We start from the raw sequence: 72089 nt of genomic DNA on the forward strand, positions 1-72089 counted from the left end.
AGACTATATTTCTTTCTGGAAAGGAAAAGAAATGGTGAGTGCCACTCGCAGATTGAAGAAAATTTTTTATAATAAAATTTCTCTTCATGATCTCTGTACCGGTTACATTCTATCGACACTGTGTACTACGTACACACGGCACTAGTGCTATCTGTATAATTCCACACCTGGGATTTTGAACAGAATTGGTGTCACCATGGTAACACTCATTTAAAGGTCACCCTAAAAGTGATGACCCCTTCTCCCTTTAATTGACAGGCCCAGTCAATTAGCTGTTCATCGCAGAATTAAACGGCAGGTTTTAAAACACTACCTGCAGCCACCACATAATGCTTCAGTTCATGGACCTGCTTAGCATAGTATATTTGTAGAACACTCTGGATGATTTCCATCCAGTATATGAGCGAAGTCGCTCGAAGTCCATATACTGAAAAAAGTTCAGTGATGAAGCAATTTTTCTCGGATCATGACCTGCGGGAGTACTGTCAGGATCCGCTCTACGTCCTGATAGACCCGCCCTGATTCTCTATTCTGGCCTGTCAGGCCTCTCCCTTTCTTATTGTATCATGGAGGCTGACAGAAACGCCGGAAGGAATGAGGAAATGGCGCACATCGGTGACGTCAATCAAGATGGCGGCCGGATGTTGACATCGCCGAGTACCGTAACAGTAACGAAGGAGGAGAGTTTAGTAACGGCTCCTCCCATACTTGCCACACTCCCCCTCGAAGCATAAACGCTATGTTGGGTGCAGATACCTATGTGGCGTGTCAAGCATACGTCCCGTTATTATACGATATCCTAAAGGGAAACCTCATGGGTACTCGCGCCAGAAGTTAGAATTCTGTGAAACCTTTAGTTTAATTCTCTGGGAATATCTACTGTAGTCAAATATACCCTTAGGAAGCTACTGAAGGAACCTTCCATCAGGACGTCATGGCTTGAGCCCAAAAAAGGGATTTTGACGAAGGAAAAATCTATTTCTGGGCGAGGAACCTGTGTCGCCCAGTGAAATGCTCCTTATAGCACCATTTCTAAGGCATAAATATTGCTAAATATACCAGAGAAAAAAAGGATGCATGGAATGCCAGGAATAAACCTAGTTCGCTCACTCTATTATTATTATTACTAGCCAAGCTACAACCCTAGTTGGAAAAGCAAGATGCTATAAGCCCAAGGGCTCCAATAGGGAAAAATAGCCCAGTGAGGAAAGGAAATGAGGAAATAAATAAATGATGAGAATAAATTAACAATAAATCATTCTAAAAACAGTAACAATGTCAAAACAGATATGTCCTATATGAACTATAAAAAGACTCATGTCAGCCTGGTCAACATAACATTTGCTCCAACTTTGAACTTTTGAAGTTCTACTGATTCAACTACCCGATTAGGAAGATCTTTCCACAACTTGGTAACAGCTGGAATAAAACTTCTAGAATACTGTGTAGTATTGAGCCTCATGATGGAGAAGGCCTGACTATTAGAATTAACTGCCTGCCTAGTATTACGATAGAATTGTCCAGGGGGATCTGAATGTAAAGGATGGTCAGAGTTATGAAAAATCTTATGCAACATGCATAATGAACTAATTGAACGACGGTGCCAAAGATTAATATCTAGATCAGGAATAAGAAATTTAATAGACTGTAAGTTTCTGTCCAATAAATTAAGATGAGAATCAGCAGCTGAACACCAGACAGGAGAACAATACTCAAAACAAAGTAGAATAAAAGAATTAAAACACTTCTTCAGAATAGATTAATCACCGAAAATCTTGTAAGACTTTCTCAATAAGCCAATTTTTTGTGCCATTGAAGAAGAGACAGACCTAATGTGTTTCTCAAAAGTAAATTTGCTGTCGAAATCACACCTAAAATTTCAGAAGAGTCATACAAATTTAAAGAAACATTATCAATACTGAGATCCGGATGCTGAGGAGCCACCGTCCTTGACCTACTTACAATCATATTTTGAGTTTTATTAGGATTCAACTTCATACCCCATTATGAGTGTCGGTATAGTAACTGGGGCGTGATAGAACCATGACCATAGGTCCCTCGCCAGTTAGACCTCTCCTTCTTCCACATCCCCCGGAACTACAAGGTGCCGATCTACACCCGACAGCTACCTCCTACTAAGACTATCCTTCCCTCACCCCTACCTCTCCCCACCCTCCCTCCCTTATTTCTCCTAGCACCCCAAGCTTAGTCCAGCCCAGGGTGAGGGAAAAAGAGAGGGGTGGGTTCACTGGGCAACACAGGTTCCTTGCCCAGAAATAGATTTTTCCTTCGTCAAAATCCCTTTTCTGGGGTCAACCTGTATCGCTCCGTGAAATCATAACAGAGAAATGGTCCCAAGCTTGGGAATACACATAAAAAAAGGGAACTGAAATAAAAACAGAACATGTAATTAAGAGAGTTTAATAACAAAACGTAAACTAGCAATATGCAAAGTACAGAATACAGAAAACATCCCAAAATAAACAGCCAGATATACTGGGGAAACTCTCAAGAACCAAAATTAATTATAACAAACAAAGACATAAAATGGATTTTGAGCGAAGCGAAAAATCTATTTTTGGGTGAGATGGCCATGACGTCCTGATGGAAGGTTCCTTCAGTAGCTTCCTGATGGTATATATGACTACAGTAGATATTCCCAGAGAATTAAACTAAAGGTTTCACAGAATTCTAACTTCTGGCGCGAGTACCCTAAAGGTTTCCCTTCAGGATATCGTATATCAACAGGGGATGTATGCCTGACGCGCCACATGGCTATCTGCACCCCACATAGCGTTTACGCTTCGAAGGGGAAGGTGGCAAGTTATAGGAGGAGCCGTTGCAAAGTTATCCTCCTGCGTTACTGTTACGGTACCTCGCGATGTGAACAAACGGCAACCATAGCTGTCCGCCATCTTGACTGACGTCACGTCCGCCCGCTTCATTCCTTATTTAGCGTTCTTCCAACCTCCACGATACAATATGAAAGGGCGGGGCCTGACAGGCCAAACTAGAAACAATAGGGCGGGTCCATCAGGACGTCATGGCCACCTCACCCAGAAATAGATTTCCGTTTTTTGGGCTCAAGCCATGTCGTCCTGATGGAAGTGTACCAGAGAATTAGTGTATCGTGGTTTTTCCCGATTTCAAAAGTGCCTTCTACTTCAAACAATATTCCTTTGGTCTGGTGACCTTAGAGACCGTGACAGCTCCGTTATATGTCACTACCAGTGGCATAAACAATGACATGGCTTCCTGCCCCCGTGGCAGGGAGGTCCTGTGTGGACAAGAGGAACTTCTCGAAGTACCCTGATGTAGATAAACTCACCTCGATGCGAGGATCGTGCCGGTCTCGTGGACAGATCAGAAAGTTAAATATTTGTGTAGGAACATTATTTCACTTGCTTGGTGAGCATATCTCAGACAGGAGTAATATTATACATGAATATAATAAAGAATAATGAGGGGCATTAAAACTCTGTAACAGTAGTTTATTTTCATATGGAAGGGCAAAATAAGACGCATATGATAATTAAATTTTCTATTTTATTCAAGAAAATCTGCAATAAAGTAAAATAAGGTAATTAATTTACAACATAATTATTGATTAATAGACATAGACTATGAACTGAAAAAGACGATGATGTGGAATCTGAAAGGGAAGAACTTGCCTTTATACACATGAGTTCCAGGGGAACTAAAGTCTTTGAGAGTCACAATACACTTCATGTCCAATAAACATGTGGCACACGTGTTAGAGTCTATGTCACTTCACCTTGTGGAAGAACAGTCTTTTGTGACACTAAGTGTCACCTGAAATCACTATGTATCGCACTAGGATCAACATAGGCCCCCGTTGAGTTAGAGTCCCGAAATAACTCACTGTTCTACACAGCACTAAGCAGCAGGTTTCAATACACTACCTGTGGCTACCACGAATCGCTTCACTTCGTGCACCTGCTTCGCATAGTGTTTGAAAAACACCCTCGAGGATTTCCAGCCTGTGAAAGATCGGAGGCTTTCGAAATCCATACCTTGGAAGAAATTTAGGGAAGAGGCGACTTTCCTAGGATCATGACCTGCGGGTGTACTGTCAGGATCCGCTCTGCGAATAAAGTAGGTGATCTTCGCCCTTAGTTGTTTAAGTGACAGGTCACTGCCCGATGTTTCTCCTTTAAAAAGCTGTCCTCCGCCAAAGTCTGAAGTTCTTCGAAGATAGACCTTAAGACTCTCCACTGGGCATAGTGAGACATCTTCCTTCAGAGGGCAGATTCTCCAAGGTCCCCATCTCTTGGTGGGGAGTTCGTTTTTAGCGAGAAACGTAGGGTCGGGGAAGAGGGTAAGTTCCCCTGTATCGGCGAACTGTATCTGGCCCTCTTCTCTTGATAATGCCACTATTTCACTGACTCGGGCTCCCGAGGCGAGAGCAAAAAGGAAAATCACTTTTTGAGTCAAGTCTTTCAGAGGGCAAGATTCATTGTCCAGGCTAGAGGCAAAATGGAGCACCTTATCCAAAGACCAGGAGATGGGTCTCGGTGGGGGTGCAGGATGGAGTCTAGCACATGCCTTCGGAATTTTATTAAAGATTTCGTTGGACAAATCTATCTGGAAGGCGTACAGTAGTGGTCTTGTCAAGGCCGATTTACAAGTGGAAATCGTGTTGGCTGCTAAGCCTTGTCCATGAAGGTGAATAAAGGACATACAAAAATCTATGGAGATTTCCGTAGGATTTTTTGCCTTGACAAAGGACACCCACTTCTTCCAGGATGATTCATATTGCCTTCTGGTAGACTTCGTTTTGTATTCCTCTAGGTCGAGATTCCAAACCTTTTCTTCACGGCTAGGAAAATCATGATATGAAGGTCTCGGACTTTCTTTGATGAATCGAAGACAGTCGACTTCTGCATCTGCTGGGAGAGAACTGGGCCTGGCAGAGGGATCAGCTTGGGCTGTAGCTCCAGGACTAGGGGGAACCAGTTGCTCCAGGGCCACTTGGGAGCCACTAGGGCTGCTGTTACCTTGAAGGTTCTCAGTTTGGAGAGGACTTTCAGCAGAAGATTGGGTGGAGGGAACAGGTAAATCTTGGACCATCTGTTCCAGTCCAGGGGCATGGCGTCCACTGCTTCCGCTTTGGGGTCCTCGTATTGGGCCACGTACAGAGGAAGCTGATTGTTGTCGCTCGTCGCAAAGAGGTCGATCTGCAGTTCTGGGACTTGACAGGAGATGAAGGAGAATGATCTTGCGTCTAGGGACCATTCCGACTCTATGGGGCTTGTCCTCGATAGAGCGTCCGCCGTCACGTTGCGGAATCCTTGTAGGTGAACTGCGGACAAGTGCCATTTCTTCCTGTCGCCAGGCGGAAAATGGGTAACAGCACTTGGTTGAGTTTGGGCGATCTTGAGCCCTGACGGTTGAGACATCTGACCACCACGGAGTTGTCCAGAGTTAGACGGATGTGGATCGAAGGACGAGGGGATAGTTTCTTCAGAGTGAGAAGAACCGCCATGGCCTCCAAGATGTTGATGTGAAACGTCTTGAACAGAGGAGACCACGTTCCTTGAACTTGTCGCTGGTGGGAGTGACCCCCCCATCCTTCTAGCGAGGCATCCATGTGGATGTTGATCGATGAAGGTGGTGGTTGAAGAGGAACAGATCTTTTCAGGTTCCTTGCTTCCGACCACGGCTTGAGGAGTGAGCGAAGCCTGTTTGGTAGGGGTCTCTTGAGATCTCTTCGAGCGATGGATGCGTTTCGTCTCCAGACTCCCGAAGCATCCTTTAGCTGTGCACAGAGGCGAACTGTAGGGAGCCGAGTACCCGCTCCTGCTGTCGTCTTGAAATCCATTTGGATTTGAGAAGTCTTTTGACAGATCCGGCTATTTCCTTCCTTTTCTTCAGAGGGATGGAAAGACGGTGTGACTGAAGATTCCAATGGATTCCCAACCATTGAAACTTCTGAGCTTGGTGTTGATTTTGAAACCCAGATGTTCCAGGAATTGGGTCACCTTTCTGCAGGCACGCAAGCATCCTTCTGACGATGTCACCCAGACCAGCCAATTTTCTAGGTAAGCCATCACCTGGACGCCTTGAAGGCGTAGCTGGTGGACGATCGTGTCTGCGAGCTTCGTGAAGATTCTTGGAGCCAGGCCCTGAAGGCGTACTGTCTTCTTTGAAGCCTGAATCCTAGGTAGGAGGAAGCTTGGTGATTCATTGGAATGTGCCAATAGGCATCCGCCAGGTCTATTGAGACCGTGTAAGCCTTGTGAGGCAGTAGGGCTCTTACATGTTGAAGAGTCAGCATCTTGAATTTGTTGTTCGCAATGAACTTGTTGAGAGGGGACAAGTCGAGAATGACTCTGAGTTTGTCTGAGTCTTTCTTGGGAACACAAAACAGTCTTCCCTGGAACCTGGTGGACTTTACCCTCTTGATCACCTTCTTGATCAAGAGTTCTAGGACATATTCTTCAAGGATGGGGGTTGAGGGTTGGAAGAATTGGTGGAAGATTGGAGGTGGTTTTATCCAATTCCACCCTAGTCCCTTCTTGATGATGGTGTTTGCCCAAGGATCGAAGGTCCAACGATCCTGAAAGTGGCGGAGTCTTCCTCCCACCGGAAGCACTTCATTGCTTCTGGTTTCCCGAGGGTTTACCACCTCGGCCGCCTGCTCCCCTTCCTCCCTGCCTCTTGAAGGACGATGAGAGGAGTCTCTGCCGGAGCCTCTACCTCTGGGACGAAAGGTAGTGGACTGTCTTTCGTAGGCAGGAGTGAAGACTGGTGATTGGGACACCACCGGCTGAGGGACCAGCTGAAAGGTCTGCTGCGGCTGGGCCACTATCTGGGGAGTAGCGGGAGCCGGAAACTGGCGTTTGACTTGACGCTGTTGGGGTCTAGGCTTGTTGGATTTCCTCTTAGGTTGCGGACCTTCATCCTGAGAGGACTTCCTCTTTTGGGGCATGCCCCATTTGTTGAGAAGGTTCCGGTTCTCAGTGGCAGCCTTGTCCACAATCTCTTTCACCAACTCTGTTGGGAAGAGGTGTTTGCCCCAGATGTTAGAGGAGATCAGTTTCCGGGGTTCGTGTTTCATGGCTGCATCGGCGAACAAGAACTCTCTACAGGCTCTCCGTGCCTTGATGAAGCTATATACTGTATGTCCTTCAGCAAGGTAGCAAGGTGGGTTTTGGCGAGAACCGTGTAGTAGTCCGGGACTCGAACGTCCCCGGCCATTGCTTCGAGTTGTACTTGAAGCGACAGAGAGGCGGCCAGTCTCTCCTTGGTGTCCTGCTCCCGACGCGAAAGGTGGACATTCAGCTTGGGGAGATTTTCGTTAAACTGACGTCCAGCGACGTCAGGTTCCAACTTTCCAACCGTGAAGGCAAGTTGGATGTCCTTCCAGCTTTTATTGTCAGGGGGTAAGGCGAGGGAGAGAGGCCTACACTCCTCTAATGTAGGGCAGGGCTTTCCTTCTTCCACCGCCTTCAGGACAACATTTAAGGCCTTTTCTGCAAAGGGAAAGATCATGGTGGGAGGAGCAAGAAAAGACGGATGTTTCTTGCTCAGTGCTGGCATTTAGAGTTGGTGAAGCCTTTACTCTTGAGGGAGTCAGCCAGCATAGCTTGAGCCTTGGAGTGTTCAAACACAATCACTTCCTTAGGCTCAATCTCCTCCTTGGAGACTGGTTCGGACTTGAGCTTGATGTAACAGTCCGGGTAGGCTTCGAAATTAGGGTAGAACTCCACCTCTTCAAGGGGGACGGCACCCAATTTGTCATTAATGTGTCCAGTCGTTATCGGCATGTGTTTGGTATGCCTCCAGGGGTTTGTCACTGAGCAAGCAGGAAGATCCTTGACAGAGATCTCCTTCGGCTGTTTCTTAACGCCTATGAGTTCCCTCTTAAGGTTCTCATGACCTTCACGGAACTTCTCATTCAGGAATGCCACCAGAGCCTGGATGGTATCCTGGATGCCCGGTACCGCGGGTATCGAAGCAGCAGCAGCATCAGAAGTAGAGGGAATTGGCTCCTCAACCACAGCAGAAGCCACAGAAGGTGCACGGGCGATCTTGCCCTCTGAATCAGGGAACTCCACCTGATCCTCTTCTTCTTCTTGACCCTCGGCCATGAGGGTCCTTTCAGTATTTTCGGACACATCCGACATTCTCTCCACCTCGTCAATATGACAGCTTAAGAGAGCGGCCGCAACGTTAGTTAAATAACAGGGATCTCATCCTTGGGGATCACGGCATCAGCAGATGCCTTAGGGAAGAGTAAGGCCCTCATCTTCTCGCTAGGGAGATAAGGCCCTGTGGCGTTTTTCTGAAAACCGCGCAACCATTTGCGCAGTTTCTCTCGGGCGTTGTCTCGAGCCTCCGCGGACGGAGGGTTCTCAAATGCCTCATCGAGAAGGCCTTTGCAGACGGAACAGGTCTGCGGATCCCAATACCGAAGGTTCCCCTTCTTGGTTGCGCATCCGGCGTGGGTCCGGCACGCGGGATGACCATAAAAGTCAGGGCGACGAACACCGCAGAAGGCGCTCTCACACTTCGCGTACTTCTCCTGTAAAAGAAAGAGACAATGAGTACATGGAAGTCAATACCACATGACTTACAGTAATCTTAGATTAGGATTAAGTTAGCAACTTATTATATATATAAGATTCCATTTGTGTATAAGCTTAGGATAGATAAGCTAGAAAGGAGGTAGGAAAGACACATATTTGTGGTTCCCGCCCAGCCAATTTCCGCGACCTCACACCATAATTAATTCCATAGAACCGATAAGGGTCCCAGAAGAGGAAGAACATCCGGTTCGGATGAGCCAAGCTTAGGCTTCCTCTGGGGAATCAATTACAGAGAGGGGGAAAGCTGAAATCATTCAGTTTATAATAGAAAAAGGGGATAAGCTAAGCCCCTTTGTAGATTTAGGTCCCGGCAAGAGACTGCAAAAGGATGCACAGAATATGCTGGAAATGTTTTACTGTACAACTATACACAATAGTCTTTGTTCTATGGTATAGATATACCAAAGTACCGGCTATTATACATAGCTGCACAATAATGGCTGCCGGCAGGCGAGAGGGGTGACTGTCCACTGTAAAGCCAAGACTAGTAGCGCCGGCAGTTTGACGGCGAGCCGGAGGCCCGTCTAGCGCCGGCAAAACTCCACCGAAGATGAACCCATCGCCGCTTACATTCTAAGTGGCAGAGAGAAGGGATGACACTTCAGGTAATGGCAGTTCGCTGGCAGGACGGCGGCCCCCAGCAGCCGGCAGGCAACCGGCAATGGTTGACTGTCACTGACATCATTCAATGAAACAGGTAGGTTTACCGAAGATGCCGGCGGCTAGCACCGGCAGGACAGAGGCGGCAGTGGACCGACACCAAGTTAGAAAGAGAGATAGGCAAGGAAGGAAGAGAAGGAAGGGTAATACCCGGTACCCAATCTAGTCTTCCTCCGGAAGGAGAGTTCAGATAAAAGGGGAGGATACACCTTTCATCCGGCAGCAGAGAGCCGGCAGACGGCTATGTTGCCTGTGGCAGCCCAAGGGAGGGCCGGAGAACACTCAAGAACGGAGGTCTTCCGCCGGCAGGCCGACCGCCGAAACTGTCCCATAGTTCAACTATGTGTGGGAAGTGTAGCAGTACGGACTACCTAGCAGAAGGACCCAACCGATCCCACAACCCACCGGCAAGCGGTGGAGTTGTAGGACGGCGGACAGGGGTGTGATGGCAAGCCAACACAGAGGGATAGAGGGGGAGGGGAAAGGGTCCTGAGAGGGAGTCATGGGGGAGAGACGTAGCACCCCCTTACACTCCCAAGAGAAGGGAATCTGTTTTTAGGCTAGCCTATCTAGGGGGAAGAGAACGCTCTCCAACCTAGGGTAGGTTAGCTCAGCTTAGGTACAGCACTAGCGTCCTGTCCTAAACTATAAAGAAACCGAATCCCGCTGACTGCCCAACCTAGGCTAGGAGAATCATTCTCCCAGACTAGGCAAGACAGGGGTAGGACGAATCGCTAGGCTACAGGGAGGAAGGGTCGTGACCCAACCAACTGCAGACTAGGGAGAAGGGCAGAGCCCTTCCACCTTCAGCCTCCAGCAAGGACCAGAAGGAGCAAAACATTCTCCTAAGGTGAGCTGGGGTGAACGACTAGTACTCTGGGGTTCTGTCCCAACTCAAGCCATGAACAATGGCGAGGAGAAGGAAAGAACAATCCTAGCCTAACCTACCCGAATGCTATTCGAGGTAAAGAGGGATAGGATGTAGCCTAGGCTACCACAGAGGGAGGAGATTACCTTAAATAAGGTAACTGGGGAGGTAAGGAAGCATGCAAGGGCCCCAACGTTAGGTTAGGGGCAAGTGTGTCGATGGTAAGACCACCAAAACCCCTTGTATGGTCCCTAGAAGGCGAAATAACACATGTGCAATCACTGAATCTTGTATGAATAAATGCCTAAATCTTCATTTCGTAAAATAACACTAGGAACACTTATTATATCATGCAGGAAGTAAACATGAACACTTAGGCGTCGAGCCTAGGGTTAGGCTAGTAGGCTAGCATAGGATATGGCTAACGCAGATCGCCGTAAATACTATCGGCATAATATAACTAATTCCTAGCAATGAAGACCAAATAACTAATGATAATTTAATTAGTTATAAGACCGGGAACGTTGTTCTGGCTAACTAAATAAAGCATGCGAGACGAACAGCAGCGTCGTAACATGACGCCTCCGGTCGAGGCACAGCTCCGCCACTAAACATAAGATTTAAGAATAAAAAATCGTTACTTTACGGCCAGAGCTTATTTAAACAATACAAGAACATGGTACTCAACTTTCCAGAAGAAGGCGAGGCTGAAGATTGCGACATGATGCAACAAAATAGCGAACACTGGGAAAAACAAGCTACGCAGGACGCTACAAAGATAGCAATGAAGCGGGCGGACATGACGTCAGTAACGCTGGCAGACAGCTATGGCTGCCATTTGTTTACGTCGCGAGGTACCGTAACAGTAACGCAGGAGGATAACTTTGCAACGGCTCCTCCTATAACTTGCCACCTTCCCCCTCGAAGCGTAAACGCTATGTGGGGTGCAGATAGCCATGTGGCGTGTCAAGCATACGTCCCCTGTTGATATACGATATCCTGAGGGGAAACCTTTAGGGTACTCGCGCCAGAAGTTAGAATTCTGTGAAACCTTTAGTTTAATTCTCTGGGAATATCTACTGTAGTCATATATACCCTCAGGAAGCTACTGAAGGAACCTTCCATCAGGAAGTCATGGCTGGAGTGGCTTGAGCCCAAAATTACATAATACACATCATAATCAGAGGGTAGGGTGCAAACCAAATGAGCAACAAAGGGACGGTAGGGAGATTAGGCAAGGCAGGTTACGGCCCGCTCCTTATAAAGAGACAAGGTATAAAAAGAAAAAAGGGGGGTAAAAAGATAGGACCTAATTATAATGGTTCTTCTATATCCGGAGGAACTGCATTCCCTGCTGCCACTGTTGCAAATTTAAGGGCATCCAAAGATTTCAATTAGTGGCGTTTAAAGACAGTGGTTGACTTCCAACCGGTATATCGTTTCAAGTCTTCAAAGTTCATGTGATGGAAATAATTAACTGAGGTCGCCACTGCCCAGACATCATAGGCATGTGGGACTGAATGAGGATTGACTTGCTTAATAACGTAAAGAATCTGCTGCCTAATCCCCTTCAGGGAAATAGTTCCTCCATGTTCTCGAACAAAGGGCCTGAAGACGTATTAGAAGTTCTATTCAAGTAAGCTTTCAGAGTGTTAACAGGGCACAGAGAGAGATCCTGAGAGTGTGGAACAATCTTCAACGGAGTCCATCTGGACGGGGGATCCTCATTCTTCGCTAAGAAACGTTTATCTGGGGAGAGCAAGACCTCGCCAGACGAAAGAAAGTCAATGTGACCCGGCTCTCTAGACAATGCCGAGGGTTCAGATATTCTGGCTCCTGAAGCTAAACTTACCAAAAATAACGTTTTCCTAAGAATCGTTATGTAGGAGCATGAGTCATTATCAGTGTCAGAAGCCAATTTAAGGACATCATTGAGAAACCAAGAAATCATGTGTGGACAAGTAGCAGGTTTTAGTCTAGCACAAGCCTTGGGAATAGATGAGAAATATGAATCCGTAAGATCGATATTGAACCCGAATTGAAATATTTTCTTCAAGGTGGACTTAATCGTGGTAATAGTACTAGCAGCTAGCCCCCCTTCAAACAAAGTTCTGAAAAAGGTAACTGCCAGATTGGCAGTCATTGTTTGAAAATTTGAGTCCCTCAGAAACTTCACTAACTTTTTAATAGCCGAATCATATTGCCAAAGGGTGGAATCCCTCTTATCCGATTCCAGGAACAATGTGTTAAGGGGATCGATAGCAGCATCCTTCTGAGCCGCAAATTTCATGAAGTCCATAAAGTTAGGGCACTCAGAAATCTTGATTAAGCTGACACATTGCGAGTTTGTACTGTTTGCGTCAACATTGGGTTGGGAATCCGGCGAGGACGGAGACCTAGTTCCGCCAAGAGGGGAAACCAATTGCTTTTTGGCCCGATGGGAGCCACGAGAGCAATCTGTCCTTGGAAAGTCCTGAGCCTGTCCAGAACTTTCATCAGCATGTTTACAGGAGGAAACAGGTAGATCCTCTGACAGGTGTTCCAGTCAAGAGACATGGCATCCGTGGCATAGGCCCGAGGGTTCAGGTTGGGGGCTACGTAACATTGGCGGTTGTGGTTTGAGTCTGTGGTGAAGAGGTCCACTTGAAGATTTAGAACCTGCTGGCAGATCCAACGGAATGATGCTTGGTCCAGGGACCACTCCGACTCCAGGGGAGTCGTCCGGGAAAGTGCATCAGCTACTACGTTCCTGACGCCCTCCAGGTGAACTGCCGACAAATGCCAATGGTTCCTTGTTGCCAAGGAAAGGATGATAATCATCACCTGATTGATGTGACCCGACTTGGAACCTCCCCTGTTGATGCAGTGAACTATCACCAGAACCAACCTGATATGTTGATTCTTTGACGGGGAGAGTCGCTTCAGAGTCAAGAATACCGCCATGGCCTCTAAGATATTGATGTGCATCTGACGAAAAGTTGTCGACCACAAAACCTGGACCTTCTTGAATGGAGAATAACCCCCCCAACCGCTTAGGGAGGCGTCCGTATGGACTACTAATGCCGGCGGAGGGAAATGAAGAGGTATCGACTTCGCCAAGTTCATGACCTTCGTCCATGGGAGAAGTCTTTCTCTTAGGATAGATGGAATCCTTGAAACCTTGTCTCAAAATTTGTCGTTTGCCGTAGATCGCCAAACTCAATTGAACCCAAGACCCTCTCTTGGTTTCTGCGAGATGTAAATTGGGCCCGAGAAATTTCCTCGTGCCCTTTGCAATCTCTTTCCTCTTCCGCAGGGGAATCGACAGTTTGTGGGTGGTCAGATCCCATTGGAGACCTAACCACTGGAAGCACGATGCCGGAATCAGGCGCGACTTTTTGAAATTCACTCGGAACCCTAAATGTTCCAGAAACTTTATGCCCTTGTCCGTCGCCTCACGACATTCCCTGTCGCTGTTGGCCCAAATAAGCCAATCGTCTAGATAGGCCACTAACTGTATTCCTTGAGTTCTCAACTCTTGGACCACTGCTTCCGCTAACTTCATGAATACCCTGGGAGCGATATCGAGACCAAACGCCATCACCTTGAAGGCATATGCCCGTTTGCCAAGCTTGAACCCCAGAAAAGGGCAAAAATGACACGCTATTGGAACATGATAATAGGCGTCTGTAAGATCGATAGAGGTGGTGACGGCCCCACGAGGAAGTAAGGTCCGTACCTGCGAGACGGTCAGCATATGGAACTTGTCACATTGAATGAAGATATTCAAACGAGACAGGTCTACAATGACCCTTCGTTTGTCTGAGTCTTTCTTTGGCACGCCGAATAAGCAACCTTGAAATTTTAAACGCCTGACCTCTTGTACCGTATTCTTTAAAAGAAGATCTTGAGTGAAATCTGTGATATCCGCCGATGGACTCTGATAAAAAGTGAATCCAACTCCACCCTAGGCCGTTGGATACTATGCTGTGGGCCCACTTGTTGAACGTCCACCGGGTTCGAAACAGATATAGCCTCCCCCATACCTGAGGAGTCTCATTGGGCCACAGATGGTCTGCTACCACGGTTCCCTCGGGATCCTCTGCCCCTCCCGGAAACTCGACCATCTCCCCTGTAGCGAAAAAGTCCTCTAGACCTACTCCCTCTCACTTGCCTACTATAACCTTGGACCAGGCCTTGAGATTCAAAGGCAGGGTTAAAAGCAGGTGAAGTCGAGAAGGAAGTCGAAGGTTGAGGTGGCTGACTTACCAGCACAAACTGCTGTTGGGGCTGAGGTTTAGAGGCGGATTGATGTCGTATCTGGGATACAGGCACTGCCTGTACCACAGGTTGGGGTTGGGAACCCTGGAAAGGAAGAAATCGTCGCGGCCTTTTCCTGCAACCGTAACTGCGGGCCAGCGGATTCGAACTTCCTCTTAGGAACGAGGCCCCACCTAACATGAAGGGTTTGAATGACTCAGGCTGCCTCACTGAGGACGCCGTTCACCACATAATCTGGGAAAAGATCTGCCCCCCAGACCGAGGCTTTTATCAACCTATTAGGCTCATGTCGAATGGAAGCCTCCGCTAAGACATGCTTCCGGCACGCACGACGAGCGACAGTGATGTCGTAAGCATCACACTGAAGTGTGTGAAGCAAAGACTTCGTTAAGATCTTAAAGAGAGACTCATCCGCGTAAACCAAAGAAGCCATCTCCGCCATAGTAGCAGAGTTAATGGATCTACTCAATCTGACTCGAGCTTCATATTCCGTACGAATCAACGAATCTGACAGCATGGGAAGGTGTTCACTGAACTGTGCAGTCGCACAGTCCGGAGCTAACTTCCCCGCCGTGAAGGTCGCTGGAGCATCATTCCAGCAGTCTTGGTCCCCTGGGAAGAGCAAAGAAGTGAGGTCTGTCTCCCGAAGTTGTGGCATAGGTTTATCCTACGTGGCCGCTTGCAAAGTAAGATCCATTACTTTGATGGTGCGCGGAGTAGGAGTTTGTTCCTCGACCACAAACATGGTATACGTGCCCTTGTCAGGGGTTAACTTGGTGTTCACACATTCCCATTCAGTCAGAGTCCGGACCCAGGCGGACTGAGCCTGCTCCTTAGGGAAGATAACAGTCTCCTTTGGCACTCTATCCACTCTGACAAGCGTGTCCTCTGTCAAACGCGCATAACCTAGGAATGGGAACTGCAAGCTCGGCGGGTAGAACTCAAAGTTCTCCACCGGACAGGTACCACAACCTTCAATGGTCAACATGCCCTCCGAGAACGGGGCATGCAGGGCCAACCTCCACGGGTTGCTCTTCACAAACGCCGGGAGCTTTGATGCATCTGGGACTACGAACTGCTGTTGCTGTGGAAGGCCGGACCGCAAGAGTGTCTCCATAATGGTCTCCTGATTCTGCAGTCGTTGGGCGAGAGAGTCCATCGACTGCAGACGATCAGCAAGAGGATCAATATGGGATTGCACAATACTCCCCATCTTCTCCATAAGCTGACTCAAAAAGGATACCGGATCAAAGGCCAGTTCCGGGAACTTACCCTTTGAGCTCCTCACTCTCGAGCTCTGAGCCATCGGGGAAACCTTTCTCGAGACCGACTGTCGCTTAGAAGCCGAGGATGGCCTGACGGGGAGGGATTGGAGTATTTTGGAAGGCTTGCTAGCCTTAGGCAAAGTCTTCTTGACATGCTTAACTTTAGGAACCACTGAGCAAGACTTGTCCACGACCTTACCAGTAAATCCCTGAAAAGAAGAAACAGAAGAAGAAAGAGAATGCGCTGGACTAAGGAAAGGAACCTTAGACTGCACGCTACCTGCCTCACCTACCACCCTACCTGTACCAGTCGAATCGACGACCATAGGTTCTACATCCACATTAATCACAGCCACGTCATCGAGAACATCATCGCCCAGTCCCACTAAGTCATCAGGGAAGGCTTGAGTCTCCTCGCGAATCCTGGCGATGATCGGTGCCGCCACATCAGATGCCACCGCCGCTGACATCTTAGCATTAGGGTAAAGGAGGGAACACATCTCCTCTGCCAAAATATAAGGCTGCTTGGGCTTAACGTTCCGGCCAAAACCACCAACCCAGGTCTTGAAACTCGCAAGAGAAGCGCTCTTGATGGCGGGAGAGACCTGAAAGAGACAATCCCGTTAGAACGCAAATCATAAAAAGGGAGTGCAGGAAAGAAAGCATTATCGCTCTAATATCAGTATGTAGCAAAATTATTGGTCCCACAAAATTGTAACAAATAATACAAAAAGTCTGAACAGACAAAAAAAAAAAAGAAATAGGGGAAAGAAAATAGTACATACCGAATCATTCGTAACGTCAGAGACCAGGGCATAACAAATCTCGCACCCATCTGGATGCCGGACCAAAAGATCGGCCACTTGGACCGCACACCCGGCACGAGAGCGACAAACCTCATGCCCACAAGGCTGCTGCAACACAGCCGTGCATGCCGTCTCCTGACAGTGTACCACCTGCAAGATAATTAGATATACCCGTATGAGTATAAAATTAACTTGCATCGGGAACCCCGGCGCAAAACTTAAAGAATTAAATTCCGCTGTGATACCCAGCACAGAGCATGCGCGCTTAAGAGCTAAAGAAGTAAGTACATAATAGCATTCAATAAACATGTTACCCCTCTGTCATGTCAGAAAATAATAAACATAAATGTCCGGAGCCCCGAAAAATGATGAGTGGATTAACCGTGAACCAGTCCGCCAGACCCAAAGAAAGTAAACTATTATGAGTTTCTCAGCACATGGGATACCCACTAGAGTGGGGAGCGTAAGCTTCTTAGCACATGGGACACCCACCAGAGTGGGGAGCGTAAGCAAGAAGGGAAAAGAAGACTAGAAACAACCATCGAAATCCGCAGGCTCCGGAAACATGAAAATAAAATGAATTCAAATGACAGATTTGGGAAATAAAATACTGTAGCGCCGGAAGACATGCGTAAATCCGGCGCAAAACCCAATGCTATGTAAGTAATATAGCTATGGAATACATGCGTAAGTCCGGCGCAAAAATTAAATGCTATGTATTTAACTCTAACACACACCATAAGCTCCGTCGCAGCCCCTCTCTCTCGAACCAAATATCTATATAAAAATACGTAACCAACTACAGGATAAAGTAAGGTATCAGAACAGAGTAGGATATCTGAATCCGATCAAAGAAACATAACTACCATAGTAGGTACGATTCTCAAATTATCCGGGCCCTCCGGAACTGGAGGATAACCAGGGTGGATAACCCGAGAGAGGGGAGGGGGGCGTGAGGCTAGGCGCATACCCAGTCCCATATGCCTGGTGGCCAACCGAGACGAAACGAGGAGAGAGCGCTACAATCAACGACGCACGGAGCGTAGGAGCCAGCTTCCACCTCGGGTGACTTCCCGTTTTCTAACAGCACGTGATCCAAGCCTACCATCCTATGTAGGGAGTGGCGAAAGGCGTAAAGGGGGAGAGGACACCACGAGGGGGGGGAGACTGGCTCGAAATCAGGTGACCACTACTCTCCGAAACACAAAGGGGAGACCCGATGAGGCGGCAAGCATGTAGCTTCCCGCGAACCACGCAAACAAAAACAACATATAATGGCAAACATGAAACTCAATTAATATAATAAAAGACAATGAAATTCAATTAAATAGGCTAAATCGATAACACTGAGTAAATTAGGGGGAGAGGAACACGGCGTAAAGGGAAATAATAGCTAAACCTTCCAAAATCGGGTAGTTGCCGACTTGGAAAGGAAACTCAAGATACACCATTGCTCGGCTGGTTAGGCTAACTAACACTGACCAAATAGCCTAATTAATGAAAAATCATGCCAAAACATTGAATTAGATGTCCAGAACACATAATGAGACTACAATTAGTATGAGGAACTAATTGAAAGTCGGACAAAACAAAGAGATCACGAGGAAGCGACACCAAAATGGCCGCGTACACACCCGTAAGGGAACGTCAACAAAGCGGCTGAGATAAAAACCAACAAGGTTAAAATTAAGAGTGTCGCTACCAAGAAATCCCAAACAGACAAATATAATACTCAACTTGGGAGCAGGGATCTCCAAAATGTCGGACATCTTGAAAAACACAAAACAACACAGAGCTAAGAAAAACACGTCTGAACCGTCGCTGGTGCTAAGGAGGAATGAAGAGAGGAAGGGTGGGGAGGGGTAGGGGTGAGTGGAGGATAGTCGTAGTAGGAGGCAGCAGTCGAGTGTAGATCAGTACCTCGTAGTTCCGGGGGATGTGGAAGAAGGAGAGGTCTAACTGGTGAGGGACCTATGGTCGTGGTTCTATCAAGCCCCAGTTACTATACCGACACTCATTAGAGTGAGTGAGCTGGGTTGATTCCTGGCATTCCATGCATCCTTTTTTGCTCTGGTATATTTAGCAATATTCATGCCTTAGAAATGGTGCTATAAGGAGCATTTCACGGAGCGACACAGGTCAAGCACAGAAATGGAGTAATTACTCCAAAACGGATTTTGAGCGAAGCGAAAAATCTATTTTTGGGTGAGATAGCCATGTCGTCCTGATGGAAGGTTCCTTCAGTAACTTCCTAAGGGTATATATGACTACAGTAGATATTCCCAGAGAATTAAACTAAAGGTTTCCCAGAATTCTAACTTCTGGCGCGAGTACCCATAAGGTTTCCCTTTAGGATATCGTATAATAACAGGGGACGTATGCTTGACACGCCACATAGCTATCTGCACCCCACATAGCGTTTACGCTTCGAGGGGGAATAGTGGCAAGTTATAGGAGGAGCCGTTACAAAGTTCTCCTCCTCCGATACTGTTTTGGTACTCGGCGGCGTCAACATCCGGTCGCCATGTTGGCCGCCATCTTGGATGACGCCGCCGCCGCGCGGCATTGTTATTCCTTTCGGCGTTTATGCCAGCCTCCATGATACAATAAGATTGGGACGGGCCTGTCAAGGCCGAATAGAGAACAAGGGCGGGTCCATCAGGACGACATGGCTATCTCACCCAAAAATAGATTTTTCGCTTCGCTCAAAATCCGTTTTTTGGGCTCAAGCCATGTCGTCCTGATGGAAGTGTACCAGAGAATTAATGTATCATGGATTTTTCCCCTTTTTTGTAGTGCCTTTCGACTTCTAAACAATATTCCTTTGGTCTGATGACCATAGAGACCTGTGGCATATCCGTCACGCCACCTCAGATAAGCATATACCATGTTACTGCTTCCTGCCCCCCTGGCAGGGAAGTCCTAATTGGACTGAAGGAACATCTTGAAGTTGCTTGATAGAGGAACTCACCTAGTCTCGGAGATACCTGCCAGTCCCAGGGCCAGATAGAAAACGGATTTTGAGCGAAGCGAAAAATCTATTTTTGGGTGAGATAGCCATGGCGTCCTGATGGAAGGTTCCTTTTTGGTAGCTTCCTTGGGTAAATAACTACTAAGATATTCCCAGAGAATTTAACCACAGGTTATCACAGAATTCTAACTTCTGGAGCGAGTATCCTAAAGGTTTCCCTTTTAAGACATCGTATATCAACAGGGGACGCATGTATTAACGCGCCACATAGCTATCTACACCCCGAACAGAGTTAATGCTTCGGTGTGTAAGGGCTGAGAATAGCTGGGAGCCGTTCCATAGCTAATCTCATCCGTGGCTACTTCTGGTACTCGAGACGTAAACAAACGGGCGCCATTGCTTAAATGACGTCACGACCGTCTTCATCCTGAAGCCAGTTGCTTGCCGATCACCATGATACAGCAGAGCAGGGTGGGACCTAAAAACTGGACGAAGTAGCAGGGAGGGTCCATCAGGACGCCATGGCTATCTCACCCAAAAATAGATTTTTCGCTTCGCTCAAAATCCGTTTTTTGGGCTCAAGCCATGGCGTCCTGATGGAAGAATACCAGAGAATCAATGTATCGTGGTAGATTTTCCCCTATTAGTAAGTGCCAAGGGCATTGACAAAATAGCATAGTAATCTTAGTAAAGAACCGTAGGGAAGAATCTTCCTGCCCCCCTTGGCAGTGAAGTTCCCACGGGCCATGCCGACGTCAATGTGGTATTGAAGGGCTATTCACCCTGATAGAAGAACTTGAAGAACTTGGAGACGAAGCTGAATGTTTGGCATTCGTATAGGAACATTCTGAAAGCAGACCAGTGGTGGTTGGACACTGTGTGCTGAGAAGGTTGGTTTCATCTCCAGGGTATGAAGAGTAAGTATTCGTATTGGAACATTACATAATCAGAGTGAATATAAATTAAGAGTTAGTATCTTAATTTCTCCATGAACCATAAGGAAAGGGGATAATAAAACTACGACAGGCATGTATTTCATAGTAAGTAGGAGCTGATTGAGACGCACAGGTAATAAAATAGAAATTTTATTTCACAAATGCAGAAATTAAATGAATTGCAGCAATAAGTAAAGTTCATTTACAGTAATTATAATGTACATAGTAATAAAGACTTGCTCTTGAATCTGAAAAGGAATTTCAAATTTATTAGTAGGCACTCGTTCTCGAGGAACGTTAGTCTTTGATTAAAACACATCATGCTCAGGGCATGCGGCACTTGTGTGACAACTATGACATTTCACCTGGGATAAGAACAGTTATAAAAGCACTAAGTGTTTTCGACATCACTATGTATCGCTCGAGGGTCAACATAGGCACCCGAAGAGTTAGAGTCCCAAGTAACTCACTGTTCTATGCAGAGTTAGGTGCAGGTTTCATAACACTACCTGCGGCTACCACAAAATGTTTGACTTCGTGCACTTGTTTCGCATAATGTTTAAAGAAAACGCGCGAGGACTTCCAGCCTGTGAAGCTTTTAAGGCTTTCAAAGTCCATACTCTGAAAGAAATTCAGAGATGATGCAACTTTCCTAGGATCATGACCGGCGGGTGTACTGTCAGGATCCGCTCTGCGAATGAAGTAGGTGATTTTCGCTCTTAATTGTTTCGGTGACAGGTCGCTGCCCGATGTTTCTCCTTTGAAGAGTTGGCCTCCACCAAAGTTCGAAGTTCTGCGAAGATAGACCTTGAGGCTCTCTACTGGGCATAAAGAGACATCTTCCTTCAGGGGGCATATTCTCCAGGGGCCCCATCTTTTGGTGGGTAATTCATTTTTGGCGAGAAACGTCGGATCAGGGGAGAGGGTAATGTCTCCTGTATCAGTAAACAGGATGTGACCCTCTTCTCTTGATAATGCCACTATTTCGCTGACTCGGGCTCCCGAAGCAAGAGCAAAGAGAAATATAACTTTCTGAGTCAGATCCTTGAGAGGGCATGAATCATTATCCAAGTTGGAGGCGAAATGGAGCACCTTGTCTAATGACCAGGAGATCGGTTTCGGTGGGGGTGCTGGGCGTAGACGAGCACATGCTTTCGGTAGTTTATTGAAGATGTCGCTGGACAGATCAATTTGGAAGGCATACAGAATTGGTCTGGTCAAGGCCGATTTGCAGGTTGAAATCGTATTGGCTGCTAATCCTTGTCCATGAAAGTGAATGAAGAAGGACATGCAGAAATCAATTGTGATTTCTTTAAGATTTTTTGTCTTGACGAAAGAGACCCATTTTCTCCAGGATGATTCGTATTGCCGTCTTGTGGATTCGGTCTTGTATTCCTCGAGGAAGTCTAGACTTTTCTTCGAGATCCCAAACCTCTTCTTTGCGGCTAGGGAGAGAAAATCATGAGATGAAGGTCCTTGATTTTCGATGATGAAGCGAAGACAGTCGACTTCTGTACTTGTTGGGAGAGAACTGGGCCCGGGAGAGGGATCAGCTTGGGCTGCAGCTCCAGGACCAGGGGGTACCAGTTGCTCCGGGGCCACTTGGGAGCCACTAGGGCCGCTGTCCCTTTGAAGGTTCTCAGTTTGGAGAGGACTTTCAGCAGAAGGTTGGTGGGAGGGAACAGGTAGATCTTGGACCATCTGTTCCAGTCCAGTGACATGGCATCCACTGCTTCTGCCTTGGGGTCCTCGTACGGGGCCACATACCGAGGAAGTTGATTGTTGTCGCTCGTTGCGAAGAGATCTATCTGAAGTTCTGGGACTTGGTGAGAGATGAAGGAGAATGATCTTGCGTCTAGAGACCATTCCGACTCTATCGGGTTTGTTCGAGATAGAGCATCCGCTGTCACGTTGCGGAATCCTTGTAGGTGAACTGCAGACAGGTGCCACTTCTTCTTCTCTGCCAGACGGAAGATTGGGAGAAGCACCTGATTTATCTGGGGCGATCTTGGGCCTTGGCGATTGAGACATCGAACTACCACCGAGTTGTCTAGGGTTAGACGAATGTGGATCGAGGGAGGCGGGGATAGTTTCTTCAGAGTTAGAAGGACCGCCATGGCCTCCAAGATGTTGATGTGGAACGTCTTGAACAGGGGAGACCAGGTGCCTTGAGCCTGTTTTTGGTGGGAGTGACCTCCCCAACCCTCCAGCGAAGCGTCCGTGTGGATGTTAAGTGATGGAGGTGGGTGTTGAAGAGGAATGGACCTTTTCAGGGCCTTTGCTTCCGACCACGGCTTGAGGAGAAGTCGAAGTCTGTTTGGGAGCCGTCTCTTGAGGTCTCTTCGAGCGATGGATGCAGAACGTCTCCAGACTCCCGCGGCATCCTTTAGCTGTGCACGAAGCACTGGGTTTGTTACTGAGGCGAACTGTAGAGAGCCTAGAACTCGTTCCTGCTGGCGTCTTGAAATCCGTTTGGATTTTAGTAGTCGCTTGACAGACCCTGCTATTTCCTTCCTTTTCTTCTGGGGGATGGAAAGGCGGTGTGACTGAAGGTTCCATTGGATTCCTAACCACTGGAACTTCTGAGCTGGAGAGAGGCGAGATTTCTTCTCGTTTATCTTGAATCCCAGGTGTTCTAGGTACTGGGTGACTTTGTTGCAGGATTTTACACAATCCTCGGGCGATGGAGCCCAAACTAGCCAGTCGTCGAGGTAGGCCATCACCTGGACGTTTCGGAGGCGGAGCTGTTGTACTATGGCGTCCGCCAGCTTTGTGAAGATCCGAGGGGCCACATTGAGGCCGAAGGGCATGGCCCTGAAGGCGTAGCTTTTCTTTTGGAGTCGAAATCCTAGGTAGGAGGAAGCGTGATGGTTCATTGGAACGTGCCAGTAGGCATCCGCCAGGTCTATGGAGACCGTGTAGGAACCTCGAGGCAGAAGGGTCCTTATTTGTTGAAGAGTCAGCATCTTGAACTTGTCGTTCGCTATGAACTTGTTGAGGGGGGATAAGTCCAGAATGACTCTGAGTTTGTCGGAGTCTTTCTTGGGGACACAAAACAGTCTTCCTTGGAACCTGGTGGACTTTACCTTCCTTATCACCTTCTTGTTCAAGAGATCTAGGACATATTCTTCCAGAAGGGGGGTTGATTGTTGGAAGAACTGCTGGAATGTTGGGGGTGGTTGAGTCCAACTCCAGCCTAGACCCTTCTTGACGATGCTGTGTGCCCAGGGATCGAAGGTCCAACGATCCTGGAATTGGCGGAGTCTTCCTCCCACCGGAAGCACTTCATTGCTTCTGGTGTCCCGAGGGCTTGCTGCCTCGGCCGCTAGCTCCCTTTCCTCCTCTGCCTCTGGAGGGACGGCGAGACGCGTCTCTGCCTGCACCTCTGTTTGAGCCTCTACCTTTGGGACGAAAGGTAGTCGTCTGTTGCTCGAAAGCAGGGGTGAAGACCGGTGACTGTGACAACACCGGTTGGGTGACCAGTTGAAAGGTCTATTGTGGCTGAGCTGCCACTTGGGAGGTAGCGGGTCCCGGAAACTGACGTCTTGGTTGACGTTGCTGGGGTTTCTGTTTTGAAGATTTCCTCTTAGGTTGAGGTCCGTCGTCCTGAGAGGATTTCCTCTTCTTTGACATGCCCCACTTGTGGAGAAGGTTCCTATTCTCCGTGGCGGCTTTGTCGGTGATCTCCTTCACAAGGTCAGAAGGAAAGAGGTGTTTGCCCCAGATGTTGGAGGAAATCAGCCTCCGGGGTTCGTGTTTCACAGTGGCACCTGCGAACACGAATTCACGACAGGCTCTCCGAGCCTTCATGAAGTGGTACATGTCCTTCACCAGGGTTGCCATGTGGGATTTGGCAAGTACCATGTAGTGGTCTGGTACTCTGGTGTCACAGGCCATAATGTCAAGTTGGACCTGGTGGGACATAGATGCTGCGAGCCTCTCCTTCGTATCTTGTTCCCGACGAAGGAGGTGATCGTTAAGTTTCGGGAGGTCTTCATTAAACTGACGTCCGGCGACGTCAGGATCTAGCTTTCCCACGACGAAAGTATGCTGGATGTCCTTCCAGTGTCGAGCGTCAGGGGGAGTAACTATGGAGAAGGGTCTGCACTCCTCCAGTGCAGGGCAGGCTTTCCCCTCTTCCACAGCTTTAAGGCACGCAGCGAAGGCCTTTTCCATGAATGGAAGTACCGCATTTTCAGGTGCGACGTAGGTAGGGTGCTTCTTGCTCAGGGCCGGAAGCTTAGAGCAGGTAAAACCCCTACTCTTGAACGTGTTGGCTAGCATAGCCTGGGCCTTCGCGAGATCGAACACTATCTCTTCTTTCGGTTCGGTCTCTTCTTTAGAGGCAGGTTCAGAGCGAAGTCGGACGTAACAGTCCGGGTAGGCCTCAAAATTTGGGAAGAATTCCACATCTTCCAGGGGGACCGAGCCGATCTTGTCGCTGACAAAGATTCTGCCGGTCGCTATCACCATATGCTCAGCATACCTCCATGGGTTGGCATGAGAGCAAGCGGGGAGATCCTTAACCGAGATCTTCTTCGGTTCTTTGGGTCCCATCATGGACCTGATGAACTCCTGATTCTCCTTTAACTTGTCGTCCATGACGGCTCTAATCAACCGGATCATTTCCTGAGTGGATGATGAGGGTTCCGGGGTCGTGGAGGTAGACGGGAGAGACACTTCCGTCGGTGTAGGAGTAGGGGTGGAGATGGAAGGAGGAGCGACCTCTTGCTCCGACTCGGCGTATTCCACCTGGTCTTCGTCATCTTCAGCTCCTTGAGCCATGAGGGTCTTCTCCGTACCCTCCGAGACATCCGACATGTGTTCGTCATCATCGGAATCTAGGCGGCAATCGTGCATGGACTGGGCCATGACTACATCAGGTTCCACCGTAATTTGGACAGTGGGGATCAAATCCTTGGGCACCACAGAATCAGGGGAGGCCTTTGGGAACAGAAGTGACCTCAATTCTTCAGTGGCCAGGTACGGTCCGGTGGCATTCTTCTGGAAGCCACGCACCCATTTGCGTAGCTTCTCTCGAGCAATGTCCCTGATCTCCGCTGAGGGAGAGTTATGGAAGCCATCAGCTATGTGAGCCTGGCAGACCGTACAGTTCAGCGGGTCCCAGAATTTCAAATCCCCTTTCTTGTTAGCACAAGGGGCGTGAGTCCTGCAAGCCGTATGCCCGTAGAAGTGCGGGCGTTTCACAGCGCAGGAGTCGAAGTCACACTTCATCTGCTCCTCCTGTGGAAGAAAGAGAAAATGAGTATGGGGGGAGTCATAAGAATGGCTCTTAATCTAAGTTAATATTAATCAATAATTTTAACTTAATGAAGGGTGTGATGCATAGAGATTGAAGTAGTAAAGAAAACATACTCCATGCATCCCGCCCGGCTGGCTACCGCAAGCTTTATCCTTGGATAATCCGAGATGGCCGAAGGCACAGGATAGTATTTCTTAGAAGTCCATAGGGCAATGGAATTCCATGGAAAATGCCAAGGATAAGTTTGGGACCGAGGCCACTCAGTCCCAAATTAGGGGGCTAACAGGTCCCTTAGGGTAACTGCTTCCGGCAACCAGCCGCGCTAAGATACACGCAGCATGCTGGAATTTTGAAGAATGCAAAGAGACAGCATGATTACTAATAGAACAGTACCAAGGCACTGATCTAATAGCGTAAACAGGACATCTGTTTGCAGTGTAGGGCTATCAGTATTCATATGATAGCTAGTAGAAGGGGGTGCAAGTAGTCTTGACGCCTCCGGGGGGTTCCGGCAGACCTCCGGCACGCCGGAGGCCGCTCCAGCAGAGTTTCTGGCATTAGAACAGACAATATATAAGTCAAGAGTAATACCAGGGTGGCGGCCGCCGGCACAACGGCGGCACGCCGGCAGAGGAGCGGCGGCTCCGGCAGTCGGAGGATGCCGGATTGGTGACTGGGACAAGGATGGTTATAGCGGAACCAGGTTGCCGGCAATGGATGCCGGCACTCCGGTGGACGACCGGCAGGCGGACGGCGAAGCTAGGAGGAAGGAGGAGAGCCATCGGCAGGAAGCCGGCGGCGGTCGGCAGTCCCCCGGCACGCGGGGGGCTGGCGGCATGAGGGTAAGGGGAGAGTCACCAAGGTAGGAGGCGGGTATCGCCGACAGTGGAGGCGGCAAGGGACCGGCACCCGGATAGTGAGAGAGACAGGGGGAGGGATGTAAGAAGTCCAGTCATGGACTCCCAGACATCCCCCCCTGAGAGGGAGTACCCATGATAGAGGCTGGCTCTATCCCCCAGAAGCAGGGGTCTCAGAGGACCGGGAGCTAGGGTAGCCCAAGGGAGGGCTAGGGAACACCCAAAGAGGGGGAGACCTCTACATACAGAACACATCCAGTGGCTAACCCCATAGGACACTATGAAGGGTATATGTACCAGAGCGGACTGCACATAGAAGCTCAAGGTAGCCCTATCACTCCACCCTAAGGAGGAGTTGTAGGACAGGGGACAGATGGGTATAGACTAACCTAAGTGTAGGCTAGGCTATACAAGAGATAGGTGGGGAGGGGAGAAGAGAAGTGTCTTCCATGGAAGGGGTTCTGTACCAGAGCGGCCACTAGGGAAAGGTAGGACACTCCCTAACCTAAGATAAGGCAGCCTGGCTGAAACGGTGCATGGGTACAGTTTCAGCAGGGGACAGAATAACCTTTCCAAAACCTAACCTAGAGCAGGGCTAAAAGCCCTGAACTAGGAAAGATAGAAGACATATCGCTATCGCAGGACAGTCATAGACTAGTCCTAGCCATAGAGGAAGGGCTAGCCGTTCCTCACTCTCGGACGCAACCCTAAGGGGGGTTCATTCCCTTAGGGAGGACTGAGAGGCGATATTATACTCCGTTAGGCGCTTGATCCCTTTACTTAGTAAGGGAATCAAGGCTAAACAGAGGGAATGCCAAGGGCAGGGGGATGAAGGAAGCATATAGGGGTCCTACAAGTAGGTTAGGTTAGGAAGGGACACTAACTAACCTATCCCCTATATGGTCCCTGAAGGCGAAAAAAACACTTGCATCACAGTCGAAAGTATTGTAAAATAATGCCACTATCTTCATAACTTAGCCTAGGATCACTAATAAAATCATGCATGAACACTGATATATAGGCGCTCTGGCCTGGGGGCTATAGTAGCCTACTGGTATGAGGTCAATCGATGACCGATAATAAGCGTCAAAACACGATATAAAAGTTCCTAGCTATGAAGACTAAATAAACTAATGTTATCGATTAGTAAATAAGGCCGGAAGCGTTGTTGTGGCTAACTAAATAAGGCATGCATAACAACAACAACGCCATAAAATGGCGGGTCCGGTAGAGGCACAGCTCTGCCACAAAACACCAAATATCTCGGAAAGTAATATTTACTTTACGGTCAGAGCTTAACTAAACAATACTGGAACCTTGTACTCAACTTTCCAGAAGAAGGCGAGGCCGAAGGTAGCGACATAACGTAGATGCAAAGCAATAAGTAAGGCACAGGGAAAATCCGTCTAAGTAGGGCGAGCTACTGAACAAAGGATGAAGACGGTCGTGACGTCATTTAAGCAATGGCGCCCGTTTGTTTACGTCTCGAGTACCAGAAGTAGCCACGGATGAGATTAGCTATGGAACGGCTCCCAGCTATTCTCAGCCCTTACACACCGAAGCATTAACTCTGTTCGGGGTGTAGATAGCTATGTGGCGCGTTAATACATGCGTCCCCTGTTGATATACGATGTCTTAAAAGGGAAACCTTTAGGATACTCGCTCCAGAAGTTAGAATTCTGTGATAACCTGTGGTTAAATTCTCTGGGAATATCTTAGTAGTTATTTACCCAAGGAAGCTACCAAAAAGGAACCTTCCATCAGGACGCCATGGCTTGAGCCCAAAAAAGGTAAGTATAATCGTGTTGGAACAAGTTACCTTAATCTAGATGAGCATGCATCAAGAGAACAAAATTATAACATTGTTCATAATATCAAAACAAAGGGTAATAAAAGTCTGTAACAGTATTTTATTTCATGAGAAAGAGAGGGCGAAATGAGACGCACAGGGTAACCTAATACTCTTTTATTCATCAAAACAGGATTAGCATGAAATAGGTAAAAAAAAGTTTACAATAAGCAATGCAATTAAAAATGACAAATTCGTAGATAATTTGTATATTTCCTAACTATACAAATCTTAGCTATTTAATATGGGTAATTACTTTCGGCGTAGCTGAAGTGACGAGCCATTAGATTTTTAACGAGGGTTTACTACCCTACCGCCAGTTAGCGGGGGGTAGGGAGGGGTAGCTTGCTAAACCCCCCCCCCTCACACACACCTGTGATTTAGCTCACTTTGCTTAGAGGTAGGTCTTTCACGGGGGACAGGGCTGGCGGGTAAGTTTGATTAAATAGCTAAGGTTTGTATAGTTAAGAAAAATACAAATTACAGTGAACCCTCGTTTATCGCGGTAGATAGGTTCCAGACGCGGCCGCGATAGGTGAAAATCCGCGAAGTAGTGACACCATATTTACCTATTTATTCAACATGTATATTCAGACTTTTAAAACCTTCCCTTGTACGTAGTACTGTTAACAAACTACCCTTTAATGTGCAGAACACTTAATGCATGTACTACAGTACCCTAAACTAAAACAGGCACAAATATTAAAGGCTATTTTATTTCATGCGTTTCCTAAACACGCTAAAAAGCATGATAAAAAATGGCAACCAATATTTTGTTTGCATTTATCTCTGATCATAATGAAGAAACAAACTGGAGGTAGAGCTTTGCTTATTACCCAGACATATTTCCCATACTTTTCCCTTAGAACTACATCACATCATCTTACTTTAGATATATATATATATATATATATATATATATATATATACGTATATATATATATATATATATATATATATATATATATATATATATATATATATGTGTGTGTGTGTGTGTGTGTATATATATATATATATTTATATGTATACACATATACATACCTACATATATACATACATACATATATACATAAATACATGCATACATATATATATATTACTGTATATATATGGGTTATGGAAAAAATCCGCGAAGTGGTGAATCCGCGATGGTCGAACCGCGAAGTAGCGAGGGTTCACTGTATCTACAAATTTGTCATTTGTTCCGTAACTGAAATACAACCCACGCTATTTAATATGGGTGACTCACCCCTTAGGAAGGGTGGTAAGTCCTGGCCATTACTGACTTTGGCTTTTGCCCGGGGACTCAATATTTGAGTGTGTAAGTACTCAGTAATAAGGAGTCCCTGCACCTCGCTAGCGTCTTGCTGTGCAAGTGCTGCGGCCTACATAAGCTGTGTGTGAAGGTATGCAGTGTGACACGTCCTAGGAAGTTGACCTGGAGTTCTTTAGATGGAACTCAAGGCTAGGACTTTCCCAATACCACCTCGTCAGGGTATGGGGACATGACAGTATTAACTTAATACTAGGAACACAAGGAAGCATGGTTTACCTGCAGTGGTTTGAGGTCAGCTATGCAGAGAACCCAGGATGCTGCTTTCCCCAAGAGAGGGGAGGATGAAGAAAAGAATAAGGGCCAGACAAACCTTTTCATTTATACAGACTAAGACCGGGTAACAATGCCCTCAACCTTCTGCTACTTGTCCATTAAGGAGCCTGAGGTTTAGACCAGCTGTATCGAGTCTCCTGTGTGTCACGTCTTGCAGGTAGTGGGCTGTGAAGGTCGTCTAACGCTTCCACACCCCAGCTTGCAGGACCTGCATCACTGAATAGTTCTTCTTGAAGGCCAGGGACGTAGCTACGCCCCTGACATCATGTGCTCTAGGGTGGCGTGATGGAGGAGGGTCAGGATTCAAGGATAGATGTATTACCTTGCGAGTCCAGGCCGAGATGGTATTCTTGGTGACCCTCCTCTTCGTCTTCCCAGTGCTCACAAACAAAGCTTGCACCTGGGGACGAACTGCAGCCGTTCTCTTAAAATAAAGCCTCAGACTCCTTACTGGGTACAGTAGGAGATGGTCTGGGTCATCTGTTACAGAACGAAGACTCGAAACCTGGAAAGAGTCGAACCGAGGGTCCGGCACTCCTGGATTCTGAGTCTTGGCAAAAAACTCAGGGACGAACCTGAACGTTATCTCCCCCCATCCCCTTGAATGGGCGACTTCGTAGGAGAGACCATGAAGTTCGTTGACTTGCTTGGCCGAGGCCAAAGCTAGCAGGAACACCGTTTTCCAAGTAAGGTGGCGATCTGAAGCCTGGCGTAATGGTTCGAAGGGAGATCTCTTAAGAGACCTGAGAACTCGAACCACGTTCCATAGAGGAGGTCTCACTTCCGACAGAGGGCAGGTAAGTTCATAACTCCGTATGAGTAGGGAAAGTTCCAGCGAGGAAGAAATGTGCACTCCTTTGAGCCTGAAGAGACTTAAGGCTGAGAGATAGCCTTTCACTGCCGAGACTGAAAGGCGCATTTCCTCCCGCAAATTCACGAAGAACTCCGCTATTGCTGGAATAGTGGCATCGAGTGGAGAGATACCCCTTCCACGACACCAACCACAGAAGACTTGCCACTTCCCCTGGTACACCCCTGTGGATGACCTACGCAAGTGTCCAGACATCCTGTTCGCAACTTGTACGAAAATCCTCTCTCAGTGAGGAGATGCTGGATAGTCTCCAGGCGTGAAGTCGAAGCGAAGCTACGGCTTTGTGAAAGATGTTGGCATGTGGTTGTTTGAGTAGCTCATGTCGTGGAGGGAGTTCCCTCGGGAGCTCCGTTAGGAGTTGCAGAAGGTCCGGAAACCATTCTGCGTGATGCCATAGCGGAGCTATTAGGGTCATCGAGAGATTGACCGATATTCTGGTCTCGTTGAGTACCCTCCTCATCAGACAGAACGGGGGAAAGGCGTACAAATCGATGCTGTCCCACCGTTGTTGGAAGGCATCTTGTCAGAGAGCCTTGGGATCCGGGACTGGGGAGCAGTATAGCGGAAGTTTGAAGTTCAGCGCTGTTGCAAACATATCCACAGTCGGGGAACCCCACAAAGTCAGGACTTTGTTGGCTACTTGACGATCCAAAGACCACTCAGTACTCACTATCTGCGTCACTCTGCTCAGACTGTCGGTGAGCACATTGCTTTTGCCTGGAATGAAGCGAGCCGAAAGTGCGATCGAGTGGACTTCGGTCCATCTCAGTATCTCTACTGCGAGATGGGATAGCTGTTCTGAAAAGGTACCTCCCTGCTTGTTGATATAAGCCACTACTGTGGTGTTGTTGCTCATCACCACCACAGAGTGGCCCGCCAGGTATTGTTGGAACTGTTGAAGGGCCAGGAATACGGCCTTCATCTCTAGCAGGTTTATGTGGAGGTACTTTTCTGATTCTGACCACAGGCCTGAGGTCCTGTGGATCAGAACGTGAGCCCCCCACCCTTTCTTTGAGGCGTCCGAAAACAGCATCAAATCCGGGGGGAGGACGAGAAGGTCCACTCCCTTTCGTAGGTTCTCGTCTGCCACCCACCACTGAAGGTCCGTCTGTTCTGCAGAACCCATGGGGATCATAGTATCTGAGGAATCGTGACCTTGATTCCACCGGGACTTGAGTCGCCACTGGAGAGATCTCATTCTGAGGCGACCATTTGGAACTAGAAGGGCCAGGGATGAGAGGTGACCGAGGAGACGTAACCACAATTGGGCTGGAAGTTCTTCTCGTCTGAGGAAAGGCCTTGCGACCTTCCTCAGCCTTGCTATCCTGTCGTCTGATGGGAAGGCTTTGTGGAGATTGGTGTCTATGATCATGCCTAGGTATACCAGTTTCTGAGTGGGCAGCAGAGAGGACTTCTTGAGATTTACCATGATCCCTAGATCTTGGCAAAGTCCCAGAAGTTTGTCTCGGTGACGAAGAAGGGTTGCCTTCGAGTCTGCTAGGATCACCCAGTCGTCCAGGTAACGGAGGAGACGGATACCGATCCTGTGAGCCCATGAAGATATTAGGGTGAACACTCTGGTGAACACTTGCAGTATTGTGGAGAGACCGAAACACAGCACCTTGAACTGGTAGATCTTGTTGTCTAGGCTGAAACTTAAGTACTTCCTTGAAGACGGATGGACTGGGATCTGGAAGTACGCGTCCTTCAGGTCCAGTGTGCACATGAAGTCTTGCGGTCTCACTGCAAGTCTGACCGTGTCTGCTGTCTCCATGCTGAACGGGGTCTGTTTGACGAACCTGTTCAGGGCTGAGAGGTCGATGACTGGTCTCCAATCTCCAGACGCCTTCTTTACAAGAAAGAGTCGACTGAAGAAGCCTGGGGACCCGTCGACAACCTCTTGGAGAGCGTCCTTCTTCAACATGGTCTCGACTTCTGCCCGAAGGGCTTGCCCCTTTGCCGATCCCATGGCAAGGGAGCTCAGCGACACTGGATCCACTGTCAGGGGAGGTAGAGATGTCGTGAACAGGATGCGATATCCCTGACTGATTACTGAAATTGTCCAGGAATCGGCCCCGAGTTGCTGCCACCTTGTCGCGTAACTTTGTAGGCATCCCCCCACTGGTGGACATGCAGGGGGACTGCCAATCCTAGCGTTTGCGGCCTCGGCCGCTCCCTCTAGGATTCTTTTCTTCCCTAAAGGACTTTTTGCCCTTATTGTCCTTGACAGGAAAGGGCTTAGACACTTTTGTCTTTGCTGTAGCTGCCTTCTTCGTACTCTTGACAGGATGTGGTTGCTGGGTAGCTGGAGGTTTGTAGGGCCTCGATGTTAGGGCCCTATGGAGAAGGGAATCCTGGTTGGACTTCCTCCACCTCTCAGCAGCCTGCTCCACGTCTTTAGGCTCAAACAAATTCTTACCGAGGACGGAAGAATGTCGAGCTTGCAAACGTCAGTACTGGGGACCTTTTGATGGAATCTCTCAGCCACTGCGTCCCGTCATTTCAAGATAGTGTTAGCCCACAAGCTCGAGTCTTGGTGGGCTAGAAAATGACAAATTTCGTAGATAATTTGTATTTTTCCTACCATACAAACCTTAGCTATTTACATGGGGTATTATTTTGGCGGAGCTGAAATGACGAGCCATTAAATTTTAACGAGGGTTAACTACCCCCTCGCTAGTTAGCGGGTTGTAGGGAAGGGGTAGCTAGCTACCCCTCCCCCCCCTCACACACTGTGAATAGCTCAATTCACTTAAAGGTAGGACTTGACTTGGGGGTCAGGGCTGGCGGGTAACATTTGCGTAAATAGCTAAGGTTTGTATGGTAGGAAAAAAGGGATTTTGATGAAGGAAAAATCTATTTCTGGGTCGATCTGTGACGGCCGGTGAAAAGGGTCCTTCTTTACACTTTTCTAAATACAAATTATCTACGAAATTTGTCATTTGTTCCGTAACCTAATACAAACCACGCTATTTACATGGGGTGACTTACCCTTAGGAAGGGCGGAAAGTCCCCAGCCTTCTGGCTTTGGCTTTACCCGGGGACTCCAATTCCGAGTTGTAGAACTCAAGGAACGGGAGTCCCTAACCCTCGCACGTTGTCATGTTTGACCATCGTGTGGCCTACTATTATGTGTGTGAAGGAGAATAACGTGACTCGTCCTAGGAAGTTGACTTGGAGTTCTTTATGTGGAACTCTAGGCTAGGACGTTCCCAATACCACCTCGTCAGGGTACGGGGGACGCGACAGTATTAAGGCTAATACTAGGAGCACAAGGAAGCATGGTTTACCTGCAGAGGTTGAGGTCAGCTGCGCAAAGACCTGGATGCTGCTATCCCCAAGAGAGGGGAGAATGAAGAAAGAGTAAGGGCCAGACATACTCTTTCATTCACGCAGACTAAAACCGGGTAATAATGCCCTCAACCTTCTGCTACTTGTCCAATAAGGAGCCTGAGGTTAGACCAGCTGTTGTGCAGCCACCACAGGAACGATAGAAAACGTATCGAGGTTCCTGTGGGTCACGTCCTGCAGGTAGTGGGCTGTGAACGTCGTCTGACGTTTCCAAACCCCAGCTTGTAGAACCTGCGTCACAGAGAAGTTTCTCTTGAAGGCCAGGGAAGTAGCAACACCCCTGACGTCGGGAGCTCTGGGACGACGTGACGGAGGAGAGTCGGGATTCAAGGTGCTGCTTATCACCTTGCGAATCCATGAAGAGATGGAGTTCTTGGAGACCCTCCTCTTTATCCTCCCTGTGCTCACAAACAAAGCTTGCACATGAGGACGGGCTGCAGCTGTTCTTTTGAGGTAGCGCCTCAGACTCCTGACTGGGCACAGTAACAGATGGTCTGGGTCACTTGTTACAGAACGTAGACTCGTTACCTTGAAGGAGTCGAATCTTGGATCCGACACCCCAGGGTTTTGAGTCTTAGCAATGAACTCAGGGACGAACTTGAACGTTACCTCCCCCCATCCCCTTGAATGGGCAATGTCGTAGGAGAGACCATGAAGTTCACTTACTCGTTTGGCCGAGGCCAACGCGAGTAGGAACACCGTCTTCCACGTTAGGTGGCGATCAAACGCCTGGCGTAATGGTTCAAAGGGAGCTCTTTTCAGAGCCCTGAGCACTTGAACCACGTTCCAAGGAGGGGGTCTGACTTCCGACTGGGGGCAAGTAAGCTCGTAGTTGCGTATGAGTAGAGAAAGTTCCAACGAAGAGGAAATATCCACTCCTTTCAGCCTGAAGGCTAAGCTTAAGGCTGAGCGATAGCCTTTCACCGCCGAGACCGAAAGGCGCATTTCCTCCCGAAGATATACAAGGAACTTCGTTATTGTTGGAATAGTGGCATCGAGCGGAGAGATACCCCTTCCACGACACCAACCACAAAAGACTTTCCACTTCGCCTGGTAGACGCTGGCAGAGGATTCTCGCAGGTGTCGAGACATCCTGTCCGCAACCTGTTGAGAAAATCCTCTCTCCGTGAGGAGTCGCTGGATAGTCTCCAGGCGTGAAGTCGAAGCGAAGCTACGGCCTTGTGGAAGATGTTGCAATGTGGTTGTCTGAGTAGCTCGTGACGTGGAGGGAGTTCTCTTGGGGGTTCCGTTAGGAGTTGCAGAAGGTCCGGGAACCATTCCGCATGATGCCATAGCGGAGCTATGAGAGTCATGGAGAGGTTGACCGATAGGTTGGCCTTGTTGAGCACCCTTCTCATCAGACAAAAAGATGGGAAGGCATAAACGTCCATGTTGTCCCACCTGTGTTGAAATGCATCCTGCCAGAGAGCCTTGGGGTCCGGGACTGGAGAGCAGTAAAGGGGCAGACTGAAATTCAAAGCTGTCGCAAACAGGTCTACAGTCGGGGAACCCCACAAAGTCAGGACTTTGTTGGCTATCTGAGGATCCAAAGACCACTCGGTACTCACTATCTGCGTCGCCCTGCTGAGGCTGTCGGCGAGGACATTCCTCTTGCCAGGAATGAAGCGAGCTGACAGTGAGATCGAGCGGGTTTCGGACCATCTCAGAATCTCTACTGCAAGATGGGATAGCTGTTGCGAGAAGGTACCTCCCTGCTTGTTGATATAAGCCACTACTGTGGTGTTATCGCTCATCACCACCACGGAGTGGCCCGCCAGGGTTTGTTGAAACTGTTGAAGAGCCAGAAAAACGGCCTTCAATTCTAGCAGGTTGATGTGGAGGCACCTTTCCGATTCTGACCAAAGGCCTGAGGCTCTTTGGTTCAGAATGTGGGCCCCCCACCCTTGATTTGACGCGTCCGTAAACAGAGTCAAATCTGGGGGGAGGACGAGAAGATCTGCTCCCTTCCGTAGGTTCTCATCGTCCAGCCACCACCGAAGATCCGCCCGTTCCGAAGGTCCTATGGGAACTAGGAAGTCTGGGGAATCGTTTCCCTGATTCCATCGTGACTTCAGCCGCCACTGAAGGGATCTCATCCTGAGGCGGCCGTTTGGAACAAGACGAACCAAAGATGATAGATGGCCTAAAAGTTATTTAGTCTTCATAGCTAGGAATTACTTATATCGTGTTTTAGCGCTCATCTACTCAGTCGTCGTTCGACCCCATACTAGATCGCTAGCTTAGCCCCTAGGCTGGATAGCCTAGTGCTTGTGTCATGCATGATATATACCAGTGTTCCTAGGTTAAGTTATGAAGATTGTGGCATTATTAACCATACTGTTAACTGTGATGTAAGTGTTTTCGCCTTCGGGGACCATATAGGGGACCGGGTTGATTGCGTATCTTTCCACCCTAACCTAAATGTAGGAACCCCTATATGCTCCCTAATCCCCTGTCTGCGGGCATTCCCTCTGTGTGGCCATGCTTTCCCTTCTATATAGGGGAATCTTGTCTACAAACAGAGTATTTATCGCTTCTCTGTCTACCCTAAGGGAATGATCCCCCCTTAGGGTTGTGACCGAGAAATAAGGAACGGCTCTGCCCTTCCTCAGTTGCACCTGTTTGGGTTACTCCTCCCTCCCTGCAACTTGCGATGTGTCTTTCAGCTTACCTAGCCTAGGAGTTAACCCTCCTTCTCTAGGTTAAGCTCTAGGGGTTGATTCTGTACTTTTATAGTTTGAGACGGTACTCCTGTACCAATCTCATTCTGGTTACCTAACCTAGGTTAGGGAGCGTTCTCCCTCTCCTTGGTGGCCGTTCTTGTACAGAGCCTCCCCTATGAAAGACTCCTCATCTTCTCCCTCCCCACCTATCCCTTTGGTGTAGGCTTGCCTATACACATCTGTCCTTAGTCCTACAACTCCTCCCTTGGGTGGAGTGGTAGGGCTAACTTGTTCTCCTGCTGAGCTGGCCGCTCTGGTACACATACCCTTCATAGCGTTCTATGGGGGTAGTCGCCGGCAGCGGTCCGGCCGGCGGGGTTTTCCCCCTCTTGAGTGCCCTCTAACCCTCCCTTGGGTTACCCCAGGCACCCGGCCGACTGCCGGCCCCCTGCCGCCGGATGCTATGAGTATCTACTCTTATCATGAGTGCACTCTCTCCGGAGGGATGACGGAGGGGTATGTGGTCTTACCCCTCCCATCCCTCCTTACCTTTCTCTCCGTCTATCCTGGTGCCGGTCCCTTGCCGCCTCCACCGCCGGCGATACCGCCTTACCTCTAGTGACATTCTTTCATAAGATGCCCTCCCTCCTCTAAGACGTCAGCCTTCCGTGTGCCGGAGGCTGCCGTCTTCCGTCGGCATACAGCCGACGTCCCACCAACCATTTTACCTAGTAACAGCTGGCTGACCCTTCGTGCCGGCCACCTGCGTGCCGGCATTGATTGCCGGCGGTCTAGGTATACAACCATATGCTTATCTGTCTTATGAATTGATTCAAGCTCACCAGGCCGTCAGCCGTCAGCTGCCGGAGCCGCCGCCTCCTGCCGCTGTGCCTTTGGTCGCCAAGATGGTATTACATTTTAGATACTCAATGTGTCTGTCTTGATGCCTTCCACCCTGCAGGACCGGCCTCCAGCGTGCCGTCGGTCTTCCGGCACCCCCTGGAGACGTTAAGGGACATGCACCCCTTCTCATACCTGCCAACAATATGCCGACAGCCAACATACTGCAGCCAGATGGCTTAGCCACTCCTACATATAGGTATTGCCTTACCCTCGAAATTGTGGCTGTGCTGTCTGATTGCACATTACAATATTCCAGCATACTCTGTGTGTCTTCGCGCAGCCGATTGCCGGAACCTATATCTAATAAGGGGTGTTCTCTACTCCCCTTTTAACCAGGGATCTGAGTGGTCTCAGTCCCTGCTACACCTCGCAGGCAATTTCTGCTAGAGGCTTAGCTTCTACCCACCACGGCTTATCCATATGGATTTCCGTTTTGTGATAAAAGAAATTGCCTACTGATAAGGTTACGGTAACCGACTGGGCGGGATTCACAAGTATGTGTCTATCTACTTCCTTTCCCGCTCTCTACTCTCAGGCATTATAATACCTTATGAACTGTTTTAATGCTTAAAACTTAGATTAAGTTATCTTAATTTTAGAGTAATGTAAGTCATTCTTATGCCTTCCATGTATTCATGATCTCTTTCTTTTACAGGAGGAGTATATGAAGTGCGAAAGCAACTTTTGTGGAGTGAAGCGCCCGGACTTCTACGGGCACAAGGCGTGCCGGACCCACGCCCCCTGCGCCGCGAAGAGAGGCAACCTAAAATACTGGGACCCGCAGCACTGTACAGTCTGCAAGAGTCGTTTGGTCGAGGCGTTCGACGATCCTCCTTCAGCGGAGGCAAGGGACAACGCTCGAGAGAAGCTACGCAAGTGGGTGCGTGGCTTACAGAAGAACGCCACCGGACCGTATCTCGCCAGCGAAGATTTGAGGGCCTTGCTATTTCCAAAGGCATCTAAAGACTCTGTGATCCCCAGTGATCAGATACCCACCGTCCAGCTAGTGGTGGAACCTGATATCGTCATGGCCCAGTCCATGCATGAGTGCCACCTGGATTCCGATAACGTGGAACGTATGTCGGAAGTGTCGGAAGAGACGGAGAAGAACCTCATGGGCGAGGAGCTCAACTATGAGGAAGATCAGGTGGTATATCCTGATTCGGAGCCTGAGGTCACTCCCACTCCTACTACCGCAGCGACTCCTGCGCCGTCCGAGGAACCTGTTCCTTCGACTTCCACCACCCCGGACCCTCTTCCATCAGGCACTCAGGAGGTCTTCAAGATGCTTGAAGCCCTCATGAAAAGAAAACTTCGTGAGACCCATGAGCAATTCCGGTTTACCCTAGTGAGTTTTAAACAACCGAAACGGATTTCGGTTAAGGACCTCCCCTCTTGCTCGGATACTAACCCATGGAGATATGCCGAGCATATGCCGATCACAACTGGTAAGATCTTCGTCAGTGAGAAGGTCGGCTCTATCTTGTTGGAAGAAGTGGAATTCTTCCCGAACTTCGAGGCTTATCCGGACTGTTACGTCCGGCTCAGGTCCGAACCAGCCTCAAAGGAAGAGACCGAACCGAAGGAAGTAATCGTGTTCGATCTCGCGAAGGCCCAGGCTATGCTAGCCAGTGCGGTGAAGAGTAGGGGTTTCACCAACTCCAAGATGCCGGCGCTCAGTAAGAAGCACCCAACCTTCGTTGCGCCGAATGCTGCGACCTTCCCCTTTATAGAAAAAGGCCTTCACAGCGGTCTTGAAAGCAGTGGAGGAAGGGAAACCTTGCCCTGTACTGGAGGAGTGCAGACCCTTCTCCCTTACCGTTCCTCCGATGATAGGCACTGGAAAGACGTCCAGTCAACCTTCACGGTGGGAAAGTTAGAGCCTGATGTAGCCGGTCGTCAGTTCAATGAGGACCTCCCAAGGCTAAATGATCACCTCCTTCGTAGGGAACAGGATACGAAGGAGAGGCTTGCCACATCGCTGTCCCTCCAGGTACAGCTTGAACTCATGGCCAGGGACACTAGAGTCCCGGACTTTTACATGGTCCTAGCCAAAACAAATGTGATCAGCTGATCTGAAAGTGCCCTACCGTATCAAAATATGGCGTACATACGTATGGCATATTTTTTTATCATTTCTTAACTTATTAGAAATATCTTCATGATGAATATTACATCAACGCCAATATGTTACAGGAAATCAGTTTCCATACAGTTCGTCTAATCATTAGGTATAATGCGAAATCGTTGTAGCTCTTTCCGTGTGTGTGTGTGTGTGTATGCTCGCTCTCGCAATCGCATACGGGTTACGGGTAGTTCATTTTTAAAGCTTCATACAGTATTGTAGTTCAATATTAAGCCTTTATATTTCATTAGACATTACTGTGTTTAATTGTGGTTTATTAAAGAACGTTTATATTTTATTTTTCAATTTCTTGAGCATATCAATAATCAACAAATACTTTTAATTTACTTTCGGTTGGCATCAGCTGATCTCAAGGTCACGCTGCCGTATTACTATTATGAGCACATACATATAGTGCGAATAACACTGATTTATATAATTTTCTTGACATTCGAAATTTCTTCATAATGCATATTACATCAGCGCCAATATGTTATAGGGTATCACATTTTCCATACAGTTCGTTTATAGACATTATTATTTATAAAAGGAATACTCTCTCTCTCTCTCTCTCTCTCTCTCTCTCTCTCTCTCTCTCTCTCTCTCTCTCTCTCTCTCTCTCTCTCTCTCTGTGCATTTTGTTTTTAATTCAGTTGTATCTTCATATTTTTTTTGAAAGTTATTAAAAAATTCTATATATCTTTATTCGATGTTTCGAATATGGGAATAGTAACGTATCGGAAGGAAATCACTTCCTTTCTTCTTTAGATTGCCCGGAGCTTCTCTCCGGACAGGGGCTTTTTGACGGTGCGTCTAGCCCCAAGGTGGTTTCCCCGGCGGGTAGGTGTGGTGGTTGACGATCAGCGGGGCCTGGAAGTATATTTTTTCTTTTCCCTAGTTAGGGGCGAAAAGAGGTTTTATAGTGGTAAGGGAAAGGCTGTATAGTAAAGAGTCCCAGTGAGTAGGAGAGTCTGGGAGAGGAAAGGAGGGTTTTCAGTGGGAGAAGAAAGAAGCAGTTTTAAGTGTAAGTACTTATTGCTGCTTGCAAAGGTCAATTAGATTTCGCAACATGTTGCGAGCTTGCTCAGCCCAAGGGCCAGCACTGATTAAGCCCCTGGCTGGCCATGGGCGGCGGGCGTCAAGGGATTTTACTTATAGAAATGCCTGCTTTAGGCAGGCAAGGTCAAGAAACCAAGTGTTTAGGCCTGTTTAGGGCCAAAGTGATGAGATTAAGCTCAAAGGTGAAAGATTAAAGAGTTTAGTCCCAGTGAGTTAGAGAGACTGGGAGAGGAGGGAAGGGTTCTCGGTGGGAGGGGAAAGAAGCAGTTTTAGGCATAAGTGCTTTATACTGCTTGCCTGGTGTCACTGGGTATGGCTCTGGCATGCCAGGGGCAGAGTCGAAAGGATTTTTCTTATATGAATACCTGCTTTAAGCAGGCAGGGTCGAGTGACCCAGTGTTTAGGTCCTGTTAAGGGCTAAAGAGTTGAGATGAAGTTTTAAGGGTGAAAGGTTATAGAACTTGGTCCCAGTGAGTTAGAGGGGCTGGGAGAGGAGCGGAGTGATTTGCGTTAGAGGGCAAAAAAGGGCGGAGGAAAGCCTTAACCAAGGAGAGAAGGCTAAGGGTGGTTGAGAGTTGATATCTGCATAGGCTGGGAGAGACTCTTCTTACCTAGGTGGGGGGTAAGATCGCAGAAAACCTGCAAGCGTCTCTATGTTTTTGAGAATGTGGGCAGTCACATGTTCTGCAGTATGTGGCACTCCTTGGCCAAGGTTTTGTCTCAGATTTGTGGTTTCTGGACAGTGGCAGAGGTAATGATCTAGTGGGAGTGCCGGAACAGCTTCGCAGTACTTGCATTGCCTACCCTCAGGGTTGATGATTTCCCATGAGCAGGGGTACCCTAACCTTAGTCTGTGGTAGATTACTGCTAGTTTGCGGGGCGTGTTCTTTGGTAGATCATGTGGTGCCAGGCTGGTAGTGTTGATATACCATTTTGCTGATTTTGACGAGGCAAATAGGGCTTGTCTGATGGAGCTATGTAGTTGTGTTTGACAGTAAGCATTCATTGCTGATTTGAACTGTTCATGCGATGGGTTAAGGGTTATGCTGATAGTGGTGACTTGGAGGGCCTGCTTTGCTAATCGATCGGCTTCTTCATTACCGAGTATACCTATATGACTGGGGATCCAATTTAGTGTGATCTGTCGGTTCTGGAGAGCATGTGTGTGGGCTATCTGTCTGATAGAGGAGATGATGAGTGTGTTTTCTCGGATATCTTGGCTCCTGATTGCTGCCAAAGCTCCTCTGGAGTCAGTATGTATCGTGGTGTTCCCTTGACTGGTGAGTGAATGTGTGAGGGCTTTGAGTATGGCAACTAATTCAGTTTGGAGTGTGGAGGCATTGTTGGAGATCCTCCAGCAGTCCGAGAAATGTGGGGAGTAGACTGCTGCAGCTGCCGCAGGAACCTCCCTGTCTACAGAGCCGTCAGTATAATACACATTGTCAGCGAGCGTGAGGGTGATCGAATCAAGGGCTGCTCTAAAGGCCTGTGCTGGTGGGCATAGCGCCTTGGAGAACGGGAGGGTGGTGTAGTGGTACTTGATTGGGCTGGGAATCCAGGGGGGTTTTTCCAAAAAGTCCGGGTGGAAGGTGTCTCTTTTGAGTGTAGATAGCATTGTCTGAGAGCCGTTGGATCTTAGGGCTGTGATAAGATGGCCAGCATAGGTGTGAGGAGGGGCCAAATCTTCCGAAAGAGAGATTAGGCCTTGAAGTTTGTTATGGAGTGGGCAGTTCCGGTTGGTCTTGAAAGTTTTGAAGATTATAGAGCTGTTCCGTGAGTTTATCCTATCTGTGAGTGGCAGGAGATGGGTTTCGGCTCGAAGCAGTGAGAGCCTTGTCCAAATCGGGGCACCGAGGATGGTCCTCATGGCATTATTTTGAATTACTTCAATGGACTTTTCCTGTGTAGGGCTGAGGGTGGTGAGAACAGGGGCTGCATATTCTACCAAAGAGCGTACAGCCTGAATGTAGAAGAGTCTTAGAATGTGATGTGTTGCACCCTGATTTAGTGACGTGATGCGTCGGAGTGCGTTCAGTCGGCTGTTGGCCTTGTGCTTGAGGAGCGTTATTTCGGGGGTGGGTGATAGCCTGAAGTTGAGGTTAACACCTAAGTAGGTAAAGTTGTTGACCCATTCAATAGGCGTTCCTAGTAGGTTTAGTGGAGGGGGTGGTTGAGAGTGCTTGATAGCCATGGCTTTGGTCTTGTTCGGGTTTATTTTCAGTCCTAAGACCTGGCAGCTTGCTGCAATGGTGTCTAGGGCGATTTGCATTTTACGGTGTTTGTTGTTGACTATGTGTGGGCAGACAACGCAGATATCATCTGCGTAGATGAAGATTTGAATGCCCTCCGGGTAGTCTTCTTTCAATATATTTTCAATGAGTACATTGAATAAGAAGGGGCTTAATATCCCTCCTTGTGGAGTGCCATTTTCGAGTGGTATGTATGGTGACGTGGCTCCCTGGAAAGTAACTCTAGCTACTCTGTTTTGGGTATACAGTATTTCTGCGTCCACGCAAGGAGGTGGCCTCTGACGCCTTTGAGGACTAGTGATGTCAGAATGGCGTCAGAGCTGGCTAGCTCATAGGCCTTCTCAAGATCAAGGAAAACAACTAGTGCACTTTTTCCGTTGACTGTGGCCATGACATCAGCTAGACATTCTTGTGTTCCAATACCTCTCGTGTAGGCATAGAGCCTGTCGTGCAAAGGGCCCACCGCCCACTGAAGCCGCCGGAGGACCATCCGTTCAGCTACCTTACCAGTGCAGCTGAGTAGGGCAATGGGACGATAGGCATTCATTTCCTTAGGCTTTGGTATTGGGTTGGTGTCCTGTTTGTTCCATGGTTCGGGCCTGATATTCTGAGCATGCGTTAGGTTAATTATGTGTAGGTAGATATTTTTGGCAGGTTCACCAAGATGCTTTAGCATCGAATAAGTGATGCCATCGGCACCAGGGGCCGTGTCTCTACATTTAGCTAGGGCAGCCTCAAGTTCGGCCGAAGTGTAGAGCGCATCAGTGCATGACGGTTCATTGCAGGCTGCTCTAACTAGGTCATTTCTTCTAGGCCGAAGTTGTTCCTGCCTGGCCTGGGTAGCTGGGCATAGGTTAGTTGATTTCGATCGATTTGCAAAGGTTTGAGCTATGTTCATTGCCTCTTGATGGGGTTGAGGATGAGTGGGCTTGGTCTGGTGTCTTTTGGATCCTGAGACCTTGTTAAACCAGGCCCAGATGGCTTTGAGAGATGTTTGTTGTGAAATTTTGCTGCACCATTGGAGCCATTTTTCCCTTTTTACTTCGTTGGCAACTTGAACTGCTTCGGCTATGAGCTCCCTCAGTAGAAGGAGTAGCCCATCAGTCCTGTGCCGTCTGAAGAGCTTCCTTGTCCTGTTAATCCGTTTGTTCATTTCTTTTATGCGCGGGCAGTAGTACCACGCGTCCTTATGATTGTGTTGCGGGTTCCTGCCTTTCCTGGGCATGGAGGCATCCGCAGCCAGGGTGATTTGTCTTGTAAACTCCGTAAGGAGGAAGGTGGGGTCCTCAGATGGGTTTTCTGCGAGCTTGAGAGCCCATGTTGTCATGTGCCTCTCGAAGATGTCCCATTGGCCAAAGTCAGGATTCCATCTTGCCGGGGGTGGCGGGATTGGTGGGAGTTTGGGGGTTGGTACCGTGGCGAGGATGGCGAAGTGGTCACTGGCAAGGGACGGGTGTAACATCCAGGAGGCGGTGTCGTGGAGGGCTCTTGGGATGAACATTAAATCTAGGGTGCCACCAGCAATGTGGGTGCTGGCAGGTAGCCTGTTCAGAAGGGCAACGTTGGGGAAATCCTGAAGGAGGGAGTATAGGTGCCTCCCAGTGGGGTTTGTACTTGGAGAGTGTAAAAAGGGGTGGTGAGCATTTAGATCACCTGCTAGGATGGCGTTGGAAGCGGAGATGGAAGCAAAAAGGTTTTCAGCTTCCAGAGACTTTCTTGGGCTTTTATATATGTTGTGTAGGATGAGTGTTGTGTGGGCCAGTCTGATTTCTACACTGAGCAGTTCAGCTTCTCCGCACTGTATTGTCGGTAGCTTTGTGGACTGTATTGTGTCTTTTACTAGTGTGAGTAGTCCCCGTGTTGTGTCCGTGCGAGGAGTTTTGTGTATAGTGTATCCTTTGTAGGAAAAGAGTGAGTTCTCCCTGAGCAATGTCTCCTGTAAGAGGACGACGTCTGGCTTGAGGGTGGCAGTCTGTGATTGGAGGAGTGCATACTTGCTGCTAACTCCTGCGATGTTCCACTGCATAATTTTAAGTCCCTTGCCGGTTTCATATGTGTGTAGGTAAACTTCAGAGTCCGAGCTATCATTGCTGTAAGGATCCATGGTATTGGGTCAGGTCCTTAATCAGGTTTGCTATGATGCGTGTGTAGTCTGGGGAGAGCCCAGGGGCCCCATGAAGGGCTGAATGGAGGTTTATAGTGATTTCTTGCAATTTCTTAATGCAAGAGCAGCAGGGTAAGAGATCGGGGTGGGAAGGAGAGGTTGGGCTGGGTTCCTTAGATAGCCTACTATTGGGTAATCTGTTTGCTGAGTGGTTGGGTATGGGTGAGGTGGTAGCAGAGTGCTGTAACGCAGGAACAGGCTCGGTTGAGCCTAAAAAGCCAGCAGAGTGCTGTACCACAGGGACAGGCTCGGTCGAGCCTGAAGAGCCAGCAGAGTGCTGTACCGCAGGGACAGGCTCGGTCGAGCCTGAAGAGCCGGCGGAGATGCTTGGACGGGAAGAGGTGGAGGTGTCGATATCTGGTTCAGGTGGAGGGACCTGCTGTGAGGATGAGGAGGGGGTGGGGTCCGAGCATGCTGGGGAGAGGGGAGCAGGGCTATGATGGGGAGGCGTGCAAGGAGGTTCGGTGCCAGAGGGGCGGATAGCTGGTTTTGCAGCTTCAGCGTAGGATTGGTGACATAACTGTGGAGGATGGTAGGATTGGGATGGGTGAAGGCGGAAGGAGGGGCGGGAAGGATTGATTTGAGTTCGTGAAGGTGCTGGGGTGCCCCTTCGATTTAGCTCATGGATGAAAGATGGGCAGCGTTTGTTCCAGGCATGATGGCCGGCGGAGCAGTTGGGGCACTTAGCTATGGTTGGCCGATTGTTTTCGTGTTTAGTGATGCAGACTTCAGTTTCGTGTTTCTCCGAGCATACCCCACATCTAGTCTCGTGTTGGCACTGACTCTTGTGGTGCCCAAAACGCTGGCAATTAAAACATCTTGTGGGCGGCGGGATATAGTCTGCAACTCTGTATTTGCCCCAATGATTTAGATCGAGATTTGCCTCTCGCCTTCCGCCAGAAATATGACGTCATCAGACTTTTTTCTTAAATTTACGGTAAGTTGTACTAATCTTATAACTAATGATACAGACCACTAAAACACTTGATATCGTTACTGGGTGTTTCGATGATGGGAATGCTGTAATAAGATTACTCGGTAACAATGAAAGGAAATCATTCGGTTTGTCAGCGCGCTTCCGCCAGATACATGACGTCACAAGTCACGTGACGCACAGTAATCTCTACGAAGAATGACTTGCAAAATATGTAAATTCATTTTCTTTGTTTCTCGCAAGAAGTTAAAAGAAAATACTAACTTAACAAACAAAAGTATTTTATTTTTATAATGTAAAAGGAAATATATTATTTTCAAGAAAATATTTGCCCTAATAGTATATTTTCTTTAGATAAACATCGATCCATTATCAGAGATTAAAAAAAGTAGCGTACAGTCAAATTTACGCTACGTAGTACTCATGACAACCGATACAGACCCTCAAAATACTTTGTATCGTTATTTAATATTTTGATAATGGAAATACTAATATTAATCGTTAGCCTATTGGAAGGAAATCACTGTATTGCCCGGAAGCTTTCCGCCGGTGATGTGACGTCACCAGACATAATATGAACTCGACAGATATTAAAACTTTTCTTAATGTATTTTTAACTGAAAATAAATACTGAATATTAACAATAAAAGAAAATAATAATTTACCAAGATAAAATGTTATTTTTATAATAAAATAAATTTTTGAATATACTTACCCGGTGATTATATAAGCTGCAACTCTGTTGCTCGACAGAAAACTCTACGTTAAAAATCCGCCAGCGATCGCTATGCAGGTAGGGGGTGTACTTCAACAGCGCCATCTGTCGTGCAGGTACTCAGTACTCAATGTAAACAAAGAACTCAATTTTCTCCTCGGTCCACTGCGTCTCTATTGGGGAGGAAGGGAGGGTCCTTTAATATATAATCACCGGGTAAGTATATTCAAAAATTTATTTTATTATAAAAATAACATTTTTCAATATTTAACTTAGCCGGTGATTATATAAGCTGATTCACACCCAGGGGGGTGGGTAGAGACCAGCAATAAATGTTTACATTATTATGAGCTAAGGATTTTTTATTTTATTTTAGCAGTTATCAAAATAACAAACTTAAAATAAATAAGTACCTGGTAAGGAAGTCGACTTGAACAATTACTCTGCCTTTTTAAGTACGTCTTCCTTACGGAGCCTCGCGATCCTCTTAGGATGCTGAGCGACCCCTAGGAGCTGAAGTATCAAGGGTTGCAACCCATACAACAGGACCTCATCAAAACCTCTAATCTAGGCGCTTCTCAAGAAATGACTTTGACCACCCGCCAAATCAAGTAGGATGCGAAAGGCTTCTTAGCCTTCCGGACAACCCAAAAACAATAATAAAACATTTCAAGAGAAAGATTAAAAAGGTTATGGAATTAGGGAATTGTAGTGGTTGAGCCCTCACCCACTACTGCACTCGTTGCTACGAATGGTCCCAGAGTGTAGCAGTTCTCGTAAAGAGACTGGACATTCTTAAGATAAAAAGACGCGAACACTGACTTGCTTTTCCAATAGGTTGCGTCGATTATACTTTGCAGAGATCTATTTTGTTTAAAGGCCACGGAAGTTGCGACAGCTCTAACTTCGTGTGTCCTTACCTTCAGCAAAGCTTGGTCTTCCTCATTCAGATGGGAATGAGCTTCTCGTATTAACAGTCTGATAAAATAGGATAAAGCATTCTTTGACATAGGCAAAGATGGTTTCTTAACTGAACACCATAAAGCTTCAGACGGGCCTCGTAAAGGTTTAGTTCGTTTAAAATAGAACTTAAGAGCTCTTACAGGGCATAAGACTCTTTCTAGTTCATTTCCAACCATACGATAAGTTTGGAATATCGAACGATATTGGCCAAGACCGAGAAGGCAGCTCGTTTTTGGCTAGAAAACCAAGTTGTAGAACATGTAGCTGTTTCGGATGAGAATCCGATGTTCTTGCTGAAGGCATGAATCTCACTGACTCTTTTAGCTGTGGCTAAGCATACCAGGAAAAGAGTCTTTAAGGTGAGATCTTTCAGGGAGGCTGATTGTAGCGGTTCGAACCTGTCTGACATAAGGAATCTTAGTACCACGTCTAAATTCCAACCAGGTGTAACCAAACGACGCTCCTTCGTGGTCTCAAAAGACTTAAGGAGGTCCTGTAGATCTTTATTGTTGGAAAGATCTAAGCCTCTGTGACGGAAGACTGATGCCAACATGCTTCTGTAACCCTTGATAGTGGGAGCTGAAAGAGATCGTTCTTTCCTCAGATATAAGAGGAAGTCAGCTATTTGAGTTACAGAGGTACTGGTCGAGGATACGGATACTGACTTGCACCAGTTTCGGAAGATTTCCCACTTCGATTGGTAGACTCTAAGGGTGGATGTTCTCCTTGCTCTAGCAATCGCTCTGGCTGCCTCCTTCGAAAAGCCTCTAGCTCTCGAGAGTCTTTCGATAGTCTGAAGGCAGTCAGACGAAGAGCGTGGAGGCCTTGGTGTACCTTCTTTACGTGTGGCTGACGTAGAAGGTCCACCCTTAGGGGAAGTGTTCTGGGAACGTCTACTAGCCATCGAAGTACCTCGGTGAACCATTCTCTCGCGGGCCAGAGGGAAGCAACTAGCGTCAACCTTGTCCCTTCGTGAGAGGCGAACTTCTGCAGTACCTTGTTGACAATCTTGAACGGAGGGAATGCATATAGATCTAGATGTGACCAATCTAGGAGAAAGGCATCTATATGAACTGCTGCTGGGTCCGGGATTGGTGAGCAAAATATTGGGAGCCTCTTGGTCATCGAGGTTGCGAAGAGATCTATGGTTGGCTGGCCCCAGGTGGCCCAAAGTCTCTTGCATACATCCTTGTGGAGGGTCCATTATGTTGGAATTATTTGTCCCTTCCGACTGAGACAATCTGCCATGACATTCAAGTTGCCTTGGATGAACCTCGTTACTAGTGATATGTCTAGACCTTTTGACCAGGTGAGGAGGTCCCTTGCAATCTCGTACAACGTCAGAGAGTAGGTCCCTCCTTGCTTGGAGATGTACGCCAAAGCCGTGGTGTTGTCCGAGTTCACCTCCACCACTTTGCCTTGAAGGAGAGACCTGAAGCTTTTCCAGGCCAGACGTACTGCCAGTAGCTCCTTGCAGTTGAAATGCATTGTCCTTTGACTCGAGTTCCATATTCCCGAGCATTCCCGACCGTCTAATGTCGCACCCCAGCCTACGTCCGATGCGTCCGAGAAGAGAACGTGGTTGGGAGTCTGAACAGTCAGGGGAAGACGCTCTCTTAGGTTGATATAGTCCTTTCACCAAGTCAGACAAGACTTTATCTTTTCGGAAACCGGGATCGAGACCGCTTCTAGCGTCTTGTCCTTTTTCCAGTGAAAAGCTAGATGGTATAGAAGAGGACGGAGGTGTAGTCTTCCTAGTGACACAAATTGATCCACGGATGACAGCGTCCCTACCAGACTCATCCACAGCCTGACTGAGCAGCGTTCCTTCTTCAGCATCTTCTGGATGGATAGCAGGGCTGGGGGCTGATCGTCTTGTTCAGCAACGTCCTCATCAGAGGGTTCCTCATCCAAAACTGATGAGGAAACGGCAACGGAGTGGGCAACGTCTGACTCGCTGAATCCGGTCGCACTGGTGGATGCGTGACGGAGCCGGACGCAATATCATGGAACTGCTGCACAGTCTGTGAACTGTCAACAACCATGGGTGCGCGAGGAAGCACAGCGTCAACCCGAAACTGTCTAGACCGTCTGGGTTGTGCAGTCAACACCCTACCGGGTTGTTGAGGTTGACGCACTGCGTCACAACAAGTCACCTCTGCTGGTTGTTGAACGTCCTGAACGTCAACAACCACCTCCGAGCGTCGCTTAATGTCAACGTGCGGCTGGCAACCCACACTGGGTCGCATCGGTGGAGGAACCACCTCAACTGGCAGACGCGAGTAGGTTACCTCAGCGTCAACAGGGCGCACAACCGACCGGTTGGAAGGTTGTTGGCCAGAAGGTTCTTCTCCGCATTTAAGTCCTCTATCAAGGACGCAAGCTTGGACTGCATGTCTTGCAGCAAAGCCCATTTAGGGTCTACGGGAGCAGGTGTGGCAACAGACGGGGTTAGCGTTTGAGGCGGAACCGTTTACCATCCCTGAAAGCCTTGTTATGCGTGACATAATAGTACAGCAAAACTTCAAAGGCTCGACAACAGCTGAGAAGTTGACCTGTAAACAACTTGGAGCGTCTCCTGGCTAGGCGCCAGGGAGAGTCTACCAGAATTGAGAAGTCTATCTGGGCAGAGGCATGAACTCCCAAGCCTAGAACTTCTCTCGTGTCATATCAGACTCTCGCTCTATAAACCAGTTTAAAAGAAGGGAAAGCAAAGGCTGTATCCCCCAAACTCCTCCTGGTGAAAAACCAGTCGCCTAGCCAACGTAACGCTCTCTAGGAGAGTGAGAGAGCACTAGCTTAAAAACAACGGCTTCGAAGTAGCTAGGCCTAGTGTAAGTTCTGACGTTTAGGCGAACGAGGAGCAGCAGTTACAAGATCCGGACGAAGATCCTTAAAAAAATCATCATGATTTAATTAAAGTCCATAGGAGGCTAAGCAGCTTAAGGCTCCTCTCCATCTGACAGAGTCCTCAAGGGAATATCAGTAGGAGGGAGAACAGCAACTTCCTCATCTACAGGAACCTTGTCCGATAAAAGCTGAGTCTCTCACTGGTGCATTAGTAGCGGACCAGAACGCAACGTCATGTAACTGCTTGACAGTCTGTGAACTGTCAACAACTGAACTGTCAACCACAACAGGTGCGTGAGGACGTTCAGCGTCCACTCGAGACTGCTTTGACTGCCTAGACTGAGCAGTCAAAACAACTCTAGAATGCGGAGGTTGACGCACAGCGTCAAAACAAGTCAACTCCGATTGTTAGTGAACGTCTAGAACGTCAACAGGAGCATCAGCCAGTGGCCTAACGTCCAAATGCGGCTGAAAAACCACACAAGACCGCATCGAGTGTGGTTCTAAACAACCTGACTGACGTGACTAAGCTACGCCAACGTCAACAGTAAGCACAAAGGAACGTTAGGTTGGCTGAAAGCCAGGATATCGATGAGATAAACGGCTAGACTCAACGGACTAATCGGCAGAATAGTCTTCCATAAGGGAGGCAAGCATATACTGCATGTTTTGCCATACAACCCCTTAAGGATCAACGTAAATGGTTGTGGTAATAGACGAGGGTAACGTCTGTGACCGCAACACTTTGCCTACAAAAAAAGACTTTCGGAGTCTGTGTTACGCTTTTGTTAGGCGGCGAGCAGTTATCCGATGACTGCATAGGGTCAGAGCTGTCCTAATGGCTGTAACCAGGACGCTGGACCTGTCCTGAAAGGACTGACTTTCGCTTAAGGGCTTCGAAACCTTGTGACAGGTTTCTTATGCGAAAAGCCTTCGGATGACGAGGAGAAAAAACGTCTCTCTCGTCTTATGGTAGGGGAGATCTTGGTAAGATACACCCGATACCATAGAGGGAAACGTCTGTTCGTTGATCAAGGCCTCTCGAACCCATAAGTCGTTCGACATTACTTCTCCCCTGGGCTTGGGAGCTTGCAAGAGGTCCCGGACTAGGTGAACGACAGGCACGAACAGACGAACCCTCGGACGCAACACTGTAACACTTTGCGCTATCACTTTATCACTTCGATTTTCTGTTTTGCACTTATTTCACTGAAATCGAAACTTTTACTGATTTCTACCTGAAACACGCAATTCTACCCTTCATTAAAAGGTAGTAATTGCGAAATCAGTCGTATAATGCAGCTCATTAATACCAGCAAAAAACAGAAAACATATTTTAAGATAAAAAATTCAGTGGCTGGGAAAGAGACTAAACACTAGTTCATATAAACTACGTTTTCAATCTCTCACCGCACATAGCCTGGGGACGAGAATAAAAACCTAAAAACGTTTTATCCTTCCTCCCCGTACAGAGACTAGGGACGAGAGTAACACGAGAACAACGTTACCCGCTTGAACGGAACGTTTTCTCTCCTCTCTCCCCCTCCGTCTCTATCTCTCTCTCTCTTTCTCTCTTGATTTCGCACCTAAGAGAAGAGCCCAATTATATATCGTCAAAAAACATGTTATTTGACTAAAGGAAAAAACTGAAAGGTTTTTCAAATAAAAAGTTCCTTTAAATTAGAATTTAAAACACTTAAGCTAAGAAAGAATGAACAAAACGTCAGAATCGATTTACTCTTACTGCAAAGTGAAACCATGATACACTCTCTCTCTATCGTAACGATAGAGCGCAAGTTGAACGTCCTGAACGTCAACAACTGCGTAGCCTAAAAAACTAAACGTTAGTTCATCTTTGAAAACAGTACGAAGACTATCAAAGAAATTCTTTCATAAAACATTACATTTAAAAAGTTTTAAATTCTTTAAAAGCTAAATACGATATAACGGGCTCAACGTTGATTAACTTCGGTTCCAAGTTAGGACCGCCTACTATCAGGAAAGGTCGCATATAAACAAAACATTAAAATTTATTTTTATATGTTTATAATAAATGGAAAGTTAATCGAAGAGGCCTAATAAAGGCGGAGAGATATAAAATATATAGATCTATAACGTGATAAGAAAATTACTAAAAGCCTAAACACACTTCCGTCTAAGGGAAGGGTCGGCCATTTAAAAGTGAAAGAAAGTCCATACTCTCTTTGTCACCATAATTAAATCTATCCAAAACGAGTTCAAGTTTTGAGATGAAGATAAAACACCTGCATAGCGAAAGCTCAAAACTAGAATAGTGTACTTCACCAAATAGTTGTGAAAACAAATCCAGTTAGCAACAGCGAATTAGTAGGTCTTGCCGGTAGCCCGACAGAGAGAAAATTGAGTTCTTTGTTTACATTGAGTACTGAGTACCTGCACGACAGATGGCGCTGTTGAAGTACACCCCCTACCTGCATAGCGATCGCTGGCGGATTTTTAACGTAGAGTTTTCTGTCGAGCAACAGAGTTGCAGCTTATATAATCACCGGCTAAGTTAAATATTGAAAATAAATTTATATGTATACAAGAAAATAGATTATTTTCAAGGAAATATTCGTCCTATTTCCGATAAACTTGTGACGTCATCACCCTGAAAAAAATGGTCGTAAAGTCGAATAGTTGTATGTCGCATAGGTTGTAAGTCAAGCAATACCTGTACAGGCTTAAAAGCCTGCACGAGAGCTCTGACAATGGTACCAAACTAGGGCTGCTGACTGACAGTCGCGCTGTCAGTCACTCCCTCTGGAGGGAAGGGGATCATTCGATTCCTAGGAGGAGTGACCAAACGAGGGTTCACCTGCAAAGATGCTGAAACAGAAGAAGAATCCTTGGACCTATCCGGAAACCTCCCCTCCTCCGATGAGCGCGCTGTTCTGCGCTTGCGGGGTGGGGAATGAGACGATGATGACCTGGCCGCTCGATGTCCTGCGGCCTCACGTGTGGGATCGCGCCTATGATCGCTCTGGGGATCGCGCTGCAAATCACGCTGGTGGTCGCGCGATGGGCCCTGCCCTGGGTCGCGCGCGGGAGAATGTTTGAGCGCGTGCGGGCGCGCGAGGGCGAGCGATGGCGCGTGGCGGCCTAAACAGGCGCGCAGGAGGCTGGATACGCGGGCGCGCAGGATCTTGCCAAAGGGCCTGTGAGGGCGAAAACGTTGGGCGCTCGCGCAGGAGAAATATCTCCAGCACGCGGGCGCGCGGCGCGTGTATCTGGCTGAAGCAGTGGGCGAGGGCGCGCTTGCGCAACCTTGTGGGTGCGCGATGGAGACTGTGCGCGATGGCGCACAGGTGAGCGCTGGCGAGCAGGAGCAACTGGAACTACGCCCAGATCCGGAGATTGTGGGCGTGCCTGGAGCACAGGAGATCGTGGGCGCGCATCAGGATGCGGGTGCACAGAAGTGCGCTGTTGGATTGGAGAGCGCTGAAGTACTGGTGAGCGCCTGTGCGCTAACTCAGGAGACTCCAGGGCTGTGCGCTGGCGTGTAGTTGTGCACTGGCGCGCTGTAACAGCAGTTGTGCACGTGTGCGCAGTCGCGCGTTGAGGCATTGGAGAGCGCTGGAGGTCTGGTGAGTGCCTATGCGCTATCTCTGGAACCTCCTTTGTGCGCTGACGCGCAGGAGAGTGCTGACGCGTAGGAGAGCGCTGGAGGACCGGTGAGCGCCTGTGCGCTATCTCTGGAACCTCCTGTGTGCGCTGACGCGCAGGAGAGTGCTGAACAGGAACCAGTGGCGAGCGCTTGCGCGCTATTGCAGGAACTATTGCACGGGCGCGCTGGCGCACAGGTGGTCATGGGCGCGCAGGGGAACCCTGGCGCGTAATAGCAGGATCAGCAGCAAGTGCGCGCACGCGCGCAGGTGAGCGCTGGAGCGCTAAGACAGGAACTTCGGCTAAAGGTCGTTCGCGCGCAGGTAGTACCTGGCGCTTGAGGGACTGAGACACAATTTTGCGCTTAAATCCCTTATGCCCTGAAGGGACCGTTGCCTGTTTAATAACAGGGTGTGATGGCGCCCACAGCGCATCGGAAGCCAGGAACGGCGACGGCAGGTCAGCAGGTCTGGAGGGTGCAAGATCGGCGTGTCCTGTGTAAGGACGACCTTCCACCGAAGGAGAGGAGTCTCTATGAGTGAACTCCCCTGGGGGGAGAATCACCGGCAGGAGAGACCGTAGGACTTAGTTCCTCCCTCGAAGGATGTTCGGAGGGGGAAACTAAGCCTTCAGCTACCACAGCTACATCAGGAGCAGAGGTTTGAGATAACACATCAGAAGCCTCTGTCACAACAATGTCGACGATAGAGGATCAATCTCTGCTACCGTCGGCGATTGTTTGACAGCTGCTCCCAACTTGATCATGTCAAACAGAGCTTCCTTGGAGGGCGAACCCTGTAGCCCCAAGGAAGCCCAAAGCTGTAATAAATCATCATTATTCACAGTCAAAGAAATATCCTCCTCCGGGGGAGGAGGAGGAGCTGCCTCGCTATGGGAGGCAACTCCCTCTCCCACACCCCGGGATCGGTCAACAGAACTACGGTCTACGCTACCACTCGCCGGCTTTTCGGGAGAAACCGATCAAGTGGGAGCTTCAGAGGAGGTTTGGGCAACGGAGGAAGAGTCCTTGGGATTTTCTCTTTTCAAAGAAACCTTTGAAGGAGAAATATCGCGGTTGGACTTCTTCTTCCGGCGCCGAGAAAACCTCTCCCACTGGGAGGTAGACCACTCCCTACACTCACCACATACGTTAACACTATCACACCGTTGGCCCCTACAATGAGGACACAAGGTGTGGGGATCCGTGTCGACCGCCGACATAAATGTACCACAAGGGGCGGTCAGGTAAACCAGGACACTTACGCATGATGGCAGAGGCCAACTTCACAAAAACTCTGGAAAAAGAAAAAGCAAAGAAAGATTAATAATGGCTGATCAACAAAAGCGAGGGTGAAAGCGGACACGTTCGACCGTCACCCGAGCCGATAGCAAAGTGAGCTAAATCACAGGTGTGTGTGAGGAGGGGGGGGTAGCAAGCTACCCCTCCCTACCCCCCGCTAACTAGCGGTGGGGTAGTAAACCCTCGTTAAAAATCTAATGGCTCGTCATTTCAGCTACGCCGAAAGTAATTACCCATATTAAATAGCGTGGTTTGTATTTCAGTTACGGAACAAACATAGACTAAAGACATCAAAAGAAGTGGGTGTGGAATCTGAAAAGGAAAACTTGCCTTTACACACATAAGTTCCAGAGGAACTATAAAGTCTTTCAAGAAAGCCTTATATACACTTCATGTTAAAACATGTGGCACACGTGTTACAGTCTATGTTACTTCACCTTGTAGAAGAACAGTCTTTAACGTCACTAGGTGGCTCTTAAAATCACTATGTTTCACACAAAGGTCAACACAGGCACCCGTGGAGTTAAAGTCCCGAATAACTCACTGTTCTACGCAGCACTAAGCAGCAGGTTTTAGCACACTACCTGCTGCCACCACATGGCGCCGCAACTTGCACCTGCTTTGCGTAGTGTTTGAAAAACACTCTTGAGGATTTCCAGCCTGTGAAAGAACGAAGACTCTCGAAGTCCATCATCTGGAAGAAATTCAGGGAAGAGGCGACTTTCCTGGGATCATGACCTGCGGGTGTACTGTCAGGATCCGCTCTGATCTTCGCCCTTAGTTTTTTGAGTGACAAATCAGACCCTGATGTTTCTCCTTTAAAGAGCTGTCCTCCGCCAAAGTCTGAAGTTCTTCGAAGATAGACCTTTAGACTCTCCACTGGGCATAGAGAGACATCTTCCTTCAGGGGGCAGATTCTCCAGGGGCCCCACCGTTTGTTGGGAAGCTCGTTCTTGGTGAGAAACGTTGGGTCAGGAAAGAGGGTAAGTTCGCCTGTGTCAGCAAACTGTATCTGGCCCTCTTCTCTCGATAAATCCACAATCTCACGGACTCGGGCTCCCGAGGCGAGAGCAAAAAGGAAAATCACTTTTTGAGTCAAATCTTTCAGAGGGCAAGACTCGTTGTCCAGACTTGAGGCAAACTGGAGCAATTTGTCGAGAGACTAGGAGATAGGTCTCGGAGGAGATGCAGGACGGAGTCTAGCACATGCCTTTGGCAGCTTGTTAAAGATGTCGTCGGACAGGTCAATCTGGAAGGCATAGAGTAGTGGTCTTGTCAAGGCCGATTTGCAGGTAGCAATCGTGTTGGCTGCCAAGCTCTGTCCATGAAGGTGAATAAAGAAGGACAGACAAAAATCTATAGAGATTTCCGTAGGATTTTTAGCCTTGACGAAGGACACCCATTTCTTCCAGGAAGACTCATATTGCCTTCTGGTAGATTTAGTTTTGTATTCCTCTAGGAAGTCCAAACTTTTCTTCGAGATCCCAAACCTCTTCTTAACGGCTAGGGAGAGAAAATCATGAGATGTAGGTCTCGGGTTTTCCTTGATGAAGCGAAGACAGTCGACTTCTGAACTTGCTGGGATAGAACTGGGTCCGGCAGGGGAATTATCTTGGGTTGTAACTCCAGGATTAGAGGGAACCAGTTGCTCCGGGGCCACTTGGGTGCCACTAGGGCTGCTGTTCCTTGGAAGGTTCTCAGCTTGGTGAGGACTTTCAGCAGAAGGTTGGGTTGAGGGAACAGGTAAATCTTGGACCATCTGTTCAAATCCAGAGACATGGCGTTCACTGCTTCCACTCTGGGGTCCTCGTAAGGGGCCACGTAACGAGGAAGTTGTTTGTCGTCGCTCGTCGCAAAGAGGTCGATCTGCAGTTCCGGGACTTGGCGAGAGATGAAGGAGAATGAGTCTGCGTCTAGGGACCATTCTGACTCTATCGGGGTTGTCCTTGATAGAGCATCCGCCGTCACGTTGCGGAATCATTGAAGGTGAACTGCTGAGAGGTGCCATCTCTTCTTGTCCGCAAGGCGGAAGATGGGCAGTAACACTTGGTTGAGTTGGGGCGATCTTGAGCCCTGATGGTTGAGACATCTGACCACAACGGCGCTGTCCAGAGTTAGACGGATGTGGGACGAGGGTCGTGGAGACAGCCTCTTCAGAGAAAGAAGGACCTCCATGGTCTCCAAGAAGTTGATGTGGAACGTCTTGAATAGGGGAGACCATGTTCCTTGAACTTGTCGTTGAAGGGAGTGACCCCCTCCATCCTTCTAGCGATGCATCCGTGTGGATAATGACCGATGGAGGTGGTGGTTGAAGGGGGACTGATCTCTTCAGGTTCTTTGCCTCCGACCATGGCTTTAGGAGTGAGCAAAGTCTGGTTGGCAGAGGTCTCTTGAGATCTCTTCGAGCGATGGATGTGTATCTTCTCCAGACTCCCGATGCATCCTTTAGCTGTGCTCGTAGTACTGGGTCTGTCACTGAAGCGAACTGGAGGGAGCCGAGCACCTGCTCCTCTTGACGTCTTTTAATCCGTTTGGATTTTAGGAGTCTCTTGACAGATCTTGCTATTTCCTTCCTTTTCTTTGGAGGGATGGAAAGACGGCGTGACTGAAGGTTCCAATGGATTCCTAGCCATTGAAACTTCTGAGCTGGAGAAAGTCGAGACTTCTTGGTGTTAATTTTGAAACCCAGATGTTCCAGGAATTGGGTCACTTTTCTTGAAGCTTGCAAGCATTCTTCTGAGGATGTGGCCCATACCAGCCAATCGTCCAGGTAAGCCATCACCTAGATGCCTTGAAGGCGTAGCTGTTGGACGATCGTTTCTGCGAGCTTTGTGAAGATCCTTGGAGCTATGTTGAGCCCGAAGGGCATGGCTCTGAAGGCGTATTGCCTTCTTTGAAGCCTGAATCCTAGGTAGGAGGAGGCCTGGCGATTCATTGGAATGTGCCAGTAAGCGTCCGGCAAGTCTATCGAGACTGTGAATGCCTTTTGGGGCAATAGGGCTCTGATGTGCTGAAGAGTTAGTATCTTGAATTTGTTGTTCACGATGAACTTGTTGAGAGGGGACAAGTCCAGAATGACTCTGAGTTTGTCGGAGTCCTTCTTGGGAACACAGAACAGTCTTCCCTGGAACCTGGTGGACTTGGCGCTAGGAATATTGCCACTGGGAAAATTGCCACTGGGTCAATTGCCACCGGGAATATTGCCACTGGGAATATTGCCCACCTAGGAATATTGCCACCCGGAAAATCGCCACCATATTTTTTTTTTTTTTTAAATTAAATGAAGTGAAATTATTTCTCAGTGTAAAACTGTAACTCTAAACCCATAGGAATGGTTTAAAACAAACAAACAGACCTACAACTTTATTACCTTATATCCCCGACTTTTACTATCAGTTTTCCATTCAAGATTTTCCTTGTTATCTGTTAGTTTCGACAACTGTTTACCTCTTAAGATTTTTAGATAGGTTTCCAAACCACCATTATTTAGGAAATTTTTAAGTTGTTTATAAACAAAAATATCACAATAACGAATTTTAGTATTTAGAGTTTAGTATTTCTGGAAACTTCAACTCACAATGGTGTCCATCATTAAGAGTGAACGTGGGAACGATATGCTTGTTGATGAGCAACAGTTCATGTACCATAAACATGGAACAAATAAGGACGGTACAATTATATACTGGGTGTGTAGTCAACGAAAGAAGAGAAACTGCAAGGCTAGACTACATACAAAAAAAACATCGGACAACGACTTTGAAGTTTTGCAACATGTAAACGAACATACACACTCGTCAACGAAAGATCGTGTAGATGCCAAAGTTGCGCATGAATCGTTAAAAGAAAAAGTGAAAACATCTCATCAGTCAAGTCGCGTCCTGGTAGCTCAAGCTACTGCGTCTCTCGATGAATCTGTCCTATCTCAAATGCCCAATACAAGTCACATAAGCAGGAATATTAGGAAGTGGAGACAAAAACTTTCAAATTTTCCTTCCGTTCCATGTGGAAGGGCAGGATATTCGATACCACTAGAATTTACAGTCATAGGCGGCGGGAAAACTTTCCTTCAATATGATTCAGGTATTGACGATGTGGATAGCATATTGATGTTTGCATCTGATGCTGGGCTACAAGATTTAAAACGTTTTAAGAATTGGGCAATTGACGGTACATTTAGAGTTGCTCCGGAATTTTATTATCAACTTTTAACCGTTCATGTACAGCAAGATAAACTGAGTATACCACTTGTCTTTGCTCTTTTACCTAACAAGACCGAGGTAACATATAGAAGAGTTTTTGAAAAATTGAGTGAATTTTTAGGTGGTGAAGAAACCGAAAATATTACAATTGATTTTGAAAAGGCTTGTTTTAATGGAATAAAGGGGGCTTTCCCAGACATTTTTCTTAATGGGTGTTTCTTCCATTTCTCTCAATCGCTTTATAGAAAGATAGTTGAATTGGGTTTTAAACAAGAATACCACAACAACAATGAATTCTCTTTCAAAATGAGACATTTTTCTGCCCTTACCTTTGTGCCAACTCAAGATGTTATTTGGGTTTTCGAAGAACTGTCAGATGATGATGCCATACCGCAGGAATTTCTCGTTTATTTCCAATCTACATACATAGGAATTGAGAGAGGGACAAGGAATAACAGACGAAGAGTTACAGGTACATTTCCACTAAGTTTCTGGAATGTTTATAGCCGTGTAGTCAACTCTTTACCACGAACAAATAACAACGTAGAGGCGTTTCATAATTCGCTTAATAAATCAGTAGGTAATGCCCACCCCAATATCTGGCGGCTGATTGACGCACTTAAAGATGAAGAACGCTTAGTAACAATTAAGAGAATCCATTTTGAACGAGGGGACTCACTTCCCGACAAAAAAAAGTACCAATATTTAAACGCCAAAATAAAGAACATTCTATTGAAATACAGCACTTATAATGATAAAATTAGATATTTACGTTCAATTGCATATAATATGCATGTTTTTTAAATAAACAAGTTCTGTTTTTATTTGTGTACTCTATTTTTTTTTATGTAATTTTTTAAAAGTGTTGGAAATAAACAAGTTCTGTTCTGTATTCTTTCTCCTATATATTTCCTTAATGTAATTTTAAGTGATATAATATTCCTAAAACTATAATAAAAAGTAAATAATTTGCTGTCCTGTATTCTTTATTCCATATCGTAATTCTAAGTGATTTAAAGTTCATAAAACTATATTAAATGAAAAAAATAAATTTTTCATAGTGGCAATTTTCCGGGTGGCAATATTCCTAGGTGGGCAATATTCCCAGTGGCAATATTCCCGGTGGCAATTGACCCAGTGGCAATTTTCCCAGTGGCAATATTCCGCGCACGGGTGGACTTTACCCTCTTGATCACCTTCTTGTTCAAGAGTTCTTGGATGTATTCTTCCAGGACGGGGGTGGAGTGTTGGAAGAATTGATGGAAGGTTGGAGGTGATGTTACCCAGCTCCACCCTAGTCCGTTCTTGATGATGCTGTAAGCCCAAGGATTGAAGGTCCAACGATCCGCGTCTTTCTCCCACCGGAAGCATTTCATTGCTTCTGGTTTCCCGAGGGTTTGCTACCTCGGCCGCCTGCTCCCCTCCCTCTGGAAGGGTGTCGAGAGGAGTCTCTGCGGAGCCTCTACCTTTGGGACGAAAGGTAGTTGACTGTCTTTCATAAGCAGGTGTGAAGACTAGTGACTGAGCCACCACCGGCTGAGGGACCAACTGAACGGTCTGTTGGGGCTGAGCCACCAACTGGAGAGTAGCGGGTGCCGGAAACTGGCGCTTAGCCTGTCGCTGCTGAGGCCTAGGCTTGTTACACTTCTTCTTAGGTTGGGGGCCCTCATCCTGAGAAGATTTCCTCTTTCTAGACATGCCCCATTTGTTGAGAAGGTTCCGGTTCTCGATGGCGGCTGTCTACGATCTCTTTCACGAGATCATCGGGGAAGAGGTTTTTTCCCTCAAATGTTGGAGGAGATCAATTTCCGGGGTTCGTGTTTGACGGTAGCGTCCGTAAACAAGAATTCCCTACAGGCTCTCCGAGCCCTGATGAAGCTGTTTCAGTCTTTCGTCAGGGTGGCGAGATGGGTCTTAGCTAAGACCATATACATATCTGGGGTCCGAGAGTCCCCGGCCATTATCTCCAATTGCACTTGGAGGGAAAGGGAGGCGGCCAGTCTCTCTTTCGTATTCAGCTCCCGACGCAGAAGGTATTCGGAGAGCTTGGGGAGGTTCTCATTAAACTGACGTCCTGCTACGTCAGCCTCCAACTTTCCTACCGAGAAAGTTAATTGGATGTCTTTCCAGTTCTTGTCGTCAGGAGGTAGGGCGAGGGAGAGGGGCCTACATTCCTCCAATGTAGGGCAAGGTTTCCCTTCCTCCACCGCCTTCAACACGGCCAGCAAGGACTTTTCGACAAAGGGGAAGACCATGGTGGCAGGAGCAAGAAAAGATGGGTGTTTCTTGCTACGGGCCAGCACCTTAGAGTTGGTGTAGCCCTTGCTCTTAAGGTTTCCAGCCTAAAGAGATTGAGCCTTGGCGTGGTCAAAGACTATGACCTCCTTAGGCTCGGTTTCCTCCTTGGAAGCTGGCTCGGACTTGAGACGGATGTAACAGTCCGGATACGACTCAAAGCTAGGCCAAAACTCCACCTCTTCAAGGGGGACGGCGCCTAGCTTGTCATTGACGAAGATTCGTCCACTTGTAATTGGCATGTGCTCGGCATGCCTCCAGGGGTTGGTCACTGAGCAAGAGGGAAGATCCTTGACGTTGATCTTCTTGACCGACTGCTTCGACAGACGGAGAATCTCCCTCTTGAGGTCCTCTTGTCCTCTTCGGAACCTCTCGTCCAGGAGGGCCACTAGGGCCTGGAGACTGTCCTGGTTCTCCAGTAACGACGGAGTAGGAGTAGGAGTAGAAGAAGTAGAGGGGATCGGTTCCGTTACAGCAACGGAAGTAACAGAGGAGGTGCGGGCGACTTCGCCCTCGGAGTCCGGAGCCTCCACATGCTCCTCCTCTTCTTGACCCTCGGCCATCAGGGTCCTTTCAATGGTGTCTGATACCTCCGACATTTGTTCCACCTTGTCAAGATGGAAGTCTTGCAGTGCGTCCGAAACGTCAGGTTCGACCGTCAGCTGGACGCAGGGGATTTCAGCCTTGGGTATGACAGCATCTGCAGATGCCTTTGGGAAGAGCAAAGCTCTCATCTTCTCACTCGGGAGATAGGGCCCCGTGGCGTTCTTTTGGAAACCACGCACCCATTTGCGCAGTTTCTCTCGGGCAATGTCCCTGGCCTCCACAGAGGGAGGGTCCTCAAACGCCTCATGGAGCAGGTCCTTGCAGACGGTGCAGACCTGCGGGTCCCAATATCGGAGAGTCCCCTTGGTGATGGAACAGCTGGCATGGGTTCGGCATGCCAGGTAGCCGTAGAAGTCCGGACGCCGAACGCTACAGAAGGCGCTCTCACACCAGGCATACTCCTGTAAAAGAAAGGGGGAATGAGTCTGCGGAAGTCATATACAATGACTTAAAGTAAAGACTTGAAGTAATCTTAGATTAGCATTAAAGTTATTTAACTATATTAAGATTCCTTTTCATGTGTAAGCTTAGGATAGGTAAGCTGGAAAGAAGCAGAAAAGACACATACATGTGCATCCCGCCCAGCCAATTGCCGCGACCCCACACCAAAACTAATTCTAGGGGCTCTGAAAGAGCCTAAGAGATGGAAGGGATATCCACAATGGAGTAAGCACAGCTTAGGCTTCCTCTGGAGAATTAGTCATGGTAAGAGGGGGGAAACTGAATTCATTCAGTTTAGGATAAAAGGGGGGAGAAATAATCCCTCCCTATTCAGATAAGTCCCGGCAAGAGACTGCGCATGGATGCACAGAGTATGCTGGAAATATTTTTACTGCATAACTATACATCATAGTTTTTTGTCTAGGGTAAGTACTGTACCATAGATATACTGGCCATCATATATAGCTATACAATAGTCGCTGCCGGCCTTGTGTGACAGTCCACTGAAGTAATATGATTAGATGGCGACAGCAGCGTGGCGGAATGCCGGAAACGCGCCAGGCGTGCGCGGGAGGAGGACGTCGGGGCTCGCGCGGGAGGAGGACGGCGGGGCTCGCGCGTGAGGAGGACGGCGGGGCTCGCACGGGAGGAGGACGCCGGGGCTCGCGCGGGAGGAGGACGCCGGGGCTCGCGCAGGAGGAGGACGCCGGGGCTCGCGCGCGCCGAAGGAGGACGCCAGAGTTCGCGCGCGCGTGCCGGAGGAGGACGCCGGGGCTCGCGCGTGCCGGAGGAGGACGCCGGGGCTCGCGCGCGCCGGAGGAGGACGCCGGGACTCGCGCGCGCAGGAGGAGGACGCCGGGGCTCGCGAGCGCGCGGGAGGAGGACGCCGGGGCTCTTGCGCGTGGGAAGATGACGCCAGGGCTCGCGCGCGCCGGAGGAGGACGCCGGGGTTCGCGCGCGCGTGCCGGAGGAGGACGCCGGGGCTCGCGCGCGCGTGCCGGAGGAGGACGCCGGGGCTCGCGCACGCGCGCCAGGGGAGGACGCCGGGGCTCGCGCGCGCACGCCGGAGGAGGACGGCGGGGCTCGCACGGGAGGAGGACGCCGGGGCTCGCGCGGGAGGAGGACGCCGGGGCTCGCGCGGGAGGAGGACGCCGGGGCTCGCGCGGGAGGAGGACGCCGGGGCTCGCGCGCGCCGGAGGAGGACGCCGGGGTTCGCGCGCGCGTGCCGGAGGAGGACGCCGGGGTTCGCGCGCGCGTGCCAGAGGAGGACGCCAGGGCTCGCGCGCGTGCCGGAGGAGGACGCCAGGGCTCGCGCGCGCGCCGGGGGAGGACGCCGGGGCTCGCGCGCGCCGGAGGAGGACGCCGGGGCTCGCGCGCCGGAGGAGGACGCCGGGGCTCGCGCGCCGGAGGAGGACGCCGGGGCTCGCGCGGGCCGGAGGAGGACGCCGGGGCTCGCGCGCGCGTGCCGGAGGAGGACGCCGGGGCTCGCGCGCGCCGGAGGAGGACGCCGGGGCTCGCGCGCGCGGGCCAGAGGAGGATGCCGGGGCTCGCGCGCGCTCGCTGGAGGAGGACGCCGGGGCTCGCGCGCGCGCGCAGGAGGAGGACGCCGGGTCTCGCGCGCGCGGGAGGAGGACGCCGGGGCTCACGCGCGCGGGAGGAGGACGCCGGGGCTCGCGCGCGCCGGAGGAGGACGCCGGGGCTCGCGCGCGCGGGAAGAGGACGCCGGGGCTCGCGCGGGAGGAAGATGCCGGGGCTCGCTCGCACGCGCGGGAGGAGGATGCCGGGGCTCACGTGCGCGCGCGGGAGGAGGATGCCGGGGCTCGCGCGCGCGGGAGGAGGATGCCGGGGCTCGCGCGCGCGCACCAGGGGAGGACGCCGGGGCTCGCGCGCGCACGCCGGAGGAAGATGCCGGGGCTCGCTCGCACGCGCGGGAGGAGGATGCCGGGGCTCACGTGCGCGCGCGGGAGGAGGATGCCGGGGCTCGCGCGCGCGGGAGGAGGATGCCGGGGCTCGCGCGCGCGCACCAGGGGAGGACGCCGGGACTCGCGCGCGCAGGAGGAGGACGCCGGGGCTCGCAAGCGCGCGGGAGGAGGACGCCGGGGCTCTTGCGCGTGGGAGGATGACGCCGGGGCTCTTGCGCGTGGGAGGATGACGCCGGGGCTCGCGCGCGCCGGAGGAGGACGCCGGGGTTCGCGCGCGCGTGCCGGAGGAGGACGCCGGGGCTCGCGCGCGCGTGCCGGAGGAGGACGCCGGGGCTCGCGCGCGCCGGAGGAGGACGCCGGGACTCGCGCGCGCAGGAGGAGGACGCCGGGGCTCGCGAGCGCGCAGGAGGAGGACGCCGGGGCTCTTGCGCGTGGGAAGATGACGCCAGGGCTCGCGCGCGCCGGAGGAGGACGCCGGGGTTCGCGCGCGCGTGCCGGAGGAGGACGCCGGGGCTCGCGCGCGCGTGCCGGAGGAGGACGCCGGGGCTCGCGCACGCGCGCCAGGGGAGGACGCCGGGGCTCGCGCGCGCACGCCGGAGGAGGACGGCGGGGCTCGCACGGGAGGAGGACGCCGGGGCTCGCGCGGGAGGAGGACGCCGGGGCTCGCGCGGGAGGAGGACGCCGGGGCTCGCGCGGGAGGAGGACGCCGGGGCTCGCGCGCGCCGGAGGAGGACGCCGGGGTTCGCGCGCGCGTGCCGGAGGAGGACGCCGGGGTTCGCGCGCGCGTGCCAGAGGAGGACGCCAGGGCTCGCGCGCGTGCCGGAGGAGGACGCCAGGGCTCGCGCGCGCGCCGGGGGAGGACGCCGGGGCTCGCGCGCGCCGGAGGAGGACGCCGGGGCTCGCGCGCCGGAGGAGGACGCCGGGGCTCGCGCGCCGGAGGAGGACGCCGGGGCTCGCGCGGGCCGGAGGAGGACGCCGGGGCTCGCGCGCGCGCGTGCCGGAGGAGGACGCCGGGGCTCGCGCGCGCCGGAGGAGGACGCCGGGGCTCGCGCGCGCGGGCCAGAGGAGGATGCCGGGGCTCGCGCGCGCTCGCTGGAGGAGGACGCCGGGGCTCGCGCGCGCGCGCAGGAGGAGGACGCCGGGTCTCGCGCGCGCGGGAGGAGGACGCCGGGGCTCACGCGCGCGGGAGGAGGACGCCGGGGCTCGCGCGCGCCGGAGGAGGACGCCGGGGCTCGCGCGCGCGGGAAGAGGACGCCGGGGCTCGCGCGGGAGGAAGATGCCGGGGCTCGCTCGCACGCGCGGGAGGAGGATGCCGGGGCTCACGTGCGCGCGCGGGAGGAGGATGCCGGGGCTCGCGCGCGCGGGAGGAGGATGCCGGGGCTCGCGCGCGCGCACCAGGGGAGGACGCCGGGGCTCGCGCGCGCACGCCGGAGGAAGATGCCGGGGCTCGCTCGCACGCGCGGGAGGAGGATGCCGGGGCTCACGTGCGCGCGCGGGAGGAGGATGCCGGGGCTCGCGCGCGCGGGAGGAGGATGCCGGGGCTCGCGCGCGCGCACCAGGGGAGGACGCCGGGACTCGCGCGCGCAGGAGGAGGACGCCGGGGCTCGCAAGCGCGCGGGAGGAGGACGCCGGGGCTCTTGCGCGTGGGAGGATGACGCCGGGGCTCTTGCGCGTGGGAGGATGACGCCGGGGCTCGCGCGCGCCGGAGGAGGACGCCGGGGTTCGCGCGCGCGTGCCGGAGGAGGACGCCGGGGCTCGCGCGCGCGTGCCGGAGGAGGACGCCGGGGCTCGCGCGCGCGTGCCGGAGGAGGACGCCGGGGCTCGCGCGCGCGCACCAGGGGAAGACGCCGGGGCTCGCGCGCGCACGCCGGAGGAGGACGGCGGGGCTCGCACGGGAGGAGGACGCCGGGGCTCGCGCGGGAGGAGGACGCCGGGGCTCGCGCGGGAGGAGGGGAGGACGCCGGGGCTCGCGCGCGCACGCCGGAGGAGGACGGCGGGGCTCGCACGGGAGGAGGACGCCGGGGCTCGCGCGGGAGGAGGACGCCGGGGCTCGCGCGGGCCGGAGGAGGACGCCGGGGCTCGCGCGCGCGTGCCGGAGGAGGACGCCGGGGCTCGCGCGCGCCGGAGGAGGACGCCGGGGCTCGCGCGCGCCGGAGGAGGACGCCGGGGTTCGCGCGCGCGTGCCGGAGGAGGACGCCAGGGCTCGCACGCGCGCCGGGGGAGGACGCCGGGGCTCGCGCGCGCCGGAGGAGGACGCCGGGGCTCGCGCGGGAGGAGGACGCCGGGGCTCGCGCGCGCCGGAGGGGGACGCCGGGGTTCGCGCGCGCGTGCTGGAGGAGGACGCCAGGGCTCGCACGCGCGCCGGGGGAGGACGCCGGGGCTCGCGCGCGCTGGAGGAGGACGCCGGGGCTCGCGCGCGCCGGAGGAGGACGCCGGGGCTCGCGCGGGCCGGAGGAGGACGCCGGGGCTCGCGCGGGCCGGAGGAGGACGCCGGGGCTCGCGCGGGCCGGAGGAGGACGCCGGGGCTCGCGCGCGCGTGCCGGAGGAGGACGCCGGGGCTCGCGCGCGCCGGAGGAGGACGACGGGGCTCGCGCGCGCGGGCCAGAGGAGGATGCCGGGGCTCGCGCGCGCTCGACGGAGGAGGACGCCGGGGCTCGCACGCGCGCACGGGAGGAGGACGCTGGGGCTCGCGCGCGCGGGAGGACGCCGGGGCTCACGCGCGCGGGAGGAGGACGCCGGGGCTCGCGCGCGCGCACCGAAGGAGGACGCCGGGGCTCGCGCGCGCGGGAAGAGGACGCCGGAGTTCGCGCGCGCGGGAAGAGGACGCCGGGGCTCGCGCGGGAGGAAGATGCCGGGGCTTGCTCGCACGCGCGGGAGGAGGATGCCGGGGCTCACGTGCGCGCGCGGGAGGATGCCGGGGCTCGCGCGCGCGGGAGGAGGATGCCGGGGCTCGCGCGCGCAAGAGGAGGACGCCGGGGCTCGCTCGCGCGCGCGGGAGGAGGACGCTGGGGCTCGCGCGCGTGGGAGGATGACGCCGGGGCTCGCGCGCGCGGGAGGAGGATGCCGAGGCTCACGTGGGCGCGCGGGAGGAGGACGCCGCGGCTCGCGTGAGGGAGGAGGATGTCGGGGCTCACGCGCGGGTGGAGGATGGCGGGGGCTCGCGCGCTCGCGAGAGGAAGATGGCGGGGCTCGCGCGCGCGTGAGGAGGATGCCGGGGCTCGCGCGGGAGGAGGATGCCGGGGCTCGCTCGCGCGGGAGGATGCCGGGGCTTGCTCGCGCGCGCGGGAGGAGGATGCCGGGGCTCGCGCGGGAGGAGGATGCCGGGGCTCGCGCGGGAGGAGGATGCCGGGGCTCGCTCGCGCGCGCGTGCCGGAGGAGGACGCCGGGGCTCGCGCGCGCCGGAGGAGGACGCCGGGGCTCGCGCGCGCGGGCCAGAGGAGGATGCCGGGGCTCGCGCGCGCGGGCCAGAGGAGGATGCCGGGGCTCGCGCGCGCTCGACGGAGGAGGACGGCGGGGCTCGCGCACGCGGGAGGAGGACGCCGGGGCTCACGCGCGCGGGAGGAGGACGCCGGGGCTCGCGCGCGCGCACCGAAGGAGGACGCCGGGGCTCGCGCGCGTGGGAAGAGGACGCCGGGGCTCGCGCGCGCGGGAAGAGGACGGCGGGGCTCGCGCGGGAGGAAGATGCCGGGGCTTGCTCACACGCGCGGGAGGAGGATGCCGGGGCTCACGTGCGCGCGCGGGAGGAGGATGCTGGGGCTCGCGCGCGCGGGAGGAGGATGCCGGGGCTCGCGCGCGCAAGAGGAGAACGCCGGGGCTCGCTCGCGCGTGCGGGAGGAGGACGCTGGGGCTCGCGCGCGTGGGAGGATGACGCCGGGGCTCGCGCGCGCGGGGAGGAGGATGCCGAGGCTCGCGTGGGCGCGCGGGAGGAGGACGCCGCGGCTCGCGTGAGGGAGGAGGATGTCGGGGCTCGCGCGCGGGTGGAGGATGGCGGGGGCTCGCGCGCGCGCGAGAGGAAGATGGCGGGGCTCGCGCGCGCGTGAGGAGGATGCCGGGGCTCGCGCGGGAGGAGGATGCCGGGGCTCGCGCGGGAGGAGGATGCCGGGGCTCGCGCGGGAGGAGGATGCCGGGGCTCGCGCGGGAGGAGGATGCCGGGGCTCGCGCGGGAGGAGGATCCCGGGGCTCGCGCGGGAGGAGGATCCCGGGGCTCGCGCGGGAGGAGGATGCCGGGGCTCGCGCGGCAGGAGGATGCCGGGGCTCGCGCGGCAGGAGGATGCCGGGGCTCGCGCGTCAGGAGGATGCCGGGGCTTGCTCGCGCGCGCGGCAGGAGGATGCCGGGGCTTGCTCGCGCGCGCGGGAGGAGGATGCTGGGACTTGCTCGCGCGCGCGGGAGGAGGATGCTGGGACTTGCTCGCGCGCGCAGGAGGAGGATGCCGGGGCTCGCTCGCGCGCGCGGGAGGAGGATGCCGGGGCTTGCTCGCGCGCGCGGGAGGAGGATGCCGGGGCTCGCGCCGGGGGAGGACGCCGGGGCTCGCGCGCGCACGCCGGAGGAGGACGGCGGGGCTCGCACGGGAGGAGGACGCCGGGGCTCGCGCGGGAGGAGGACGCCGAGGCTCGCGCGGGAGGAGGACGCCGGGGCTCGCGCGCGCCGGAGGAGGACGCCGGGGTTCGCGCGCGCGTGCCGGAGGAGGACGCCAGGGCTCGCACGCGCGCCGGGGGAGGACGCCGGGGCTCGCGCGCGCCGGAGGAGGACGCCGGGGCTCGCGCGGGAGGAGGACGCCGGGGCTCGCGCGCGCCGGAGGAGGACGCCGGGGTTCGCGCGCGCGTGCTGGAGGAGGACGCCAGGGCTCGCACGCGCGCCGGGGGAGGACGCCGGGGCTCGCGCGCGCCGGAGGAGGACGTCGGGGCTCGCGCGCGCCGGAGGAGGATGCCGGGGCTCGCGCGGGCCGGAGGAGGACGCCGGGGCTCGCGCGCGCGTGCCGGAGGAGGACGCCGGGGCTCGCGCGCGCCGGAGGAGGACGCCGGGGCTCGCGCGCGCGGGCCAGAGGAGGATGCCGGGGCTCGCGCGCGCTCGACGGAGGAGGACGCGCGCACAGGAGAAAGATCCTTAGCGCGCGCAGGAGAAAGATCCCAAGCGCACGCAGTTGAATCATGTGAGGCGCGCGGGAGCACGAGAGAATTCTGGCGCGCATCCTTAGGAGAGGATGGGTGAGCGTGCGCAGGGCGCGCGCGAGTATCCTTGCGAATGCGCCTGGGAGAAGGCTGGCGCGCAGGTAAGACCTGCTGCGCAGGAGAACGTGGGCGCATATGCGCATGAGGGCGTAATGAAGCTATGCTCCTGTTGGAGCGTATCCGCCTGTTTCCGCATACGCCCTTGATACCCTGTGTTAGGGTATAGTGATGGGGCCTGACGAGCTATTAAGGAGCGTTCGTCAGGTCTCATTGGCACGTAGCGCGTATGTGGTTGGCGCGCAATAGTGTGCTTTGGTGGAGCCTTATTAGGCCCATGTAGAAATGGTAACGGCAGGTCGGCAGGTCTGTCGGATGGAAGGTCGACGTGTCCTTTAAAAGGATGACCTTCCACCGAAGGAGATCACGAACGATCTGCAGAGAGGTCCAGGACCAATGCAGGAGCAGCGATGGATTATTGGTCTCGAGGCTCTTCTATGGTGGACTGCATCGAAGATGTTGAACCAAAGAGGCGCCTTCTCACCGCAGGTGAAGGAAAGCCTCTAAGGCGAAGAGGGAGGCGAGCCTTCCGACGAATGCTCCCTCTGGGGGCCGTTGGATCAGTAAGCTGACCTACTGCAGTCCTCCGTGGGGGAGAAACACTAGCAGGAGAGACTGACGATGGACTTAGTTTCTCCCTCGTAGGTTGAATAGGAACGGGAGAAACTAAGCCGTCAGCTTCTGTAGAGTTTGGAGAGGCAGAGGTGATGGGTGATACCGCATTGGATACCTCTGACACCACAACGTCGACAAGAGAGAGAGGATCCACCTCTGACCGTGACCCAATCGGATGTATTTAAGCAAAACCTCCTTGGAGGGCCGAACCCGAAAGCACCAAGGAGGACCAAAGCTGGAAAAGGGAGGTTAATGATATATTCTCCCCCGGGGGGAGAGGTGGAGCTGCTTTGCTTGGGGAAGCAACGTCATCTCTCGAGTCCCCGGGGGTTGGTAAACAATACATCGGTCTACGCTACCACTCTACAGTTTCTTGAAAAAGACCGACCGAGTGGGAGCTTCGGAGGAGGTTTGGGCAACGGAAGAAGAGGCCTTGGGTTTTTCTCCTTTTGAAGCAACCTTCGAAGGAGAAATATCCCATTTGGACTTCTTCTTCCATCGTCGCAAAAACCTCTCCCACTGGGAGGTAGACCACTCCCTACACTCGCTACACCTGTTGTTGCTATTACACCGTTGGCCACTACAAGAAGGACAAAGGGCATGAGGATCAGTCTCGACCGCTGACATGAATGTTCCACAGGGGTGGTCGGGAAACCCAGGGCAGGTGCGCATGATCGCAGAGGCCAACTTCACATATACAGAACTAGAAAAAGAAAAGACAAAAGCATTTAAATGGCTGCCAAATGACGGCGAGGATGAGTGCGGACACGTCCGACCACCATCCGAGCCGAGAGCAAAGTGAGCTCAAGCACAGGTGTGTGTGAAAAGGGAAGGGTAGCAAGCTACCCTCCCCTAACCCCGCTAACTAGCGGTGTGGGTAGTAAACCCTCGTTAAAAATTAATGGCTCGTCATTTTAGCTACGCCGAAAGTAATACCCCTATTAAATAGCGTGGTTTGGGATTCCAGTTACGGAACAAAATCACGTTTTGGCCTGTTTTCAGCCACTTACATGAACCATATATTTTTCCAATTGGGTATCTTGTGCTTATTTTGCA

General features: G+C 51.0%; 1 pseudogene; it reads right to left on the reverse strand.

Moving 5' to 3' along the window:
- Window positions 1-14175: 14175 nt before the first annotated feature.
- Window positions 14176-43199, reverse strand: LOC137631268 (uncharacterized; annotated as a pseudogene).
- Window positions 43200-72089: the final 28890 nt, after the last annotated feature.

Source organism: Palaemon carinicauda, chromosome 39 (assembly GCF_036898095.1).
Source record: "Palaemon carinicauda isolate YSFRI2023 chromosome 39, ASM3689809v2, whole genome shotgun sequence".
Lineage (NCBI taxonomy): Eukaryota > Metazoa > Arthropoda > Malacostraca > Decapoda > Palaemonidae > Palaemon > Palaemon carinicauda.